This window comes from Zingiber officinale, chromosome 9A, assembly GCF_018446385.1.
Source record: "Zingiber officinale cultivar Zhangliang chromosome 9A, Zo_v1.1, whole genome shotgun sequence".
Taxonomy (NCBI): Eukaryota; Viridiplantae; Streptophyta; class Magnoliopsida; order Zingiberales; family Zingiberaceae; genus Zingiber; species Zingiber officinale.
This window is the reverse complement of record NC_056002.1, coordinates 8,798,320-8,861,605: the sequence shown is the minus strand read 5'-3', so window position 1 is coordinate 8,861,605 and position 63,286 is coordinate 8,798,320. Positions and strand designations below refer to the sequence as shown.

The window sequence follows — 63,286 nt, the reverse complement described above, 5'->3', positions numbered from 1 at the left end:
TTAAAACTAATGTTACTCTCCTCTAAATTTCATGTTATTTTGCAATGTATAAATCTGATATGAAAAAATATTAAGTCAATTTGATATAGAAAATATCATATCCGGATTAGATATGATATGAGATTATATCAGGGCTAATTGTGGACCTGATATAAGAATATATCAGATCACTTTTAATTTTGGAGAGAAATGATGTATTAGAAAATGATGAAAAAAAAAAGAGGATTTAGAAGTTTGGCAGGAGAAATTGAAAGAGAATAATATTATTTTTAATATATTTTTTTTGATAGTTTTAAAATTAGAATGCTCTTTTATTCCAATAAAGAAACGTGACCGTTAGTTTTTTTTTTTTAATGAAAAACCATTTAAAATAAGCCATATCACCTCCGATAAATTCCATAATACTCCACGATACACTTACCAGTTGACACAATGTGCCCATCGCTGGAGCCCATACAAAGATGCCTGAACCGATTTTTATCCAAAATCTATGTAAACCTTTGTTTTTTCCATCTGTCTAAAAGAGTATTGATTTTAAAGTATAAGTTATTTTAGTTGAAAAGGCTGGAAATAGAAACAATTCGTATACTATTATATCTTTTATTATTAGTCTCTTAAAACTATCATAACTATTTAATGAATAGATGAATTAAATTATTATGCTAATGATAAATAATTTTTCGAATGGAATATATTACAAGATCCGACTGTAACATCTCGATAAAATCATTATATATCAAGAATTCGGATGTAGTACTAAATATGTAAGAGTTTGTGTTACAGAGTCCGATTATAACGTATCAGTAATATGAGAGTGTACATAGGGGTTATGGGTTTAGAATGAAAAATGAAGAAGGGAAAACTATATTAGATTTTGTGATGACATATAACCTTATATATATGACCTTATATTAGTTAATATATTTTTTAAGAAAATATAAGAACATCTTGTCGCGTTTAAAAGTGGGAATAATAGATCATAAATTGACTTTCTTATGGTTAAAAAAAATAATAAGAAAATTTACAAATATTGTAAACTCATTCCTAGATAAACATTAACTACTCAACATAAATTAGTAATATTGGATATATGTCTCAAACATAATATCAATAGAAAAAATATATATATGACCACTAGAATTAAATGGTGGAAGTTAAAGAATGAAAAGCAAAATATATTTAAGGAGAAAGTAGAAATACAAGTATTAGGTGAAATATATGACGACTCTAATACAATATGGGATAAGATAGTATCAAAGTTGATAATAATAGCTAAAAATGTACTCGATGAGTTCAAAGGGCATACACCGCTAAATAAAGAATCTTTATAGTGGAATGAAAAAGTAAAGAAAAACGAGCAGCTTATAAGAAATTATATATTTATAAGAATTAAAAAAAAAAATTTTAAAAATATACATTAGTCAAGAAAGAGACTAAAAAAATAGTGAATAAAGCAAATAATGAAAATTATAAATGTTTATATCAAAAACTAGATACAAAAGAAGGGAAAAAAGATATTTATAGAATAACTAAAGTAAGAGAAATGAAGACAAAAGATCTTATCCAAATAAAATATATTAAAAATGAATGTAATAAGGTACTAGTAAACGATAGAGAAATAAAAGAACGGTAGAAAAGATATTTTCATCAACGTTTTAATGAAAGTTTAGGTTATTTAAGTAAGTCAAATGAGTATAGAAATTTAATCTTTTATCTTAAAATTCAAACTTAAAAAGTAAAACAAGTTTTAAATGGGATACACAATAGAAAGTAAGATGATATTCCGATCAAAGTATTGAATTGCTTAGAGAAATAAGATATTGAATGACTTACAAAATTATTTAATTTATATTGAAAATAAAAAAAGTGACCAAAGAAGGGTAAATACTTTAGTTCTCTTATATAAAAATAAGGGAGACGTATAAAATTGTACAAACTATAGGGGTATTAAATTAATGAATCATACCATGAAACTTTAGAAAAAAAAATAATAGAAAAAAGATTAAGGAAGGGGACCACGATAACTGAAAATCAATTTGGATTCATGCTTAGAAGATCGACAATAAAAGCTATACATTTTCTTAGATAACTAATTTAAAACTATCGGTAGCAAAAACAAGATCTACATATTGCATTCATTGAATTATAAAAAACTTATGATAGAGTCCCAAGAGAAGTTGTATGGAAAATCCTAGAAAAAAAAAGTATTAACATTGCTAGGATCAGTGTCGTCGACAAGAGGGGTGAATTGCCTACACAATAATAACGAAAAAAAATCTTGCTCGATTTTTTAAAATAATAAGACACTTATATAAAAAGAAGCAATAAACTAAAAAGAAAGAGACTATCGATTTTTTACTTGGTTACAACCGATAAGGTTGTTAATCTAAGACTCTAAAGCACTACTCAAATTCTCCTTTCGTCGTAGGCGGAGAAGCCTCTTACAAGTGTTGGAGGCACATAAAATAGTAGAACACTTAAAGAAACTCGTATACAAGTGATTCTAGACTATTGGGACCAGGGTTGTATTTATAGCTATGGTCGGAGCGCCTGGTAAGGGATAAATTTTTATCTCCGTTGTTACGGAACGCACCGCATCGCATTCCGAATAATTTTCTACTTTGGGCGCCCGGAGTCCGGGCGCCCGCACCGCCCCAGACTAGCTCGGGGCGCTCCGGACTGAAAAATAAGCTTTTGTTGATTTTTTGATCCAGGTCTTTCGTTCCGTTTCCGCTCACCTTGGTCCAGGTCTTCCGCTCCAGTTGCGCTCGCTTGGATGATCTTGGCCATTTGGAATAGGGCTCATCTGAACCCAACTTTTGGCCTTCGAGCAATCTTCCGCTCTGGCTTCTCGTCCCTGGGAAACTCCTCTCGCCTTATTCTCATTCACCCACGTACTCTTCCGCAGCACCTCGTCCCTCAGACGCACCGAACCCGTCGCCTCTCTTCCGTGTTGTCCTTCTCGCTAATGCGTCTTTTGCTCGACTTCCTGTGCTCCTAAGTTCCTGCACACTTAGACACAGGGGTTAAATACCAACATGACCTAACCTGACTTGGTTAATCACATCAAAACTACCTTGGAGTACTAACAATTTTCTCCCATTTTGATGTAAGCAAATCCAAATTAAATTAGGATAAACTTAAAAAATAACAGTTATAATTTTTTTGAAAAGAAAAAAAATTACAAGTAAAAAAAATTAAAAATACTACTCTTCCCCTAAACTTAATCTTCATTACTCTCCATTTGTTCACATTAAAAATATGGTACTTTTAAAAATTACTTTGGAAAAAATAAATACAGGTCTAAAAAAAGATAAGAGGTTAAGCTTCAAAAACTCTGGTTTTATTAACAAGTAAAAAACTTTAAATGTTAAAAAGATTTAACAAGGGAAAAAAATTTGAATTTTAGGGGAAATTTTTCATACAAAAAAAAACTTGCATTTTGATAACTAAAATAACAATTTTGATAAGCAATTTGAAACATTAGTTAAATGCTTCATAGTAAGTCAATTAAATATTCAATTCAGTAATTGACTTACAGACTATGATGAGGCACTAGGCCTTCTTGGTTATTGAAGTATCAACCACTTGTAGACAAAACCTCTTAAATAATTTAAATATTTAATTTTTTTTCTAAAAACCCTAGGTTTAACTTAAAACAGATCATGCATCACAAAATAATTTTAATTTAAGCATGATTTTGAAATCCAAAATAAATTCCTTCCTACTAATTTATCAAAAACTTTCTAGGAATATACTTCTGTAATATTCTTCTAATTTAACTCTTATGATATTTAAGATATCAATTTAGGTTTCTTTAGTTTTTCAGGTATTTTGATTATCATATGTAAAGTTTCTTAATTTTTTAATTTGGTCTTTCAATTTTTCATTTTCATACATTTCTAGGGGGCATGTTTTAGTTAGGATTATTCTTAATTCCAAAACTTCCTTTTTCAAATTAATATTTTTCATTTTTAGTTTACATAGGGATATTGTCATGGATTTAATACCTGAATATAACTGGTCAGGGGTAGTAAACATACCTTACTTACCAGATCTGTTATAAAGTTTGTTTCTTCCTCCTCGCTACTACTTTCTTCTAAGAAGTCTTCCCCTTCATCTATACTCTCCTCCTAGTGGCTTGCCATCAGTGCAAGTCCAACATACTCCTCCAGATCTGACTCTGATGATGACTCGTCCCACGCCGCTTTCAAGATTTTGTACTTTGTTATAGTTGGTCCCTTATTGTTTTCCTTCAGTTTTGAACAATCATCTTTAATGTGTCATTTTTTATTGCAGTTATAGCATCTTACCTTCCTTACTCTTCTTTTCTTTGCTTGCACTTGATTGAACTTATTAGTTTTAAAACAATTCTTAAATTTCCTTACCATATACGTTGTTTCATCGTCGTCGAAGGAGTTGTCGGCATCTGATTCATCTTCTTGGCTTTTAGAGCAATGTTATTTGATTTCTCTATTTCCTGAGAATCTATACAGCGAGACTTATGAAGTTCAAAAGTTGAAAATAAGCCTTCAAGAGTGCATACCTCAAGATCCTTAGAGATGTAGTAAACATCTACTAAGGCTAACCATTCTTAAGTTCTCGGAAAGGAGTTAAGTGCATACCTTGAGGAGTCACAATTTGTTACCTTTTCTCTGAGGTTATTGAGCTGGGTGATCAGGTCTTTTATTCTTGTGTGGAGTTGGGCTACCTTCTCTCCCTTGTTCATTCAGAGATTCGTTAGTTGGCTTCGGAGGATGTCCCGCTTAGCTAGTTTGGATTCCGAGGTACCTTCATGAAGCTCCAAGAATTTCTCCTAGAGATCTTTGGTGGAGTCGTAAGTTCTGATCTGGCTAACCTCCTGGGGCAGAAGAACATTGAGTAGATGGAACTTGACTTTTCCATTAGCCACGAAGTCAGCTTGCTCCTTCTTCGTCTATGTGTATTCTTCCTTCTCGGCTCTGTGCTGATCCGTAGGTGCTACAAAACTGTATTTTATACTTAAGGGAATTTAGAAGTCAGTTTTGAAGAATACCTCCATATGCTTTTTCCATGTTGCGAAGTCTCTCTCAAATTTCGACGAGTAGATGCTGGATCCAGCCATTTCTTTTGTTTCGGATGACGATTAGTCCTTCTGAAGCGGGTTTAGCTCTGATGTCAATTGTTAGGATCGGTACGACCATCAAGAGGAGGTGAATTGCCTGCACAATAATAACGAAAAAAAATCTTTCTCGATCTTTTGAAATAATAACACACTTGTATAAAAAGAATTGATAAACTAAAAAGAAAGAGACTACCAATTTTTTACTTTGTTATAACCGGGAAAGTTGTTAATCCAAGACTCTGAAGTACTACTCAAATTTTCCTTTCGTCGTAGGCGGAGAAGCTTCTTACAAGTATTGGAAGCACACAAAATAGTAGAACACTTAAAAAAAACTCATTTATAAGTGATTTTAGACTATTGGGACCAGAGCTATATATATAGTCCTGGTCGGGGCGCATGGAAGAGTTTTAGGCGTCTGGGAGGGGATAAACTTGTATCCCCGTTGCAAAAAAATGCGCCACATCATATTCCAAGCGCCTAGAGTCTAGGCACCTCGGACAGGTCCAGGCACCCCGAACCAGCTTGGGGCGCTCTAGATTTAAAAATCAGCTTTTGTTGATTTTTCGGTCCCAGTCTTCTGATCGGTTTCTGCTCGCCTTGGTCCGGATATTTCGCTCCGGTTGCACTCGCTTGGGTGATCTCGGTCATTCAGAATAGGGATCACTCGAACCCAACTTCTGGCCTTCGAACAATCTTCCGCTCCGGCTTCTCGTCCCTTGGAAACGTCGTGCGTCTCTTTCTCGTTTATCCGTGTACTCTTCCGTAGCACCTCGTCCCTCAGACGCACTGAGCCCGTCAGCTCTCTTCCGTATCGTCCTTCTTGCTAGCTACGTCTTTCGCTCGACTTCCTGTGCTCCTAAGTTTCTGGACACTTAGACACAGAGGTTAAATACCAACATGACCTAACCTGACTTGGTTGATCACATCAAAACTACTTTGGGATACTAACAAATGTAACATATATTCAACTAATTAATGATATATACGAGGCTATAACGATAAGAGTAAACACTTCATACAGAGTAACTGAAATATTTCCAATAAAAATAGGGTTATATCAAAGATTAACTCTAAGTTCCTATCTTTTTATACTAATTATAGATGAACTTACTACACATTCAAGACACAGTACAGTGGAACATGTTGTTTACAAATGATATGATTTGGATAGATGAAACACGTGAAAAAATAATGCTAAACTAGAATGTTGACGAAAAATACTGGAAGGGAAAGATTTTAGGTTTAATAGAATAAAGACATAATATATGGAATTTAAATTTAGTAATATTAGACATAATGAGATAATTGTTAAGATAAAAGATGATGAATTGCCTAAAGCCGAGAGCTTTAAATATTTAGAATTATTTTTATAAAAGAATGGAGAGATTGAGATATATGTCTTATATATAATATAAGCAAGATAGTTGAAACAGATGAGAGCGTTAGGTGTTTTATGTGATCGTAAAGTAGCTCTGAAACTTAAAGGAAAGTTCTATAAAACCTTCTATGTTATATAAAGTTGAATGTTGGGCTGTGGCTCGAGCACATGCGCAGAAGATGAGAGTTGCAAATATGATGATATTAAGGTAGATGTGTGGGCATACGAGAATAGATAGACTAGAAAATGAAAGCATTAGAGAGAAAGTTGAAGTTGTATCTATTGAGGAAAAACTCTTAGAGATACGTTTAAAATGATAGGAGTATATACTTAGATGACCAATAAATTATCCAGTTAAAAAATGTGAAATTAAGACAAATAATATATCAAACGAGAAAAAGGAAGATAAAAAAAGACTTGATTAATAATAATAAAATAAGATAAAAGTTATAAGTATAAACGATGATATAATAGAAGATAGAGTATAAAATGATCTATATAATTGATCTCATATAGTAAAATAAGACTTAATTGTTATTATTATTAAATATATGGATTAATAAACATAGTAGTGAGCCTAATACTAGCAAAGATAAGCAGAAGAAAAGTCTAAAAGACATAAACGGAAGTTTTAAACGTAGTAGTATAAGAAAATGTCTATAGAGGCTTGATGATGTGGCTAGGTATAAAGGGCAGAGGAGAGATTAATGAAGAGGGGGAGGGCATTTTCGTCAATGTACTGTACCATCTTTATTTAGGGCAATGTAGCATGCGAAAAGGACGTTCCTCTCCGTGTTTTGGTCTCCGCCGCCAGCACGCCTTCCTCGGCCTTCTCCTCTTTGCCGGCTCGGACGCCGGCCACCGCCAGCCTTCTCCTCCTCTACTCTCCTTCGCCTCCGGCTGCACCTCCTCTTCTTCCGCACGCCAACATCGCCGATGTTCCGTTGCCCCTCTCCCTTTCCTCTCTCCTCCCCCTTCGGCGCCCGACGCACAGTGAGGACATGGAGCCTTCTTCGTCCCTCGTCGACATCATCGAGCGACGGCCGCTGTCGGCAGTCGCCCCCAAGCCGCCAAGGGAGGGTCGGACCTGCTCCTTTTCCCTCTCCTCCTCACGCCACTGTCACTGCACGGACTCACTTGACGACGACGCCGCAGCTTCTTCTTCGCTTTTCTCCCGACGGCCACGCCACCACCTTCACTTCCCCTCACCAGCAGCAGACTCCAACGAGTCACCTCTCGCCAGTGACACACTCCGACGAGCCCAAGCTGGGCCCGTCGGGATAGATGGTCCTCTCGCCGCCTTCGCTGCTCGTCGGATTGCCTTTGCTGCTCCCTAGACCACCCACGCCATGCGCACAGTGCACATCCGCCGCCCGATCCACGGCTTCGCGGACAGCCTAGCTGCTGTCATGCTCCGATCAGCACTGTCGTACAATTTCGACGTCGATCCGGTATCCGACCCATGCCGCTATGCGCTTTCGACGTTGATCGAGCCTTTGAGCCATCGTCGTAGGTCGGCCTTCGTGCGGTTGTTATGTTTCAGTTTGTGTGCTTGTGGTATTCTTGTCTGTGTACTAATGTTGTATACCGACCTGTGTGTTGTCTCGGGTGCTGGTCTGTGTACTCCTCACGTGTCCCGGTCTACGTGCCGATATTAGTTCTCGGTCTACGTACCGGTGTCTTATCCCGGTTTGCGTACCGGTTGCTTATTCAGGCCTGCGTGCCGGTCTCGTCTCCCGACCTGCGTGTCGATCTCGGGTTCAGGCCTGCGTGCCGCTAATACCCCCAGCCTGCATGCCAGTGTTTTTCCCGACCTGCAGCTCGTCTTCCGAGCCCGTGCCGCGTTTAGCTCCTCGTCATCAGATCCAGCTATACATCCTGATCGGAGTCATCCATTCTTCCAGGTCGCGACAACTCGAGCCGCGTCCCATCCGAGGGCGCCCCCCTGGGCCAGGGTACGTTCCTCGTTCATATTTCATGTGCATTTTCATTATTTCATGGCTTAGTTTTGTACTCATATATTCGTTGGATCTGCCTCGAGCATCGAGGTACCGGGGGCCGGGTCAACCCGGTCGCTGGCTGCAGGTAGCGTTGACCAAAGGACTTTTGGAGACTTGGTCAACACGGGAGCCATCTCAGCACACCCCCCTCCGGGACGTCACGACTTCGTCAACATTTCATCCACCTCACCTGGCGGTTCGTCTGACTCAGCTTCCGGACGGGATCACATTTGGCGCCGTCTGTGGGAATCTTTTCACCTGTTCTGGAACGTGAAGATGGACGACGTCAGGAGGTTCTCTGCCATTATCACAATCCCGGAGTATCTCGACGCATATATTATATTCTATCCTCACTCCATGAGTATTCGGGAGTCGAGGAATTGAGCGGAGCTTCAGCTGGCCGACAGGTTAGTTTTTCCATTACGTTTTTTCCCTAACTCCACGGGTATTCGGGAGTTAAGGGACTGAGACAAATCCTTAGCTGGTTGGCAAGGCACCCCGATCAGGCTAGAGCCTTCGATTTCTGGTCGGACACTAGGGGCCTAGCTCCTCGTTCATACACTTGGGACACAGCTCCCTGCTCATACTCTGAGGCACAACTCCCCACTCATACACTAGGGCACAGCTCCCCGATCATCGACTTGCAGTACCACTTCCCGATCAGGATCTAAGGGCCTCACTCTTCGATAAAAGAGCTAGGGACCTTACTCTCCAATTAGGGACCAGGGATTCAGCTCCCCGATCAAGCTCTGCTTCCTTCAACCACGGTGCTCTGCTTACTTATACTTTTATGAAATCTGCTCCCCTATATTACCATGGGTTTCATTCTCTTTGACGGTCGGGGCTCATAGTATTATCTTCTCCCCTCGCTCCACGGGTATTCGGAAGTTGAGGGATCGAGACAGATCCACAGTCGGTTGGCACCACACCGCTGTCAGGTATGACATAAGCTTTATTTCCTCATGCTGCTACATGCTTCGCTTTTACTAGCTTCAAAGCTTATCCTTCCCCGTTCGAGATTGAGTGGTTTTCACTGGTCTCAAACCAGCTTATTGGATTTCATATTTCCCTCGTTCGGGGTTAAGCGATTGTCACTGGTCTCAGACCAGCTTATTGGATTTCTTATCTCCCCCGTTCGGGGTCGAGTTATCGTCACCGGTCTCGGACTGGAGTATCATTACTGGTCTCGGACCAGCGCCATCGCCACCGGTCTCGGACCGGAGTATCATTACCGTCTCAGACCAGCTTATTGGATTTCTTATCTCCCATGTTCGGGGTCGAGTCATCGCCACCGGTCTCGGACCTGAGTATCATTACTGGTCTCGGACCAGCGCCATCGCCACCGGTCTCGGACCGGAGTATCATTACTGGTCTCGGACCAGCGCCATCGCCACTGGTCTGAGTCACTGGTCTCGGACCAGCACCATCGCCACCGGTCTCGCACTGAGTATCACATCGGTCTCGGACCGCCATCGCCACCGGCCCCTGACCGAGTATCCTGCACTCGCCTCGCGAGTTATAAGTGAGCTCGCCTCACGCCCAACGACCTTCACGTCGGCCCCATGCGAGAATTAAAGGTGAGCTCACGCCCAACGACCTTCTCGGTGCCCAGAGCCCTGCACTCGCCTCGCAGTTATAAGTGAGCTCGCCTCATGCCCAACGACCTTCGTGCCGGCCCCATGCGAGAATTAAGTAAGCTCGCTCACGCCCAACGACCTTCTCGTGCCCAGAGTCTCTGCACTCGCCTCGGCGAAGTTATAAGTGAGCTCAGCTCTCACGCCCAACGACCTTTCAGGTCGGCTTCCATGCGATAATTAAAAGTGAGCTCTGCTCTCACGCCCAACAACCTTTCTGGGAGGCTCCCATGCGAGAATTAAAAGTAAGCTCTGTTCTCACGCCCAACGACCTTTCAGGTCGGTAGTCCCAGAATTCTGACGGTCATGGCTCAGATTATTCCCTTCTCCCCTTGCTCCCCGGGTATTTGGGAGTTGAGAGACCGAGGCGAATACGAATCCGCAGTCGATTGACATCACCTTGTGATCAGGTATGATAAAGGTTCTGTCCCCTTATATTGCTACAGGTTTCGCTTCTATGGGCTTCAAGGCTTAGCCTCCCCCGTTCGGGGTTGGGCTATTACCACCGGTCTCAGATCAGAGTATTACCCCCCGCCTCGGATCAGAGTATCACTAACGATCTCTCGGTCAGACGGTCAGACCAATGCCCATTCGGTCTTCCAGAGATCAAGTCCTGGTCAGACCTTCAGATCCATTCCTGGTCAGGCCTCCAAACTGCTTCTTTGTCAGACCTTCAGATTGTTTCTGGGTCAGACCTTCAGATCCATTCCCGGTCAGGCCTCCAAACTGCTTCTTTGTCAGGCCTTCAGATTGTTTCTGGGTCAGACCTTCAGATCAAGGCTGGGTCAGACCTCCAGATTGCTTCTTTGTCAGGCCTGCAGATTGCTTCTGGGTCATAAGTCTTCAGATCAAGGCTGGGTCAGACCTCCAGATTGCTTCTTTGTCAAGCCTGCAGATTGCTTCTAGGTCACAAGTCTTCAGATCGAGTACTGGTTAGGCCTCCAGAGCACCTCCCGGTCAGGGTCCCAGACTCTCGCCCCAGTGCGAGTTATAAGTGAGCTCTGCTCTCACGCCCGATGACCTCTCGGTCGACACTCATCACTCCGCTCACTTGCCGCCCTGCCCGGTACCCATCCCACTTCCTCCACTGGCCGCTTTGCCCGGCACCTATCTCGCTTGCTTTACTCGTCGCCCTGCTCGTCACTCATCGTGCACACTTCGCCGCTCTGCTCAACACTCGCTCGACCGACACTCGTTCGGTCGGCGCTCATCACTCACTCGCAGCTCTGCATGACACTCGGCATTCGTATTTCGCTCATCGCTTAATTGTCGCTCTGCTCGACATACTCGCCCCACTCGTCGCTCTGCCCGACGCTCGTCATTCATATTTCGCTCATCGTTGTTGCTTGGCCGTTTACTTGACGACTCACCGGTACCACTCGTCTACTCGTTTTATGCTGATCGACCTATCGCTTAAAGACTTTCTCAGTTGTGCACTCTACATCGCACGCCCATCGTCTTTCGACCTGCTCGGCAGTCACCTTATCGCCCGATCTATATTTTTTCGCTAGGTCGTGACTTAATGCCGCTCGGTCTGCACTCGCTCAGTCGCGCTCACGACTTTTACGCATTCATCATTCACTTTATTGCCCGGTCGCGATTCACTATCGCTCGGTTGACACTCGCTCGGTCACGCTCTTTATTGCCAGGTACCCATCATCCACAGCTACTCGTTCCACGATTATATGACAGACTCGCGATATAACTTTGCATTCAGTAGCGATTCTATTTATCGTTGGCTGGGTCTAGTCAGTCGGACTTGCGTCTCCTTCGACTAGACTTGAGAGGGAGGCTTGTGATGTGGCTAGGTATAAAGGGCAGAGGAGAGATTAATGAAGAGAGGGAGGGCATTTTCGTCAATGTACTGTAGCATCTTTATTTAGGGCACTGTAGCATGCGAAAAGGAGGTTCCTCTCCGTGTTTTGGTCTCCGCCGCCAGCACGCCATCCTCGCCCTTCTCCTCTTTGCCGGCTCGGACGCCGGCCACCGCCAGCCTTCTCCTCCTCTACTCTCCTTCGCCTCCGGCTGCACCTCCTCTTCTTCCGCACGCCAACATCGCCGATGTTCCGCTGCCACTCTCCCTTTCCTCTCTCCTTCCCTTTCGGCGCCCGACGCACAGTGAGGACATGGAGCCTTCTTCGTCCCTCGTTGAGATCATCGAGCGACGACCGCTGTCGGCAGTCGCCCCCAAGCCGCCAAGGGAGGGTCGGACCTGCTCCTTTTCCCTCTCCTCCTCATGCCACTGTCACTGCACGGACTCACTCGACGATGACGCCGTAGCTTCTTCTTCGCTTTTCTCGCGACGGCCACGCTACCACCTTCACTTCCCCTCACCAGCAGCAGACTCCAACGAGCCACCTCTCGCCAGCGACACACTCCGACGAGCCCAAGCTGCACCCGTCGGGATAGATGGTCCTCTCGCCGCCTTCGCTGCTCGTCGGATTGCCTTTGCTGCTCGTTGGACCACCCACGCCATGCCCACAGTGCACATCCGCCGCCCGATCCACGGCTTCGCAGACAGCCTAGCTGTTGTCATGCTCCGAGCAGCACTGTCGTACAATTTCGACGTCGATCCGGTATCCGACCCATGTCGCTATGTGCTTTCGACGTTGATCGAGCCTTTGAGCCATCGTCGTAGGTCGACCTTCGCGCGGTTGTTATGTTTCAGTTTGTGTGCTTGTGGTATTCTTGTCTGTGTACTGATGTTGTATACCGGCCTGTGTGTTGTCTCGGGTGTTGGTCTGTGTACTCCTCACGTGTCCCGGTCTACGTGCCGATATTAGTTCTCGGTCTACGTACCGGTGTCTTATCCCGGTCTGCGTACCGGTTGCTTATTCAGGCCTGCATGCTGGTCTCGTCTCCCGACCTGCGTGTCGATCTCGGGTTCAGGCCTGCGTGCCGCTAATACCCCGGCCTGCGTGCCGGAGTTTTATCCCGACCTGCAGCTCGTCTTCCGAGCCCGTGCCGCGTTCAACTCCTCCTCGTCAGATCCAGCTATACATCCTGATCGGAGTCATCCACTCTTCCGGGTCGCGACAACTCGAGCCGCGTCCCATCCGAGGGCGCCCCCCTGGGCCAGGGTACGTTCCTCGTTCATATTTCATGTGCATTTTCATTATTTCATGGCTTAGTTTTGTACTCATATATTCGTTGGATCTGCCTCGAGCATCGAGGTACCGGGGGCCGGGTCAACCCGGTCGCTGGCTGCAGGTAGCGTTGACCAAAGGACTTTTGGAGACTTGGTCAACACGGGAGCCATCTCAGCACACCCCCCTCCGGGACGTCACGACTTCGTCAACATTTCATCCACCTCACCTGGCGGTTCGTCTGACTCAGCTTCCGGACGGGATCACATTTGGCGCCGTCTGTGGGAATCTTTTCACCTGTTCTGGAACGTGAAGATGGACGACGTCAGGAGGTTCTCTGCCATTATCACAATCCCGGAGTATCTCGACGCATATATTATATTCTATCCTCACTCCATGAGTATTCGGGAGTCGAGGAATTGAGCGGAGCTTCAGCTGGCCGACAGGTTAGTTTTTCCATTACGTTTTTTCCCTAACTCCACGGGTATTCGGGAGTTAAGGGACTGAGACAAACCCTTAGCTGGTTGGCAAGGCTCCCCGATCAGGCTAGAGCCTTCGATTTCTGGTCGGACACTAGGGGCCCAGCTCCTCGTTCATACACTTGGGACACAGCTCCCCGATCATCGACTTGCAGTACCACTTCCCGATCAGGATCTAAGGGCCTCGCTATTCGATAAAAGAGCTAGGGACCTTACTCTCCAATTAGGGACCAGGGATTCAGCTCCCCGATCAGGCTCTGCTTCCTTCAACCACGGTGCTCTGCTTACTTATACTTTTATGAAATCTGCTCCCCTATATTACCATGGGTTTCATTCTCTTTGACGGTCGGGGCTCATAGTATCATCTTCTCCCCTTGCTTCACGGCTATTCCGGAGTTGAGGTATCGAGACAGATCCGCAGTCGGTTGGCACCACACCGCTGTCAGGTATGACATAAGCTTTATTTCCTCATGCTGCTACATGCTTCGCTTTTACTAGCTTCAAAGCTTATCCTTCCCCGTTCGGGGTTGAGTGGTTTTTCACTGGTCTCAGACCAGCTTATTGGATTTTATATTTCCCCCGTTCGGGGTTGAGCGATTGTCACTGGTCTCAAACCAGCTTATTGGATTTCTTATCTCCCCCGTTCGGGGTCGAGTTATCGCCACCGGTCTCGGACCGGAGTATCATTACTGGTCTCGGACCAGCGCCATCGCCACCGGTCTCGGACCGGAGTATCATTACTGGTCTCAGACCAGCTTATTGGATTTCTTATCTCCCCCGTTCGGGGTCGAGTCATCGCCACCGGTCTCGGACCGGAGTATCATTACTGGTCTCGGACCAGCGCCATCGCCACCGGTCTCGGACCGGAGTATCATTACTGGTCTCGGACCAGCGCCATCGCCACCGGTCTCGGACCGGAGTATCATTACTGGTCTCGGACCAGCGCCATCGCCACCGGTCTCGGACCGGAGTATCCCAGACTCTCGCCTTAGTGCGAGTTATAAGTGAGCTCTACTCTCACGCACAACGACCTTTCAGGTCGGCTCCCATGCGAGAATTAAAATTGAGCTCTGCTCTCACGCCCAACGACCTTTCAGGTCGGTAGCCCCAAACTCTCGCCTCAGTGCGAGTTATAAGTGAGCTCTGCTCTCACGCCCAACGATCTTTCAGGTCGGCTCCCATGCGAGAATTAAAAGTGAGCTCTGCTCTCACGCCCAACTACCTTTCAGGTCGGTAGCCCCAAACTCTCGCCTCAGTGCGAGTTATAAGTGAGCTCTACTCTCACGCCCAACGACCTTTCAGGTTGGCTCCCATGCGAGAATTAAAAGTGAGCTCTGCTCTCACGCCCAACGACCTTTCAGGTCGGTAGCCCCAGACTCTCGCCTCAGTGTGAGTTATAAGTGAGCTCTGCTCTCACGCCCAACGACCTTTCAGGTCGGCTTCCATGCGAGAATTAAAAGTGAGCTATGCTCTCACGCCCAACGACCTTTCTGGGCGGCTCCCATGCGAGAATTAAAAGTAAGCTCTGTTCTCACGCCCAACGACCTTTCAGGTCGGTAGTCCCAGACTTTTGACGGCCATGGCTCAGATTATTCTCTTCTCCCCTTGCTCCCCGGGTATTTGGGAGTTGAGGGGCCGAAGCGAATACGAATCCGTAGTCGATTGACATCACCTTGTGATCAGGTATGATAAAGGTTCTGTCCCCTTATATTGCTACAGGTTTCGCTTCTATGGGCTTCAAGGCTTAGCCTCCCCCGTTCGAGGTTGGGCTATTACCACCGGTCTCGGACCAGAGTATTACCCCCGGCCTCGGATCAGAGTATCACTAACGATCTCTCGGTCAGACGGTCAGACGGTCAGACCAATGCCCATTCGGTCTTCCAGAGACCAAGTCCTGGTCAGACCTTCAGATCCATTCCTGGTCAGGACTCCAAACTGCTTCTTTGTCAGGCCTTCAGATTGTTTCTGGGTCAGACCTTCAGATCCATTCCTGGTCAGGCCTCCAAACTGCTTCTTTGTCAGGCCTTCAGATTGTTTCTGGGTCAGACCTTCAGATCAAGGCTGGGTCAGACTTCCAGATTGCTTCTTTGTCAAGCCTGCAGATTGCTTCTGGGTCACAAGTCTTCAGATCAAGGCTGGGTCAGACCTCCAGATTGCTTCTTTGTCAGGCCTGCAGATTGCTTCTAGGTCACAAGTCTCCAGATCAAGTACTGGTTAGGCCTCCAGAGCACCTCCCGGTCAGGGTCTCAGACTCTCGCCCCAGTGTAAGTTATAAGTGAGCTCTGCTCTCACGTCCGATGACCTCTCGGTCGGCACTTATCACTCCGCTCACTTGCCGCCCTGCCCGGCACCCATCCCACTTCCTCCACTGGCCGGTTTGCACGGCACCTATCCCGCTTGCTTTACTCGTTGCCCTGCTCGACACTCATCGTGCACGCTTCGCCGCTCTGCTCGACACTCGCTCGGCCGACACTCATTCGGTCGGCGCTCATCACTCACTCGCAGCTCTGCATGACACTCGGCATTCATATTTCACTCATCGCTTACTTGTCGCTCTGCTCGACATACTCGCCCCGCTCGTCGCTCTGCCCGACGCTCGTCATTCGTATTTCGCTCATCGCTGTTGCTTGGCCATTTACTTGACCACTCACCGGTACCACTCGTCTACTCGCTTTACGCTGATCGACCTATCGCTTAAAGACTTTCTCAGTTGTGCACTCTACATCGCACGCCCATCGTCTTTCGACCTGCTCGGCAGTCACCTTATCGCCCGATCTATATTTTTTCGCTAGGTCGTGACTTATTGCCGCTCGGTCTGCACTCGCTCAGTCGCGCTCACGACTTTGCGCATTCATCATTCACTTTATTGCCCGGTCGCGATTCACTATCGCTCGGTTGACACTCGCTCGGTCACGCTCTTTATTGCTAGGTACCCATCGTCCACAGCTACTCGTTCCACGATTATATGACAGACTCGCGATATAACTTTGCATTCAGTAGCGATTCTATTTATCGTTGGCTGGGTCTAGTAAGTCAGACTTGCGCCTCCTTCGACTAGACTTGAGGGGGAGGCTTGTGATGTGGCTAGGAATAAAGGGCAGATGAGAGATTAATGAAGAGAGGGAGGGGCATTTTCGTCAATGTACTGTAGCACATTTATTTAGGGCACTGTAGCATGCGAAAAGGAGGTTCCTCTCCGTGTTTTGGTCTCCGCCGCCAGCAAGCCTTCCTCGGCCTTCTCCTCTTTGCCGGCTCGGACGCCGCCCACCGCCAGCCTTCTCCTTCTCTACTCTCCTTCGCCTCCGGCTGCACCTCCTCTTCTTCCGCACGCCAACATCGCCGATGTTCCGCTGCCCCTCTCCCTTTCCTCTCTCCTTCCCCTTCGGTGCCCGACGCACAGTGAGGACATGGAGCCTTCTTCGTCCCTCGTCGACATCATCGAGCGACGGTCGCTGTCGGCAGTCACCCCCAAGCCGCCAAGGGAGGGTCGGACCTGCTCCTTTTCCCTCTCCTCCTCACGCCACTGTCACTGCACGGACTCACTCGACGACGACGCCACAGCTTCTTCTTCGCTTTTCTCCCGACGGCCACGCCACCACCTTCACTTCCCCTCACCAGCAGCAGACTCCAACGAGCCACCTCTCGCCAGCGACACACTCCGACGAGCCCAAGCTGCGCCCGTCGGGATAGATGGTCCTCTCGCCGCCTTCGCTGCTCGTCGGATTGCCTTTGCTGCTTGTTGGACCACCCATGTCATGCACACAGTGCACATCTGCCGCCCGATCCACGGCTTCGCGAACAGCCTAGCTACTGTCATGCTCCGAGCAGCACTGTCGTACAATTTCGATGTCGATCCGGTATCCGACCCATGCCGCTATGCGCTTTCGACGTTGATCGGGCCTTTGAGCCATCGTCGTAGGTCGGCCTTCGTGCGGTTGTTATGTTTCAGTTTGTGTGCTTGTGGTATTCTTGTCTGTGTACTGATGTTGTATACCGGCCTGTGTGTTGTCTCGGGTGCTGGTCTGTGTACTCCTCACGTGTCCCGGTCTACGTGCCGATATTAGTTCCCGGTCTACGTACCGGTGTCTTATCCCGGTCTGCGTACCGGTTGCTTATTCAGGCCTGCGTGCCGGTCTCGTCTCCCGACCTGCGTGTCGATCTCGGGTTCAGGCCTGCGTGCCGCTAATACCCCCGGTCTGCGTGCCGGTGTTTTATCCCGACCTGCAGCTCGTCTTTCGAGCCCGTGCCGCGTTCAGTTCCTCGTCGTCAGATCCAGCTATACATCCTGATCGGAGTCATCCATTCTTCCGGGTCGCGACAACTCGAGCCGCGTTCCATCCGAGGGTGCCCCCTGGGCCAGGGTACGTTCCTCGTTCATATTTCATGTGCATTTTCATTATTTCATGGCTTAGTCTTGTACTCATATATTCGTTGGATCTGCCTCGAGCATCGAGGTACCGGGGGCCGGGTCAACCCGGTCGCTGGCTGCAGGTAGCGTTGACCAAAGGACTTTTGGAGACTTGGTCAACACGGGAGCCATCTCAGCACACCCCCCTCTGGGACGCCGCGACTTCATCAACATTTCATCCACCTTACCCGGCGGTTCGTCTGACTCAGTTTCCGGACGGGATCACTTGAGATATTTAAGAAAGGATTAGAACAAAATCATCTGAAATGGAAGATTACAAGGTGTGCACAGATGACCGTGAATTATTAAAACACGGTATCCCACGGCTTCTTATAAGAGACACCACTAATAGTAACTTAGCGATAGCTGATTAGCTTCAAACACACACAATTATAAAAACCCTACGCACTTCAACTCTGCCTACAGAGGTTTGAAGAGGTTCTCAAAAGACAATTTGGTCAAATCATCCTCCCATTCCAATTCATCCCACCATGCTCTTTCGCTTCTGACACTCTTCAGCTTCCCACAGCACAGATTAAGCCTTGTTAGTTTAGGGCATTCTTCAATCTCAATGCTCTCCAACGAAGAAAATGTCACTGTTCGACTCTCATCACTAAAACTCTCAAATTTTGGCAGCCGCTTGAGCACCATACGTTTGAGAGCAGGGAAGATGGCTATCTCCTCGCCATCGTTTGTCCCGGCGTCCAATTGTATTAGTCGAGCTATCTCCTTACAGTTCTCAATTCTTAGTGTTCGAAGACTTCCAAGGCACCCAACGGCCCTGCAGACAAGGGAAGCCTTTGGAAGATGGGAGAGGTGCAGCTCCATTAGATTTGCAAGGGCAGTACCTTGAATTGCAAACTCTTCCAGTTCATTCATTGCGTGCACTCGCAGCTCCATAATGTTTGGCATACTTTCCTGAGGGAATTCTGTCGACGGAATGTCGAGCCGCGTCAGGCCTCGGCAGTCCTCTACTTGAAGCCAATGCACGGACGTCGTTAGCCTCTGTGACTCGAATAGTCTCCGAAGGGAAGTTACTGTGCTAATGGCGATTCCGAGAACCTTCAACTTCGTCAGGACTTCCAGCTCTTCCAGATAAGCTTCCTCTTCTTCCGATGGTGCCGCCCTCCATTGGTTGTAGCCGTCGCACATCTTGAGCCACCGCAATTCCTGAAGCCTCGACATGAGTTGGTCAGGGATCCTTTTCAAGCGTGTCGTTGATGAACATGCCAAGTACCTCAGGTTCACCAAACCCCCGAGCTCCCTCGGCAGGGATGTGATTTTAGTGCCTGATAGGGTGAGAAATTGCAGGAGTGCCAGATTGCAAATCCCCACAGGAAAATCTTCTATGGGATTGTCTTGCAGGTCTAGGATCTTGAGCTTCGGCATCCGCGAGAAGAAACCATTTGGAATTTTCACGAGAAGATCGTTGTATCCAAGATCAAGGTAAATCAAGTCTGGAGCTTGAGGGGCCTCCGGCAGAGCTTTTATCTTGTTCTGACCAAGCGCGACTCTCTCTGCGACCCTCCATTTCTCAGCTGTTGGTGCTTCTGCTAGTCCATCTCCATAATGCGCCAACCATTTGCTTCCCTTCTTCCCGCACTCCCTTCCCACCCACAGAATCATGGCTCGAGTCATCGGGTGCATTTTGAATCTGTCACTTTCAATTGGTTTTTCTGATGCATAGCTTTTGCCGTCAATTCTTTGTATCAAAGAGGATGAACTCAACATTCCGAGCAAATAGTGTGCCTCGTTCGCAGACTCCCAGACATTGTTGAAGTCATCTATGATCCCTTCTCCGATCCATAGCTTCCTGATGAAATAGTTGTCGACGAGACATCCTTCCGGCACCAGAGAGAAATAGGAGGCGCATAGTCGATCCCTGTCGGTGAGAAGGCGATCGTAGCTCAGCTTAAGAGGATACAGAACGCGTTCTTCCATACCTGGAAGCTGGAAAGGAGCGTCCCTCATGAGGTTGACGGCGTGCATCCACTCTTGGACGGTCTTCTTGTTGGCCATCGTTTGGGCGACGACGACGAGCGCCGCCGGCAGGCCGCCGCACTTCCTGGCCATCACTTTAGCAATTCTGATTATGCGTTCATCAGCTTCGTTGGGTTCAAGCCTTGCATTGAATCTGAAGAGCTCCCAGGCGGCTTCTTCTTCTATGCGCTCCATCCTAATCATCCTTTCCATTCTCATGTGGCTGCAGACGTCCTCTATCCGTGAGGCGACGATGATCTTGCATCTAGATTCCGGCTCCGGAAATGGAATTCCTACGGCTCGATAATCCAAAGGCTCCCATAAATTGTCGACTATCAGCACGAATTTTAACTGGCTCAGGACGCGGAATATGTTGGCGGCTCTGTCCATCTGGCTCACGCCGTTTTGCCATGTCAGGTTCAGTCGGGCGAACAAAAACTTGTGAAGCTCCTCCACCTTATGCTCAGTCGATGACTCGAGGAAGATGATGATATCCAGATACTCCAGCTCGTTCTCAAGGTAATTGTTGAACTCCCTCAAGAGTGCGGACTTGCCGACGCCGCCCATCCCATGGATCCCGAAGCAGGTCACGCCGTCGTCTCTCGCGTGTCGCTGGAGCTCCTCGAACGCCTTCTCCGCCCCCGCCGTTTGTTGATTTTGCATCCTGATGAAGCGGACCAGATTGTGGCGGTGGACCACCTCCGGCAAGTCTCTCTGCTTCAGCTCCCGAGCAGACGCGAGAGCTGCCTCGGCTCTTCTCCGAAGCTTGACGCTGGTACAAATGTTGGCGGGAAAGCGGCAAAAACACTTGACCATTCTCTCGTATTTGGCGCGAATTTGATCCGCTTCACCTGCTACTTCTTCGACGGCGCTAAGCCAGCCGAGCACCTCGTTGCGGGGCCTGAGGCCTTGCCTCATCGTTGCTTCCACCTCTCGCTTGACGTCTTCACTTTTGCTCTTCAACTGGCTCACCTCTCCGGCCAGAGAGCTCAGATTATCCTCGTAGGACACGACATAATTGCATGAATCGGAGGTGCAATCCTTCAAGCAACTGAGGGCCTGTGAAATGCCTGAAAAATTCATCATTTTATGAAGAAATTTTAGAGGATAATCGAGGAAAGGAAGGAGAAGAGTGACGAATTTAAGACACAGCACTGATCATTATTATATTTATTTCGTGCTAAATTATACTCTGCCAGCAAATCTTAATTTACTTAAAGAGGATGAATTATTGATCTAAGAGGTGAGATATTTTTATCATTAGGTGGAATTAAAAAAAGATGGACTCCTAATCCACCTTTAATTAAGTGTGCAATGTATGATGCACGATCCCTGTGGCTCCACAAGGAGACAGAGAGAGACAGCCATTGGTTGGGTGATTTGCTCATCAAGTTACCCCATGATGATTAATTAGTAGACTAAATGAGGACTAATGATTGACGTTTGGTATGTAAGTCTCGGCGAAGCTTTAGAAACGACCTTGGGTGTTAAATTATATGCATTTAATTTGCATTAGTCATTGCTTACTTGTATAGTGAATTTTTTTATTACATAAGGAAATTGGAGGCATTTGAGCAACAAACATATTGTAGTGACATTTTCAAGTGGTTTGGAAGGGTGGTTAGGAATTGGATAGTGCATATGTACATGGAGTCTGAATCATCATAAGTAGGGACTGTTTTTAAGGGCAGTTGCATAGTCTGCTTCAACCCGTTAAATTGATAAGCAAGGACTAGTTTAATAAAAAAAATTTTAAAATTTGAGAAGCTATGAGTTTTTTAAGATCAAAATACATAGAACAATGAGTCTTCTTTGTTCATTTCTTATAAAAATGATCATATATGGTTCAGTGGTTGGGACAACTTCTATCTTAATCTTGTCGTCTCATGCCAAGAGTTTAGTGGCAGAGGTCGTTTCATAACCACTAATTGAGTCTTGGTAGGTTAAATTAACAATAGGGAAAAGATATATAATATAAAAGCAAGACTGCAATAGTAGTCAGTCATTCTTCATCTTATCATTGTCGATGAGTTTTAGAATTTAGGATTTTGACTCTAGGGTTGACTTTTACTTAGAATTTTAGGTCGCTATTTTTCCCTATGCTCAAATGTTTTATTCTGGGTTTGAATTTTTTCAAACAAGAAAATGGTATTATAATGCACATTTTCTATAAAATGTTTATCTTTTTAATTTTATAGAATCGTGATTCCTTATTCTTTATTCAATTCTAAAAAGAAATAGTTTTTTAAAAATAAGCTAGTCAACCATAATGCGACCAATTGATTACGTATAACAATTAATGATGTAGAGAGTATTGAGTAGATATTATATGGATAAGAAAAAGATTAGTGACCTTGTTGAGATGATTCCAGTAAAAGATAAATTAAGTCGACCTTCGACTCCTTAGCACTCTAATTTTTTAAGTGTATCCTAACTTTTTAGGTACCATTGACTTCTCGACGCCCCGACTTTTTGATATCCTGCCTTCTTGGCCTCCCGACTCCTTGGCATATCATCTCCTCAGTTATTTGAATTGAAATTAAAGTATATTTCAGAAAAGGAATAATCATGGTACAAAATCTCAAATTAATTTAGGAAAAAGATAATCATCACGCAAATCTTAGATTATTTCGAGAAAAATATAATGATATGAATAAGTTTTGGATTATTTAAAGAATTAAATAATGATAACAAAGAAATCAGAACGGAAAGAAAAAGTCTGTTTTCTACCTATAAAGGTAGCTCTTCTCGGTGTCTAAGGTACATGCACGCATATATTGAACTCTAATATTGCTCTTCTTTCTCTAACTTAAGCTTCAGAATGACTGCACAGGGGAATCCCTGACCATCATTCTAATACTTTTCTTCTTGTTTGCTTTCATATAGGCTTATAAAACTACATCATTATCCTCGTTGTCATTTAGTGATTGATGATTAAGTTCGCCACGAAGTCAACTCATCGATGATTCACTTGTTAGCGTTCACAAGTATGATCAAATTGACGTTATTTGTGGGAATGCTAAGTTAAAGACCTGAACCAGAATGTTAAAATGGATGATGTTGAAAGACCTAATGTCACTACCATGACAACAAAGGATTTTGACAAGTTAGTAGTGATAACGATGCAAGCAGTATTAAAGGGGCAATCCTTACATCCTTCACCTATGATCAATCCTTCGATAAAACTACCACCCTGGTCAATTGAAGCAATATCAACACACTAGAAGGTGTCTTGGCCTATGGGAACGCCGCAGACTGTTTTTCCCATACCAATCAGTAAGTCTGTTACAAGAGAACATTTTGTAAAATTTTCTGGTAAAACCCCTCATCAAGATTTTCCAAGAGAAAAATGCCCCGAATCTGATGGAACGAAAGCTCCTTGAGATTCTCTGTTCTTTTGGGACATTCTCCAAGATGAGTTACCAAGACATTTTCGGATGTTACAGATTGAAGAATATAATGATACTACAGATCCCAAAGATCACATCTGTAAATTTGAAAATGCTTCTTTGTTGCATCAGTATATGGAATGTGTTAAGTGTCGAGTTTTCTTGATCATGCTTTCGGGCTTGGCGCATAGATGGTTCAATCGAATCTTTGCCCCTTCTATATGAACTTTCGAGGAGTTTAAAATTGTCTTCATACAACTCTTCGCAACCAGTCAAAGATACAAAAAAATAACGCATGATTTGTTCACCCTTAGGTAAAAATTCAAAGAACTCCTAAATGAATATTTACAATGGTTTAATTGGGTAGTTATAGATGCTCTCTTAGTTACCCCAGAGGTACAGATTAGTGCTTTCTCACAAGGCTTAGTTGATGGAGTTTTTTCAAGTCTCTGGTAAAAAAAAACTCCAACCAACTTATAAGGATTACAAGCCTAAGCACTTAAGTATATTCAAGTCAACGAAGTATAGTCCATGAAAAAAAGGAAACTCCAACTCCAACTCCCATCCTCACTAATCCAAATCGTAGAGTGCCTCCTTCACCCTTGCGAAATCGGGAATTCATAAATTAGATGGGTGAAAAGGTGGTACAAGTAGTGGAAGTAGCTCCGACTCCTACTTCTGAATATGATTGAGGGTCCTTTGGGGCCATTCAATATTACGCCTACCATAAATCAAGTACTCACTCCACTCGGAATTTCCAACAATATAGAAAGGAATTGAAACGAATAGCTGATCAGCAGAATGTCAATCAGATTTGGTTTGGCAAAAGAAAATCTCCCAAACCTTATAAACGTCATTATCATCATGATGCTAATATCAACTAACCTATAAGTTGGCGATTTCGTTCTCCCTCAAAGGAACCCCAACGTTCCTTCTGGTCTCGTCAGAAGGCAGAAGAAAGAAAAAAAAATATAAGCAAGAATAAGATCAATGCTTGAGGGACTGTGAATATGATCTCGGGTGAGGTCCCACAGATGGATACTCCACTCTAATCTGAAAGACTTATTGTAGAAAGCTAGAGAGTTATGACATCAACACCAATCGGGGAAAAGAACAAGGTCCTTCCATAAATTTTGAACCGTAAGATTTGGCAAGAATTAAAGCCCCCACGATGATACTTTAATAATCGAGGTTTTTATCACCAATTATCGGATAAACAGAGTATTTATTGATACCAACAATTTCGTCAACATTATTTTCAAAATAACTTTCAATTAGATACAACTAGACAGGGAGGAACTTCATTTTATACATACTCCTGTATAGTTTCACGGGCCACGAAGTACAATCTATCGGCCAAATTAACTTCTCCTTTTCCTTGGGGGAGAAGCCACAAATGTGAATTTAGCAAACATCCTTTATTATCGTAAACGCCGCCTTTGCCTACAATATCATACTAGGGAGACTGACATTGAGTACCTTCAAAGCGATGGTCTCTACTTTTTCATCAGAAAATTAAATTCCTGATGGAGAGCCGAGTCATGGAGGTAAAAGGTGACAAATTAGTGGTAAGGAATTGGTACGTAGATATAATCCGGATCGATTCGCGTAAAGCGGTCAAACTCAAAATAATTCTATCCAACTGTCCAAGAGGCACCGATATACCGACTGAAGGAATATCATGAAAGTGTATGGGTTTATCCCGACCGTCTAGACAGGTTCACTCGAGTAGCTACCAACATCCCTTTAGGCCTCAAACAATAATTAATTATATGTTTCTCACACAATCATGATGTCTTCGCCTGGTCTCAAAAGACATTATTGGTGTTTTCTCGACTGTAATGATTTACTGGTTAAACAAACTACCAGAAATTTTACTCATTCTACAAAAGAAGTGAAATTTCTCTTCTAGAGCAAGACTAGGTGATTTAGGAGGAGATCGTCAAGTTAATGGAAGTTGGGTACATACGGGTGGTTCAATTCCCTATTTAGCTCACTAATATAGTGCTAGTGTCTAAATCGGGAGGCAAATGAAGAGTCTGTATCGACTTTCATAACCTAAATAAAGCTTGCCAAAAAATATTGCTACCCTTGTCTTGCATTAAACAACTAGTAAACTCTACTTTCGATTCTGAACTCATATGTATACTAGATGCTTATCAAGGATATCATTAGATTCTCTGGCTTCTAAAAATTAAGAAAAGGTTAATTTTATCACCACTAATAGAGCCTTTTGTTATATTGTCATATTCTTTGGTTTGAAGAGTGTTCGGGCAATTTATCAACGACTTATAGATTATGTCTTTAAGTATCAAATCAGTAGAAATATTGAGGTATATATTGATAATTTTTAAATCAAGTATGTCTGATCTGAGACCTTAATCTTAGATATTGAGGAGATATGTCACATGCTCAAGCAATACAAGCTTAAACTTAACCCCAATAAGTGTTTATTTGGGGTCAAAAGTGAAATTTTTTTTAGATACATAGTGACCGAGCGAGGAATCAAGTTGAACCTCGAGAAGATCCAGGTGCTCTAGAATATGCCTCCCCCTCACAATCTCAAGGAGGCACAACGATTGGTCAGACGCATTACAACACTTTTCCTATTCATCTCCCGCTCAGATGATCAGAGTTTATCTTTTTTTTTTTTTTTAGATTTTGAGAAAACTTTTAAGTTCGAGTGGGACATACTTTCACTAAATTTAATGAGTAATTGCCCTGACTACCCTTACTCTCCAAACTAGTGGCAGGAGAAAATGTTATGGGTATACCTATCAGCATCTGAAGGAGCAGTCGTCATGATGCTGCTTCGATAGGAAGATGGTGTACAACACCCCATCTATTTTCTAGGCCACTTGTTGAAAGATGCCGAAAGTGTAGGTCCATGTACGCGGTAAGAGAGGGGGGGGGGCGAATAGCCCTGAGAATAGAGTAAATAAAATCTCTTGCTTTTCGAACTAGCAAGGATAAACAGTTAACCAATTATAAATACATTAATCAACAACATAAAAGAAAAGAGGTAGGATTTACTTATTTACAACCTAGGTGATTGTTAATCTAAGGTAAGTGAAAGTTCAATAAGAATATCCTTCGTTGAAGGCGAATGATACGGGTTGTATCAAGCAGGTTTTGGAAATGACGGGAAGATTCTCGTTAAGGTGGTGTGGGGGTTAAAGTTGAGATAGAAGAACAATCTCCATCTGGTTTAGTTGATCACCTAATTGTCGGGTCTTTTCTAGATGACTATAATGTAAAAATACTTGGATGGAGTCAACCTGAACGAATTTTAAAGTTCTCTGTGAACACCCGGTCGGACAAAGATCAGATGGAGATAGAGATACTTAATCTCATGTATAGCTCTCGATATCTGTTCGACCAGGTAAAGGCTGAATGAGCATAAGATTCTCTGTGAACACCCAGTCGGGCAAAGACTAGACGGACCCAAAGATACTTAATTTCATGTATAGCTCTCGATACACGTTCGACCAGGTAAAAGTTAAACGGACATAAGGTTTCTATGAACACCTGGCCGGGCAAAGATCGTACGGACCCAAAGATACTTAATCTCGTATATAGCTCTCGATACACATTTGACTAAGTAAAGGCTGAATGGACATAAGGTTCTTTGTGAACACTCGACCAGGCAAAGATCGAATGGACCCAGAGATACTTAATCCTATATATAACTCTCGATATGTGTTCAGTCGGGTAAAGGCTAAATCGACATAAGGTTCTCTGTGAACACCCGGCAGGGCAAAGTCCAGATAGAGCCAGAGATACTTAATCTCATATATAACTCTCAATACGCATTCGGCAAGGTAAAGGCTGAACGAACTTAAGGTTCTCTGTGAACATCTAGACGGGCAAAGCTTGGATGGACCTAGAGATACTTAATCCCATATGTAGCTCTCGATACTCATTCAGCCGGGTAAAGGCTGAATGGACATAAGGTTTTATGTGAACATCCGGCTGGGCAAAGTCTAGACGGATCCAGAGATACTTAAGCCTATATATAGCTCTCAATACGTGTGCGACCAGGTAAAGGTTAAACTAACATAAGGTTCTTTATGAACACCCATTCGGGCAAGAGCCGTGCGGGCTTAATAATATTTTGTCTCATAAAACTCTTTATATATACACTATCGTTCAAACAAGGATAGATTGAACAAATGACTCTTTGTACATGTCTGACCTTTCAAAGGTCAGATGAGTTTAAATTACCTGAAGGTATAGTACCCCTAAAATATAGTTCTAACACATGTGCTTTATTATATGACTCCTCAAGTGAACTTATGACATAATACGGGTATTATATTAGTTTCTGAGCAGGTTTTTGCAGTATTTAATGTATGGTCGAGAAAATTAATACAATAACAAGTAGTGCAGCTGGTCTGGTGGAGCGGCTGATATGTATTCAGTAGGCAAACAACAGATAAAACATTTTAACAGCCTATCGTAATTGTCCGGGAATATTCCCTTGAAATCTCCTTTAGAAACTAATTGGTTTCCATTAATGAGTCAGTTATAATAGCATTCTCCTTCAACAACTTCAGTAATGATGTGGAGCATAAACGACAAAAAGAGATACATCCGTGGATAAAAAAAATTCCTCGAAACTATCATAAAACACCCAAGTTGTACTTTCTTCTATCACCTAACAAACTCTAACAAACCGGGGATCACCTCACAATCGCGGAGGTTATGTGAGGTGGTATAAAAAGAAAAATTCTCTCTGCTGGCAAGGTACGCAAATACTTGCATCTGAGCCTGACTCTTTTTGCATTTTTCTTTACTGTTCTTCAGAAGAGGACATTGACTTGAGCGTCGGAGGACCTAGCCAAGAATTCTCACTTTGATCTTAGGCCACTAACACTTTATTGGCTTGTCTGATTGTGCGCATGATTGTTGGGGAGTTCCTTCAGATCTTGAGAAGCTTATTACTCTTCGACCAACCATCCATCATAGCCAGTGCACCATCTCATAACCTTTAGACAGGATCAGTGGAGAAGCTTCTTACAATCTTTGACAGCTCAGTAAAGAATATAGAAATTGATTACAAGTTGTTGTATTTAACTCTTAGCTCCTTGAAGCTATTTATAGCATTCTGGGCAGCTATTACCGTTGGTTTCTGTGGGTAATTGGAGGCGCCTCCAATGATATCGAGGGCGCCTTTAGTGGATAAAGTTTTATTCATGCTCGCAATGGATAACTAACGGTAATCGTTAGCTCAAGGCACCTCCAACATGGTTGGAGGCGCCTTCCACCAAAATGCACGAGGGCTCCTCCAACACTGTTAGAGGCACCTTCCATCAGGCTGCTTGACCAATTAGCCTTCAAAACTAGTTAACTCTTCGTCGCTCTTCTTTGGGTGATGTTCTAACCATTTGAAGTTGAGCTCGCTCGAACCCAACGCCGACCTTTTCTTCGAGTAGACTTCCTTCCTGGCTTCTCATCCCTAGAAGGTCATGTACGTCTTTCTAGTCCACTAGTGTACTCTTCTGCACTTCATCCTCGGACGTACCAAACCCATCAACTCGCTTCCCATGCTATCATTCTCGCTAGCTATATTTTCCGCTCAACTTCTTATGTTCCTAAGCTCTTATACACTTAGACACAAGAAATCAAAATTATAGGATCTAACTTAACCCGATTGACCACATCAAAACTAACCTGGGGTATTTACATTCTTCTCCTTTTTGATATGTATCAACCTAAGTTAAGTTAAGATAAACAAATAATAAAACTATTTAAGAAATAAATTTGTAATTTGTTATAAATAACAAATTTGCAATAAGTACAAGAAATTTTATATTTAGCACTATCAAACATTTACAAAAATTATGTATATGCAATTACCTCCCCTTAACTTATTCCCTATTCCCCTTTAATCACATTTAAAAACTAGGGGTAATTAGTGAAAAAATCGAATTTTTTTTTTCTAAGGTTAAATGAACTAGTGATTTCCAAATATTTAAATTTAGTGATTTAAAAACCAGATTTGACAAAAAAAAAATTAAAATTATTTCTAAGTTTAAAAAAATACTAAAAATTTTTCTTATGGTTTAATAGAAAAAGTGGGATCAGCAATTTTTTTTATGAAAAAAATATTTTTCTTTTGACAGAATAACTATTTTAATTAAAACTAAGAATTTTTAGATTTAAATGCCTAAAAATAAAATTTTAATTTAAAATATATTGTTGATTTTTCTTGAAGTTGAGAATATAACATTCCTTAGCCAACAAAAATTAGGTTCTTCAAAATTTATCTCTAAAATAATTTTAATTTTAAAATTTCCTTTTTGTTATCAAGAATTCATAACAAATTATATAATCGTCAAAAAATTTCAAAAGTATTTATTCTATAACATAAAATATACTTCATTATCACAAAAAAATTTCAATAGAAAATATTAATAGTAGGTATATGAACTAATTAATTTTCTAACCGATATTTAAAATTAATGAAAATTAAAATTAAAGCTTGTATAAAAATTAATTTTAATCAAGTTAGGCATGATTTCGGAACTCAAAATAAGTTCATACCTATTGGATATATCAGAAGTTTTCGTGGTATATAATTTATAGAAAAATTTTCTGATTTAATTCTTGTGAAATCTAAAATACTAATTTTGCTTTTCATAATTTCTCAAATTTGAAACTGGTAAATAATTGGAATATGAACTTGCAGGATTCTTTTCTAATAATTATAGTTTATCTTTTTGATTTACATTTTCACCTTTTAATTGTTCAAAAACTTCTAACAGGTATCCATTGCCTTTCTTTATTTTTATGTATTTGGTTCTATTTTTACATAAAGATCTACTTAACATTTGCACAACTTTATATAATTGCTCAGGGGAGAGGTTGTGTGTCCCCGGGGCTATGTATAAGTACCAAATGGTAATTTTGATGTGATCAATCAAGTTAAGTTAGACTCTGTTATGTTTTGATGGTCTATGTCTAAGTGTGTTGGAACTTGGAAGCGCAGGAAGTCGAGTGAAAAACGCAGCTAGAGAGAAGGATGACACAAGAGAGAGAGTCGATAGGCTCGGTGCGTCCGAGGGATGAGATGTTATGAAAGAGTACGCTGGAGGAGGAGAAGGAAACGCGCGGCGATTCCGAGGAATGAGAAACTGGAGCAGAAGACTACTCGAGAAGGCCAAAAAAGGAGTTCGATTGAGCCATATTCTGGATGGCCGAAATCACCTGGAGCGGAGCTGGAGCTGACCCGGATAGGAAGTCAACTCTGAGTTGACCCTGGTTCGGGCACTTGGAGCTATTTTGGGCGCCCAAACTCCAGGCAACCAAGGTGCCCCGGGTGTCAGCCTACGGTCAAGCGCAGGTTCAGGCCGATTCAGGTGCCAGACAAAAAAATTTATCAAAATACGCACTGCCACGATCAGATATGATGCAAATAAAATTCTATCCATGTCTAGGAGCTTGGAACCCTTCCAGGCGCTTCGATCAGGGATATAATTACAACCTTGATCTTAGAAGATAAATACAACACTTGAAAATAATTTTATTTGAATTTAGCTTTGTAATTGTGTGCTTTGACTGCTGTAAGAGGTTTCTCTGCCTAAAAGAGACTTTAGTGGGCTTTCAACATCTTGGATTAGCAATCTTCTAATTGCAAACTAAGTAAAATCTCTGTGTCTCTTTTATCTTTTTAATTAGTTTCTTTTCTGTATAAGTGTCTGTTCCAAGAAAGTTGTAAAGTACGAGAAATGTATTTATTTTTTATTTTAGGCTATTCACCCCCTCTACCCTGCCGCAAGGGATCAATACTATGGTGCCACGGTAGGACATCCAAGTTGTCACTAAGGTACCTGCGGTTCGATCCCTAATTATGACGTATTTGTAGGAGTTTTTCCTTTAAATGAGGGTTGCAATCAAAGGATGCTGAGCTTCTGGGTTGGCCGATGCGTACGCTTCCCGATTTACCTTGGTGTTCAGTGGAAAATTTCCATGGGGTTGGGCCGGTCATCTCCAAGGATAGTCAATGAGGCTAATTGGGATTATTATTTTTTCAGGGGAGAGGTTACGTACCTCACTTACCATGTCAGAATCATTGTTCGAAGCTCCCCTTCATCATTGCTCTTAATGCTCATCTCAAATGTGCTTTTGACGTCTTCAGGTAGGTATTCGGCTATCAATGATGTTCAAGCAATCTCCTCTATCTCGGACTCATCTAAAGACGAAAGATATCCATCGAGGAGTCAAATTCTGTCTCTTTTGGTTCTTCGTGGAGTTCTAAGAAATTTTCCCAAAGTTTTTTAGTAGATTCATAATCGTCGATTCTTTTGAGTTCTTGAGCAAGTAGCACACTTAGAAGATGGAATTCTGTCTTACTATTTGCCATAAATTCTTTGTGCTACTTGTTAGTCCAATAATGCACCTCTAAGTTCTTTTCCATCTTTGCTTTTGGGTACTTTAAAACCCAATTTAATTATTAATAAACTATAGAAGTTAGTTTTTAAAAAAATACCTCCACGCGTTTCTTCCAAAATGCAAACTTCTCCTCGAACACTAGTAGGTAGATGCTAGCCCTGGCCATGTCTCGTTGCTTTAGTCGGCGGTTAGTCCTTCTAAGGCGTTCAAGCTCTGATACCAATTGTAAATTTGCATAGGCGACAAGAGGGGGGAGGGGGTGAATATCCCTAAGAATAGAGTTAAGAAATCTTTTTCTTTTCAAACTAGCAAGGATAAACAGTTAAACAATTATAAACAGATTAATCAACAACATAAAAGAAAAGAGATGAGATTTACTTTGTTACAATCTAAGTGGTTGTTAATGTAAGGCAAGTGAAAGCTCAATAAGAATCTTCTTCGTTAAAGGCGGAGAAGTCTCTTACAATCATTGACAGCTCAGTCAAGAGTATAGAAATTTATTACAAGTTGTTGTATTTAACTCCTAGCTTCAAGATACTATTTATAGCATTCTGGGCAGCTATTATCATTAGTTTCAATGGGTTGGAGGCGCCTCCAATGACATTCAGGGTGCCTTCAGTGGATAAAGATTTATCTATGTTTACAACGGTCAGTTAATGATAATCATCAGCTCAAGGTGCTTCCATTGGAGGTGCCTTCCACTAAAAGGCGCGAGGGCACCTCCAACACTGTTGGAGGTGCCTTTCACCAGGCTACTTGACTAGTTAAACTTCAAAACTGATTAATTCTTCGTCGCTCTTCTTTGGATGATGCTCCTATTGGTGCAATCATGTCTTAGAAGTTTTAATGTGTTGACAATTATTTAAGTTTAAATTAGTACATTGGATCTAACTTAAGTTATGAGTGTGTAAGATAGAAGAAGTCCAAGAAGGTCGAGAACTAGATTTTTGACAAGAGAAGTCCAAGAAGAAGCCCTTGTAGGTTGGGAGACGGGATGCAAGACAAAAGAAGTCCAAGAAAATCGAGAACCGGATTCTTGGCATGAAGTTCTGGAGATGAGGAAACTTTAGGCATAAAGCATAGGGAACATGAGGTTTATCTGACATGAGGTCTTGAAGATTTGTCTTGTAGCATAGTCTCTATAGTTTTTCAAATGTATGATGTTTTCTGTTGTCCTTTAAACAATGATATTCTTGTGATGATTGCTCAATAGATTCTAGTGAGCATTATAGTCTTTAGAATTAAATGTTAATCTAGTGGTTTTTCTTGAGCTACAGGCACAAGTGAACAAAACAATTCCTAAACTCATGGTTTTCTCTTGCAGTCTTGAGCAATTTCATAGTTCATGTGATTGGGTGTGTATACTAATTGTGTATTGTGGATCACAGCATGATATCAATTTTCTGGGTCAATACAATAGTCACTGCATTAACCAAGATCATTCAATTGTCTAATTATTTCCTTTCGCCGGTATCCTTAGAGATTTCGTGGTTTCCCCATGTGAGCTAGCTATTGGGTATGTGGTTTAATGTATCCCATGGTTCATCAGCGTTAGTGTATAACTTGTACGTGTTTAAACTGATATTCGTTTTGACTTAAGGTTTTTCTTTTGACTGTTATGTGCATGCCATCCTATAATGAATATTTAATGTGCACTATCTCTATGTATATTGTTGTTTTGACATAAGTTTAACTCTTTTAGAAATGAGATATGCACTTTTGAGCATACTAATTTCATGCTCTTTTTAAGGCATTGGTTTAATTTGTTTTCCCTAGAGGTATACTAAAGATATGGAACGTGATGTTGTTCACAGTGCTATATTGACTCTCGAAGAAATGAATACTCTTGTAGAAATCCAAGAGCGACATAATTATGACCGTAAAAGATTTAGAGAGAGAAAGTTACTTGAGTTGCAACAAGTCAATCATAACTGGCCTTAATTTACATTAGGGAATGTTCAAATTTTGTTGTAGATTAAATTTCTAATGTCATATTATCTTTGAATGTAAAAAATTTATTATTAGTATTTTATTTATAAAATTAATTTAAATATTTATTAGATGAATAAAAATTATGTTTTCATATTTTAATTGTATTTAAAAAATTTTTATTTCTATTTAAGTGATGAATAAATTATGATGATATCTAAATTTTAAATTTAAATGATATATTTTAGATAAATATTAGTCATAATTGTATAATATTGATAATGTGATTAACATTACATCCTAACGTGATGTGCGCTGCGAATGCATTTAATCGCAGCATTGTGTGTTGCAACGGCGGATGCAAGGGGGCGCGAGGGGGTGCGGAAGCACTCCCTTGCTTCTGGAAACAAACAATAATAATATAATTATGATTAACAAATAAAGGGTATAGTTTTAATTTTTTAAACTTAATGGACTTTTTCTCAAAAGTGTCATTAAAAACACTTTTCCTTTTTCTTTCTCATTCACAACTTTTTCCAGCCGGCAACCATTTTCTTTCTTTCTCATTCCCGAACTTTTGGCAGCGGCTTTTGTTTTCTTTCTTTCTCGTTCCTGATCCTTTTTCCAACAACTTTTTCAGCAGCCGAACCTTCTTTTTATAAGTCAACTCTTTCTTCTTCAAACTAAAAATCCTAATCACACTAAGAGGAGATGGGATCCTCTGTCCCATTTTCCTTGTGTCTCCGTGTCCCATTCACTATCGGACGGACCACATCAGATCATGCATCCTTGAGATCTGACATGATCTGATATGATCCATTCGATCAGTGAATGGGACACGAGGACATGAAGAAAGTGGGACAGAGGATCCCATCTCCATTAAGAGATCTCATTATTTCCCCCTCTTCGGTCTCCTCAAACCGTTGCCCTCATCTTTGTCGCCTCTTCACTTCGTCGACACCTCACGCAAGTGACGCCACTACTATTCGTGGTTCGCCTATTCCGTCGACGCCACTGCCACTGTCGACGCCGGTGATCCTCCACAACAAGCAAAATCTCTTCAATTTTAGGTGAATCTTGTTCCTTATTTCATCTAATTTCTAATTTCATGATTTATTCTTGGTAATACTTTAATTGTTATGTTGATTGCATAAATTAATAATTTTGAGAAATTGACATATGTTATGGAGAAATTTTTAAAACGAAGTATTGAGTCTTCTAAGAATTCTATGGAAGAAAATAGTAAGAAAAAATATTCTCGCGTTGAATTCAACCCGGATGATGTTGTTAGTGACCCAGGGCTATGCAAACCAATTAATGAATTTGATATTTCTATTAGAGATCAGATTCGAAGAGAATATTTGATTAGAGGACCTTGTCAACTATTTGATCATAGTTATCCCCAAGATAATTTAGTAAAGAGCATAGAAGTTTTCAAGTTGCTTGATTTAAAAAAATTTCATGGTTAGAGTACAGTATATCAAAAGATGCAACTTTTTATTTTTGGTGTTATCTCTTTAAAAATTCTCATAGAAGATGTCTTCTTTGAGCACCCCTCTAAAATTTTGTCTGGATCCGCCACTGGTGTGTTGTGAATTTTCTTAACTGCAGTGCGCGACGCGCACTGTTGATTGCTTATGACTTTTTTCAATTTACAGTTGTACATGTAATGTGTGCTGTGGATAACATAATTGTCTGTCGCAGATGACACATGCGGCATGTTTAAAAAGAGTGATTGCATTTAAATACATAATGACTGAGACATGCTTACATTTAATATGTAATCTCTTCAGAAATATACAAGGGATCCACAATGTGGCTTGAGCAGTAAGGACAACTGAAGTTATTCTTATCACATGACAGTTCAGTTAATTAAACTCCCACCTCTTTCGATTAGACTTGAAAAGAGGACTTGTGATTCGGAAGATAATTAGTGGGTGCCACATGGATAAGAAAAGATTAGTGATCTTGATAGTTTTAGCAAAGGGGAAACCGAGTCGAACCCCGATTTCTTAGCACCTCGATTTCTTGAATGCACCCTAGCTTCTTAAGCACCCTTAACTCACCCTTAATTCGTTGGCCTCCCGACTCCTTGTCATCCAATCTCCTTAGCCTCCTGACTCCTCGACATCCCGTCTACTTGACGAATCAAATTAGAATTTAGGTTTATTCCCGAAAAGGGATAATCATGACGCATATCTCAGATTAATTCAAAAAAAAAGAATAATCATCACCTAAATCTTTAATTATTTTTTAAAAAATAACTGAATAAGTCTTAGATTATTTAAAAAATTAAATAATAATAACAAAGAAATAAGAAAAGAAAGAAAAAGTCTATTATTTTCTTATAAAAAGTAATCCTTTTCGATATCTAATATACATGCACACATACATCAAATCCTATTATTATTTTTCTTCTTTATTCTCTAACTTAAGTGTTTGAGTGACTATGCCAAGAAATTCTTGGTCGTATTCTAACTTTTTTATTTTTATTTGCCTTCTTCTAAGCTAGTAGAATCATATCATTATTCTTATTATCATTTAGTGATTGATGATTAAATTGATAACGAAACCAGCTCACTGATGATTGCTCTGTTGAGGTTCATCGAGAGAATCACTTAAAAATTTCGATTTCAACGTTCTTCATGGTTCTTTTGGATTTACCGCATTTTTATTCTTGAATACCGCCATTAGGACACAGTGCGTAGTTAGGCATGCATTGACAATTGGATCCAAATCAACGATTGTCATCTTTCCACAGTGCTTTTTCTTCTCGTGCCGTGTATTGCATTTAGGTAGGACAATCTTCATTGCCATTTGCCAACCACAGAACCTAAAACTTATTGTTGGTTAGCCACTAGAAAATAGTTTGACATTTATATATTTAAAGTTTGATAATTATCAAATTATGTATTGTAATTTTGAATTTATGAGGGGATGCATTTCATTCCCAAAATTAAATACTCCAATAGTTGTTTGAACATATATCCAAGACTTTTTTAAATGGATGGACGTTAATCATGTTTAGTTAAGAGAGTGGGAGCATGAGAACTTTATAATCTCTAGAAGTTGAGTGATACAAAAAAAAGAATCCAATGTCTCCCTCATTCGATCTGTTAATTTATACGCTAATGCCAACCAATAATTCTCCCTCTTAGAACGTTTATTTGTAATCTCTATATTCATATTATTAATCAAATATCTTAATTTTTAAATATTCAAAATTTCACAATAAAATATACTATAAACTAAATATTTATAAATCTCACCCATTAAATATATACTTTCAAATATCTTAAAATTCTCACGATGAAATATTATATCTCATCTCTTTTTATTTTTATTTTTTAAAAAATAGACATCACTAGGTAAAACTTGCCTGGTGATTTCTAATATCTCCCTTTCCATCCCTTCCAATGACGGTCATCAAATAAAAAAATTGTAAAATTTAATACTATCCATTGCAAAAAAAAAAAAAAAAAAAAAAAGAGTTGATGGAATTCTATATGAACAAATATTTTTTCCAAATATTTGTGGTTCCTATGTTCACATCCTTCTTAAATATACAAAATTTCATAATAAAATATATCATAAATCAAATAGTTATGGATCTCACACATCAAATATCTCACTCCTAAATATCCTAAATTTCTCATAATGGAAATGTTCCATCTCTTCTTTTTTTTTTAATAACAAAAATCACTAGGTAAAACTTTTTGCCTAATGATTTCTAATATCCGTCACTCCACCCCTTCCAATGGAGATTTGGGGTTTGGAGATATTAGGAGAAATATTCTCTTCAAATATCTCCATTTTGGATGCAATGAGAATAAATATTTCTCCCAAATATTTGTAGTACTTATGTCCACATTATCAATCAAATATCTAACTTCTCAAATATTCAAAATTTCATAATAAAAAAATATCATAAATCAAATATTTATGGGTTTCACTCATCAAATATCTCAAATTTCTCACAATGAAATATTTTATCTCTTATTTTTTGATTTTTTATTTTTTTTGAAAAAGAAATCATCAGGCAAAACTTTTTTCCTAGTGATTTCTTATATCTCTCTCCCCACCACTTTCTCAGTCCTAAATGTCGTAAATAAAATTGTAAAATTTAACACTCCCTTGCATAAAAAGAAAGAGTTGTTAGAACTATATGAGATCAAATATTTCTCCCAAATATTTAAGATCCCCACGTCCACATTTTTCTCAATGTCTCAAATTTCACATGAAATATATTACAAGTCACATATTTATGGGTCTCATTTATCAAATATCTTACTCCTAAATATCTCAAATTTCTCACAATCTTTTTTTTTTAAAAATAGAAATAACTGAGTAAAACATTTTACTCGGTGATTTATAATATCCCTCTCTCCACCCCTTCCAATGGTGGAGATTTGGGGTTTGGGGATATTTGAAGAAATATCCCTTTTAAATATCTCTCATTTTGATTGAAATGAGAGTAAATATTTCTTCCAAATATTTGTGGTTCTCATATCCACATCATCAATCAAATATCTCACTTTTCAAATATACCACAAATCAAATATTTATGGGCCCACCCATTAAATAACGCAAATTTCTCACAATGAAATATTTTGTGCCTTCTCTTTTTTAGTTATGTATTTTTTTTAAAAAAATAGAAATCACCGAACAAAACTTTTTACCTTGTGATTTCTAATATTCATTTCTCCACCCCTTCCAATGGCAACCATCAGTCCTAAACGTCGTTGCTTGTAAATGAAGTTGTAAAATTTAATACTCTCTTACAGAAAAAGAAAGAGTTGTTGGAATTATTGAGGATCTTGAACCGACTAAAAGGGGGTTGAATAAACGATCACCCTAGACGTTCACTTTCCTACATATTTGTTAGTGTACAGCAAAAATACAAAGCTAATACGAATATGAAAACTAAAGACAAGAAAAAAAACAAGCAAACCACAATGACACGTTCGTTTACGTAGTTCGGAGATTAGGACTCCTACTCCATGGCTGCCCGTAAGGTGGACAATCTCCATCTAACGGTGGATTAATCCCTGGAACCTCTGACTAGCTCAAGCCTCCTTGTCGGTGAAGAAACCTTACCACAACTCGATCAAGACGCTTGGATAACACAGGAACTTGGAGACTCTAATTAAGCTTTAACCAAGTTTAATTTCATCACGCAAATCAACCACCCCAAGCTCTATTATATAGAGCTTGGGGAAAACCCATAGGTTGATTTTTTTCATTACCTTATTGTGGCCGAAACTTCTTCATTGGTGGAGTTCTCTTGGTGGCCGGATCAAGCAAGGAGAAGAAGGAGAGAAAGGAAGCCTAGTCTCTAGCATCCCTTGGAGCATTGGTGGTGGCCGAACCTATCCATCAAGAATGACTCTTGGTGGCCGAAACTTAGAAGGAAGAAGAAGGTGCTTGGTGGTTCTCATCTCGGAAGATCGTTGCCCACACAACGCCCGAGGTTAGAAGAGGAATACGGTAGAAGATCAAGAGGTCGTTGCATACAAAGGAAGGTATAATTAGTAATTAATTTACGCATCATACTAGGTATTTTTCTTTGTATGAATTTCAAACACAAAAGGCATTAGATCTAGTTTTTCAAATTTATTTTTCGAGTTTGTGTTTTCTTTGTTTTTCGAATTTGTGATTCGATTGTTCTTTTTGGTTAACCTAGAGTTATTTAAGGAAATTAAATATTAGTTTTCCTTAAAAGGCTTTGTCTAGGCGGTGGTGGTTACTCCCATATCCAAGAAGGCAATGTGCCTCGTCATGTAGTCCTGGAAGCCAATTTTGGAAATTAATATTTAATGGAATTAATAACATAGGAGGATTTGGATCAATAGTGTTAAGTTCCGCTTATGATCCAAATCTAAACGATTAAGAACAGATAAGTTAAATTTGGAATCAACGATGCTAAGTTCCGTCTGCGATTCCTAATTTAACTTCTAAAGAACACAATAGGTTATTTAAGGAAAGGTTCGACACTTGTACAAAAATTTTTGTACAGTGAAATCGGTATGTTTTCCTAGGACTAACCAACAATTTGTATCAGAGCTAGGGTTTGCCTCTGTGTGTTTGGTTTTCAAATAGATTATGCATATGTCATACATAATTTAGGCATGATAATAGTAGGATGTGCTAACTCTTTGGTTGCAGGCTTCAACTATTATGACATATAGATATTGTGTGTTATTGGACCCTTGGACATGTCAAGGGCATTATTTTGTGTGCATGATTGTATGTATCAAATACAACAGGAGCTGTGTTATTTTTAGAATTTTATTTTTGTTCGATTTAGAATACATGTACATTCCTTTATGGAATATATGATCGATGTATGTAAAATTCTATATTTGTCGCAGATCGTATATTTGCAAGGCATGGTGCTATCGGAGGACCAGAGGCGCAGCGGAATAAGAAGAAAGATAGATGCGACAACTCGACCCGATGACGGTGGCTAAAGATGGCAGCAGCTAGGGTTAGAGCACACGGAGGACAGTGATGAAAATGCCATAATAGTTGAAAAATTAATTTTCAAATTTATTGCTTTTATTTACTGTGTGTGTGCATGTGTTATATGCTAGCATAGGTTAAAATTCCTCATTTAAATAACTAAGTGAGAGAGGGAATAACATATGAATCCCACGATCTCCATTACTGGTTTGTAAGTGATGCAACAAGCTTGCGTGTTGGCTCTGAGTGCCTCCCTCCACAACAGATGAGTTTGTTTGCGGATCACTAGATCAAACTTCCTTAATGGATGGTTATAGGAAATTATTTAGGATGTGTATGATCTTCTCCAACTGAAGGGGCACAATTCTATTTAATGGACTTAGTATCAAAGTCATGGTATACACTTAGATGCATGTAATAGTATCCTCCACAACGGAGTCACTGCTATTACTTGTGTGACCAAAAGGAAACCAACTATTAATTTGTTATAAAACTAGGTTGACAAGATAATAAAATTAATGGATAAAATCTCCTTTTAGAATTTGTATACGTCCACAATATCATGACATACAAAATTCACGGGGATTTTGAGATGTTGGTCTTGACCAAATATTTTTGTGATTCTTAAGTTTTTCAAATGTTAGTCAATCCCCTAGTTGTTATACTATAGAAAAGACTTAGTAGTCTCAATTATAATGATTGGAAATAGGACTTGGACATTAAGATAGACTGTCTTCTTAGAACTAAGAATAATTTAGGTGTATTTTATTTATTAGTTGTAACATGTTTAGTGGAGTTATCTACCGGTACCTGGCGTGTATATACGAGAACCACTGATCATGTATACAATTTATTGTAGGGTTCCAGGAAATCCGACAACTATATGAAAAGGAAAACACCGTCTACATGGGCACTACTGCAAAAATAGCAGCTGCTATAGTGGGATATGTTTATCCTCTGATAGGAATAAAATATGGATTTTCAGAAATTATCTTTACGTACTAAGTTTAGAAATTGTTGGACCTCGTGGGTGTTTTGATGTGATCAACCAAGTTGGTTAGGTCCTGCTTTGTGTTTGATCTCTGTGTCTGAGTGTGCAGGAGCTTAGGAGCGCAGGAAGTCGAGCGGAAGACGCAGCTACGAGAAGGACGACACAGGAAGGGAACCGACGGGCTCGGTGCGTCCGAAGGACGAGAGAGCTGCGGAAGAGTACACCGGTGGGCAAGAAGAACGTGCGCGGTGTTCGAGGGACGTTAAGCCGGGGAGGAAGGCTGCTCGAGGAAGGCTGAAAATTGGGTTCGGGTGAGCCCTATTTCGATTGGTCGAATCACCCAAATTATCGGAGCATCGGAAGCCAACGCAATGGAGTTGGAAAAGAAGCACAAGCTGGAAAACCAGCTTGAAGGCGCCTTCATGAAGCATGAAGGCGCCCTCAACATGAAGGCACCTTCAAGCTTGATGAAGGCGCCTTCAACAGGTCAGATTTGACCGTTTGCGCTGCGGATAAAATTTTTATCCGCTGACCGAGCTGGAGGCGCCTTGAACCTTGTTGGAGGCGCCTTGGACCCTCGAGATAGAACTTCCAGGAGCTATATAAAGGCCCTTGGAACTAGAAAATATTCAATCAACTCAGTATTAGATTTCCTAGCAACTGTTGAGCTTTCTAAGTGTGTAAAAGGCTTCTCCGCCTTCAGAGAAGGAGTTTTTCTTACTGCGCTTTTCATCGCCTTGGATTAACAACCGTCTTGGTTGTAACCAAGTTAATTCCGGGTCTTCTCTATTTCTTTCTGCTTAATTGTTTTATTTTATTGTTGCTATTTTTGAGTTGAAAGTTTGAGGAGGGTATAATCTTTATTTGCAGGCAATTCACCCCCCTCTTGCCGGGCTCCGCTGCACCTACAGAAAGAATCTGATTTCGATTTCTAAACTATTAAAGAATAGATATTCTGTCTATTTTGATAACAAACTTGTTATCAATAAAAATAGAGAAGTTATCTGTTCTGGTACGTTGGTTGACAATTTATAATCCAATAACTCCCACGATGCAATAAATGAAAATTAATAACACATTTTCTAAATAAGAGAAAGCAACCTTCGAAAATGAACCAATCAAATTTTTGGCATCTAAGGCTAGGTTATATTAACTTGAGTAGGATTTAAAGGATAATAACCAATAAACTCTTGGGTTCATTGGTAGTGGAAATCTTTTCCAACCTGCGAGTCTTACTTGGAAGGAAAAATAACCAAGAAGATTTTAAAGTCTAAGGGGTATGGAGCCAAAGATATGTTGGAATTGGTTCATTCTGATTTGTGTAGACCTTTGACTATCCAGGTAAGAGGTTGTTTTGAATATTTCGTCTCTTTTATAGACGACTATTCGAGATAAGGATACATTTACTTAATGCGCCACAAGTCTAAGTGTTTTGATTAGTTCAAAGAGTACTAGGCTGATGTGGAGTAACGTCAAAGTAAAAGTATCAAGACACTACGGTGAAATCGTAGTAACGAGTACCTCTTAGGAGAGTTTAGGAGTCACTTATCAGAAGACGAGATTTAATCCCAACTAACTGCACCTGGTACACCCCAACAGAATGGTGTAGTAGAAAGAAGGTGTTGGTTAGTCCTAGGAAAACGTACCGATTCCATTGTACAAAAATTTTTGTACAAGTGTCAAACCTTTCCTTAAATAACCTATTGTGTTCTTTAGAAGTTAAATTAGGAATCGCAGACGGAACTTAACATCATTAATTTCAAATTTAACTTATCTGTTCTTAATGGTTTAGATTTGAATCGCAAGTGAAACTTAACACTATTGATTCAAATTTACCTATGTTATTAATTCCATTAAATATTAATTTCCAAAATTGACTTCCAGGACTGTATGGCGAGGCACATGACCTTCTTGGATATGGGAGCAACCACCACCGCCTAGACAAAGACTTTTAAGGAAAGCTAATATTTAATTTCCTTAAATAACTCTAGGTTAACCAAAAAGAACAATCGAATCACAAATTCAAAAAAGAAGAAAACACAAACTCGAAAAATAAATTCGATAAACTAGATCTAATTGCCTCTTGTATTTAGAATTCTTACAAAGAAAATAACTAGTATGATGTGGAAGAAAGCGACTAGTTATACCTTCTCCTTATAAGCTAATGACCTCAAGATCTTCTGCCGTATTCCTCGCCTCGCCTTGGACGTCGTGTGGGCGACGATCCTCCAAGATGAACACCACCTAAAAGCTTCTTCCTCTTTTTCTAAAATCCGACCACCACCACCACCAAGGAGAAGAGAGCAAAAGGGAAAGAGAAGGGAGAGGGAGGGCCGGCCACTTGAGGTTCTCCAAGCAAGAGAATAAGAATTGTTGTCTCATGAGGCCTCCTCACCTATTCTTTTATATTACTTGCCCAAGGCAAATAAGGAAAAAATTTTAACAAAAAATAAAATCATCCTCTAGTTTTTCCTTTTTCCTTTTTATTTTTTTTTCTTTCCTCTTGATTGAATCAATCACCGACATTAATTTTGTGATGATTTTTTATTTTAATTATGGCCGACCCCTTGCTTGGGCACCAAGCAAGGTGGTCGGCTACCTCATCAAGAGAAAAAAGGAAAAATAAATTTTTAATAAAATTTTATAAGCCATTATAAAATTTTACAAGCTCTCTCCTAATTTCCTAAAGTGGGAGTTAAAAAAGGAAAGTTTCTAAAAATTAAAACCATGTTTTAAAATTTAAAACTTCTCTTATAAAATTTTCTTTTTTATCACGATGATAGAAAATTTAAATTTTAAAACTTCTCTTCCTTTTTTTCACAACCATAAAGATGGTTAAAAAAGGAAAGTTTTAAAACTTTTAAATTCTCTCTTAAAACATGTGACCTAATTCAAATAAGGAAATTTTTTAAATTTAAAATCACTTTTTTAAAACTTGTAGTTTTCTTCAAAGAGAAGATTTTTAAAAATTCAAAACACCCCTCCTATTTGAATTAATCTTGGCCTGCCTCTACATGCTTGGTCACCAAGCAATATGGCCGACCCCTATAAAAGAGGATGTGGCCAGCCCTTGCTTGGTCACCAAACATTGGGCCGACCCCCTTCTTGGATACTAAGATGGGTCTTTTTTTGGATGGACTTGAGGCTTTAATGAGGCTACGACAGGGACCCAGAAGAGAAATTGGTTTTGGCCTTCCGATGAGCTTGAGTATCTCGTGTTTGCCCCGAACACACAACTCAAGTTCATCGATAATAACTCATTCCACTAGAGAGTTATTATCGCACTACTGCACCAATCCCAAATTACATTATGGGCTCCTTCTTATCATGAGTGTGCTAGTCTCCCTGTGTTTAAGATAACAAATGTCCACTAATTAAGTAAGTTACTGACAACTCACTTAATTAATATCTAGCTCTAAGAGTAGTACCACTCAACTTCATTGTCATGTCGGATTAAGTCCACCTGCAGGGTTTAACATGACAATCCTTGTGAGCTCCTTTTGGGGACATTTTCAACCTAGATAATTAGGACACAGATTCCTTCTATAATCAACAAAACATACTATAAATAATATCATTTCTCAACTTATCGGGCATATTGATTTATCGAGCTAAACCTCACCATTTGATAAGTCAAAGAAATAAATATTAAATATATGTGCTTGTTATTATATTAAGATTAAGAGCACACACTTCCATAATAACTAAGGTTTAGTTCTTTTATTAAGTCAGTAAAAAAAGAACTTACCTAAATGGTCCTACTCAATACACTTAGAGTGTACTAGTGTAATTTATTAATTAAGATAAACTAATACTTAATTATACTACGACTATTCCGATGGTTTGTTCCTTTCCATCTTAGTCGTGAGCAACTGTTTATAATTTATAAAGAACCATCAACATGATCTTCTGTGTGTGACACCACACACCATGTTGTCTACTATATAAATTAATTGAACAATTACATTTAACAAATAAATGTAGATATTGACCAATGTAATTCTTTTATTTCAAAAATAAATGTTTACAAAAGCTAGGCTTTTAGTATACATTCCAACAGAAGGTATAAGGCTCTTATGGAATAATTAGATCGAAGATGAGTTATTCAGAAAATTACCAAAATCGTTTTAAGGATATATACTGGAAACGGAAGTGAACGTAGTACCTTCTAAGTCAGAACTTTCTACTCCCATAGAATTACAGAATGGGCGTAAGCCTAGTCTGAAGCATATTCGAATTTGGGTGGTCTAGCATGTGAGAGACACTGATAAGTTGGACATGAGTTTACTTGTTTGTGAGTTATCCTAGAAAAATGAAAAGAGATTTATAGTCATTAAAATCGGAAGGTCACTGATGGCACCAATGCCCGATTTTAGAAAAGGACTATACTATGAACCACAAGCCCATGAGTAAAAATTGTTCTTAAAGAAATTAAAGGACACGTCTAACCTAGTACCAACTGTATAAGATGAAATATTACAAGAAACTACAACACGTATCACAAATGTTACACAATTGCAGAAAGTACCTCGTCGTAGTGGGAGGGTTGTTAGGCAACCTGAAAGATTCATGTTTTGGGAGAGTCTTTGGACTCGATCCCTGGTGGACATAAACTTGATCTCCGGACATATGACGAAGTACTCCAAGATAAAGATGCAACATCTTTGCAAAGAATACAGAATTAGAATATATGTATTCTAATAGAGTCTGGGAGCTTATAAAATCACCAAATGGTGTAAAAGCCATTGGGTGAAAATAAGTCTACAATAGGAAAAGAGGGATAGACAAGAAGGTAGAAACTTTCAAAGCAAGGCTTGTTGAAAAAGGAAACTTTTTTTCCGGTAGTCATGCTTAAGTCTATCCGGATTCTTTTATCTATGAGATTTAGCAAGTGGATGTCAAGACAACTTTCCTTAATGGAAGTCTTAGAGAAAACATCCATATAAAGCAACCAGAAGGGTTCATTGCAAAGAGCAAAGAGCATCTTGTGTGTAAGCTCAATCAGTCTATGGACTGAAGTAAAGCTTCAAGGTCTTGGTACATCCAGTTTAATAAAGTAATCCAGACCTATGGATTTATTTTATAACCGAATGAGTTTTGTGTATACAAGAAGTGTGATGGAAACGTGGTGGTATTTCTTATACTATACGTAGATAACATTTTTGGTAGTTGGAAACAATATCAAAGTGTTGTCAGAAGTAAGGGTATGGTTGTCCAAACAATTCGATATGAAGGACTTGGGAGAATGCATATATTCTTGGGATCAAAGAGATCGTAAGAAAAAAATATATTTTACTTATCCCAAGCTTCATATATTGAAATAATCCTTGCTCGTTTTAAGCATGTAAAACTCCAAGAAAGGTTTCTTACCTTTTCAGCATGGAGTAGCTTTATCTAAAGAGATGTCTCCGAAGACATCAAAGGAGATAGAGGAAATGAAGGCAGTTCCTTATGCTTCGGCTGTCGGAAGCCTAATGTATGCTATGCACGAGATCTAAATTTGTTTTGCCGAGGGCATAGTTAGCAGATATCTAAGTAACCCTGGACAAGGACATTGGACTACTGTGAAGCATATATTAAAGTACCTGAGAAGGACTAGAGATTATATGCTAGTCTACCAAGCAGACGATTTGCTCCCTGTGAGTTGCACGGATTTTGACTTTCAATCAGATAGGGACAATAGTAAGTCGACCTCGGGGTTTTTGTGTTTACTTTAGGAAGTGAAGTTATAACTATGGAAGAGTGATAAGCAAATGTGCTTTTTCGGACTCCACCATAAGAAGCTGAGTAAGTGCCAGCCTCTGAGGCAGTCATAGAAGTTGTATGGCTCAGATACTTCATGATGGACTTAGACATATTTTCTGGGTTGCCCAAAAATTATTACAATTTATTGTAATAATAGTGGTGCATTAGCAAACTCGAAGAAACCATAAGTTCATAAGGTAAGTAAACACAATAGAGCGCAAGTACCACCCAATACGAGAAATCGTATAAACGAAGAGAAGTTGTTGCCGCCTAGATTACATCAGGTGATGACCTATAGATCCTTTCACTAAGGTCCTTAAGGCAAGAGCTTTTGATGGGCATGTTGAAGGGTTGGGAATCAAATGTATGGCAACATAGTCTTTTAGTATAAGTGGGAGATTGTTAGAGTGTATACTAAAAGCCTAGCTTTTGTATAAACATTTATTTAGAAATAAAGAATCACAATGGTCAAATATCTACATTTATTTGTTAAGTGTAATTTTTCAATTAATTTATATTGTAGATAACATGGTGTGTGGTGTCACACACAGAAGATCATGTTATCAGTTCTTTATAAATTATAAACAGTTGCTCATGACTATAATGGAAAGGAACAAACCATTGGAATAGTCGTAGTGTAATTAGGTATTAGTTTATCTTGACTAATAAATTATACTAGTACACTGTAAGTATATTGAGTAGGACCATTTTAGGTAAATCTTTTTATACTGACTTGATAAAAGAACTAGACCTTAGTTATTATGGAAGTGTGTGCTCTTAATCCTAATATAATAACAAACACATATATTTAGTATTTATTTCTTTGACTTATCAATGGGTGAGATTTAGCTCGATAAATCAATAACCCCGATAAGTTAGGAAATGATATTACTTATAGTGTGTGTTGTTGATTATAGAAGAAAACTGTGTCCTAGTAATCTAGGTTGAGAATGACCCTAAGAGGAGCTCATAAGGATTGTCATGTTAAACCCTGCAGGTGGACTTAGTCCGACATGACGATAAAGTTGAGTGATACTACTCTTGGAACTAGATATTAATTAAGTGAGTTGTCAGTAACTCATTTGAATTAATGGACATTCGATATCTTAAACACAGGGAGACTAACACACTCATAATAAGGAACCCAAAATGTAATTTGGGATTGGTGCGGTAGTTCAATAATAGTTCTTTAGTGGAATTAATTATTATTGATGAAATTAAGTTATGTGTTCGGGGCGAACACGGGATGCTTAATTTCATCGGGAGACCAAAACCAATTCCTCCTCTTGGTCCCTATCGTAGCCTCTTAATTATAGAGTACTATACCCACCTATACCCACCTTCTTACCCATCCTATAGGGGCCAGCCAAGCTAGCTTGGAGGCCAAGCTAGCTTGGAGTCCAAGCTAGGGCCGGCCAAAGGCATAGTTCATGGGTTCATGAGGTGGCCAGCCCTAGCTTGAACCCAACCTTAGGTGGCCGGCCCTATTAAAATAAAAGGTAATTTTATTTTTTAAAATTTTTCTTATGTGGATTCCATGGTTTTAAAAGAGAGTTAAAAATTTAAATCTTTCCTTTTATAGCTTTCTACAAAATATTAAGAAAAGATTTCACTTATTTGTAGATTGAAAGGTAGATTTTAATTTTGAGAAAACTTTCCTTTTTTAACCATGTTCATGATTTAAAAGAGAGTTTAAAAATTAAATATTCTCTTTTATTAGTTTCTACAAAAGATTAAGAAAAGATTTGATATCTTTCCTTATTTGTAGATTGAAAGGAGATTTTAATTTTTAGAGATAACTTTCCTTTTTGGAAATCATCCACATGTTTAAAAGAAAGATTTTAATTTATAAAATTTCCTTTTTACAAACCACCATGAAGGAAAAAATTATTAGAGAAATTTTTTATAAATTTCTGGAAGCAAATTAGGAAGTTTTAATTCTTGTGTGAATTAAACTTTCCTTGATTGGGGATTAAAAGTGCCCGACCATTATAATTAAGAAAAGAAAATTATTTTTAATTAAATAAATTTTCATTTTCATGGCAAAGGAATTAAGGAAGTTTTTATTAAAATTTCCTTATTTGCCAAGACCAAAGAATATAAAAGAGGGGGTAGAGGTTCCTTCATGGTGAATAACTTTATTCTTTTTCTTCCTCCCTCTCTTCCTTGGTGGTGTGGTCGGCCCCTCTTTTTCTCTCCTCTCCTTATTGTGGCCGAAACTTCTTCATTGGTGGAGTTCTCTTGGTGGCCGGATCAAGCAAGGAGAAGAAGAAGAGAAAGGAAGCCTAGTCTCTAGCATCCCTTGGAGCATTGGTGGTGGCCGAACCTATCCATCAAGAAGGACTCTTGGTGGCCGAAACCTAGAAGGAAGAAGAAGATGCTTGGTGGTTCTCATCTCGGAAGATCGTTGCCCACACAACGTCCGAGGTTAGAAGAGGAATACGATAGAAGATCAAGAGGTCGTTGCATACAAAGGAAGGTATAATTAGTAATTAATTTCCGCATCATACTAGTTATTTTTTTGTATGAATTTCAAATACAAGAGGCATTAGATCTAGTTTTTCGAATTTATTTTTCGAGTTTGTGTTTTCTTTGTTTTTCGAATTTGTGATTCGATTGTTCTTTTTGGTTAACCTAGAGTTATTTAAGGAAATTAAATATTAGCTTTCCTTAAAAGGCTTTATCTAGGCGGTGGTGGTTGCTCCCATATCCAAGAAGGCCATGTGCCTCGCCATGTAGTCCTGGAAGCCAATTTTGGAAATTAATATTTAATGGAATTAATAACATAGGAGGATTTGGATCAATAGTGTTAAGTTCCGCTTGCGATTCAAATCTAAATAATTAAGAATAGATAAGTTAAATTTGGAATCAATGATGTTAAGTTCCGTCTGTGATTCCTAATTTAACTTCTAAAGAACACAATAGGTTATTTAAGGAAATGTTCGACACTTGTACAAAAATTTTTGTACAGTGGAACCGGTACATTTTCCTAGGACTAACCAACAGGTTGTTCGATGGTCGCCTCTCGAGCGTCGACGCAGGCTCGGCCGACGTTTCCTTCTTCCTCGCTGTCTGGGCTTCTTCCATGTTTATGTATTCATTGGCCTTCCTGAGTAGGTGGTCGAAGTCCCTGGGCAGCTTCCTGATGAGTAACCGGAAGAACTCTCCTTCAATCAACTCCTGCGTGAAGGTGTTCATCATCGTCTCAGATGAGACTGAGGGTATATCTATGGCCACATGATTGAAATGCCTGATAGAGGTTCGGAGCACTTCTTTTGATCCTTGCTTCAGGGCAAAGAGGCTGAGGCTCGTCTTCTAATAACGTCGGCTGCTGGCAAATGGTGCTGAAATGCAGCTTGAAAGTCCTTAAAGATATGTATGGATCCGTCCGGTAATCTTCGGAACCAGTGCTGCGCCGAGCCAGAGAGGGTAGTGAGAAAGACTTGGCACTTCACCCCATTTGTGTACTGGTGCAGCGTGGTCGCGTTATCAAACTTATCTAAATGATCATTTGGACCGGTCGTTCTATTGTATTCCCCGATCGCCATTGGGGTATAGTGCCTGGGTAGAGGGAGATCGCCCGAGAGAACTGTAGATTGATCCGCTCGGGCGAAGCGTAACTTCTAGGTGCCTTTCCTTTTCGCATATCCCGAATGGGAGCATCGTCCAAAGATAAACCCTTTTCTGGTTCGCCTGAGCTATTTCTGAGGGGGTTTGGTACAAGGCGTGATGAAATGGGATGGGCGCAAGTGGCGCTTCCTGCGTGCCGGTCGGACCTCTATTATTCTCCCATATGAAACTGGTTCCGGTTGGTCTCCTAATCCCGCTTGCCCTCCTGCTGTCGATGTCGTCGGCTGTTGTACTAGCCGATCGGCTAGTGCCTGCTGTTGCTGCTGCTCGAACATCTTCGCCGCCCGGGTTTGCACGAGCATGTCGAGCTCCTCTTTGGTGAGCGTCACGATGGTGAGTCATCCAACATCCTCCATCTTCTCAACTCAGATGCAGGTTAAGTTTCCATAGACGGCGCCAAATATGATCCTGTCTGAAAGTCAATGAGATGGAAAGATGGGGATGTCGCGCTCCCGTTGACCGCCTGTAGACTCCGCTCCGACTTGAAACACAAATTACGTCAGTGCCGAGTCAGGAAAGGGGTCCCCGACATTGGCCCTCCGACGCTCAACTCAGTCACCGGTGATGAAGTAGAATGCGGAGCAACAACAAAAATAAACAGTAGCACGAATAGTGTCTATTGTGTACCTCCGCCGATGCTTGGATCCCCCTTTATATAGAGTTCCTGTAGAGCACGTGCATGCTCCCCAAGGTCAGCATGCTTCCCAAAGTTTTCCCTGAAAAGACTTATCAGTAAAGTGTCCCTGACACAGTACCCTAATAGGCCGAGCATATCTCTGAAGTGATAGTGGAAGCTTTCACCGTATGATCTTCTGGTTGTCCATGCCTGGTGTCAGCGGCACTAACTCCCAAAATGATGTTGATGGATAATAGAGGGAGTATGTTGCTGCCTGAGCGGGTTGGCTACTTGGCCCAAACTTCGCTTCTCCTGTGTCCCGCCCGTTCAGCTGGAACTTCGCTACTCCTGTCTCGTCCGATCGGCCGAAGCTCCACTGTGCCAATACCAAGTCCTATCGTAAGGCCGAGTGGGGTAGTTGCTCGGCCCAGCTTCTGCACATCATCTCCTCTTCTGTCCGGCGTCCACTACTCCCTTGAGTGTCGGTCATTTGACACATCCCTGTGTCAAAGGTGGGATTAGATCGGAACCTTCTCCCCTCGGGATCAGACAGGAGATCGGAACCTTCTCCCTCGGGATCGGACTAGAATCTTCTCCCCCCGATCAGGACATGATCGCCCGACCGGTAGATGATATATGAGCATTGACCTTATCGCCCAACTGATCGATGATATCTGAACGTTGACCACCTTGACTTTTACTTCCACCGTGGCAGCTATCCTCCACGGGGTGGGCCCCCTCATCACTACATCAATACCATTTCAAGTCAATATAACACCGATGCAATATAAAATCGACTAGATACAAATGACAATGCGTGTATGTATGTATGAACAAATGATTATACTAACTAACAAGCTAAGAACAACACTCGAGCATTTAATACAGAAAGAAAATTGTAAATACAGGCATCGAAAAATAACCCAAATAACTCGAACAAAAATCTGAACTCGAGTGGGATTGACAGCCAAGACCTCTGAGCGACACAACACCTTCTCTATCTGTAACCTGAAAGTTAAAGGAAAAGCATTGAGTAGTGAGTACAACCACTCAGTGGGTAGAAGAAGATAGTGCATGAATAATATACTAACAGAAGATCAAAGAATGTAGTCTTAGATAAAATACTTACTAATCGACGTAGGTGTCCCAATAAAATCACCAACTAACTAAAAGTATAATCAATAATATATCACTTCACTAACCTGCTCAACCGAGAATAACCAACAAATCGGGAGTACCTATAGTGCATCCAAACCTACACGAACAAATACATGATCAACATATAGCAAATATATAACAAACACTGACTGCTGGAGAACACTTTACCATAGATAGTCCCGTGGATAGTCAGGATAAATGACTAGTCATTGTCTGCGAGAGAACACTCTACCATGGATGGTCCTTGTTGGTTGCTACTCGGAAAACCTAGAGGTTCCACTGTACAAAAATTTTGTACAAAGGACTGAACCTTTTCCTAGCTACCATGTGTTCTTTTAAATTAAATTTTGGATCGCCTGCGGAACTTAACACGTTTGATCCAAAACTTAATCTATTTGTTCTTTTAGGTTTTGACTTGGGTCTCCTGCGGAACTTAACACGTTTGACCCAAATCACCTTAAGTTATTAATTTCATTAAATATTAATTTCCATAATTGGTTCCCAGTACTGACGTGGCGAGGCACACGACCTTCTTGGATATGGGAGCAACCACCACCGACTAGACAAAACCTTTTATGGAAATCTAATATTTAATTTCCTAAAATAACTTTAGGTTAACCGAAAAGAACAATCAAATCACAAGGGGAAAAAAAAATAAAAGAACACAACTTCGAAAAACATATTCGAAATACTAGAACGTAAGCCTCTTGTATTTGGTATTATTTCCATAAATAACTAGTATGATGCGGAAAAGGAAAAACTACTAGTTATACCTTCTAGAAAGACCTCTTGATCTTCTATCGTATTCCTCTTCTAACCTCGGACGTTGTGTGGGCAACGATCTTCCAAGATGAGAAACCACCAACCACCTTCTTCTCCTCCTAGCTAGGTTCGGCCACAAAGAAGCTTTACCAAGGATGAAGAACGAAACACCAACCAAGCTCCAAGAGATGCAAGCTTTCTCTCATTCTTCTTCTTCTTCTTCTCCAAGTAGTATCCGGCCGCCACAAGAGCTCCAAGCCTTTGAGAGTTTCGGCCACCACAAAGAGGGAGAGAGGAAGAGGATGGCCGGCCACTCCAAGGAATAAAAGAGGGAGAGAAATAATAGAGGTTGTCTCTCATGAAGGCACCCTCACCCATTCTTTTATATTCCTTGGCCTAGGAAAATTAGGAAATTTAATTACAATAAAATTTCCTTAATTTCCTTGACATGATTTAATTGAGAAAAATAAAATAAAATTTCCCCAATTAATCTCTAATGGCCGGCCACATCAAAAGAGATAAATTAGACAAGTTTTAATCAATAATTAAAACTTCCTAATTTGTTTCCGGAAATTTTTAAAATTAAAATTTCTCTTTAAAAATCTCTTCATGGTTGATAAAAAGAAATTTCTATAATTTTAATTTTATCAACATGTGGATAATTTTAAAGAGAAAATAAAATATCTCACAAATTTACAAATAAGGAAAGAGATCTAATCTCTTTCTTTAATCTTTTGTAAATCTTTTACAAGAGAGATATTTTAATTTTAATTCTCTTTAATAAATTATTTCTTCCACATAATAAAAATTAAAATTAAAATTAAAATTCTTTTTTAATTTAATTTGGCCGGCCCCCACTAGCTTGGGTTCAAGCTAGGGCCGGCCACCCTAATATATACCTAGGCCGGCCCTAGCTTGATTCCAAGCTAGCTTGGCCGGCCCCCTTTAGGTGGGTATAGAAGGTGGGTATAGGTGGGTATAGTACTCTATAAATAAGATGCTACGATAGGGACCGAGAGGAGGAATTGGTTTTGGTCTCTCGATAAAATTAAGTATCCCGTGTTCACCCCGAACACACAACTTAATTTTATCAATAATAATTCATTCCACTAGAGAACTATTATTGAACTACCGCACCAATCCCAAATTACATTTTGGGCTCCTTCTTATTATGAGTGTGTTAGTCTCCCTGTGTTTAAGATATCGAATGTCCACTAATTAAGTGAGTTACTGACAACTCATTTAATTAATATCTTAGTCTAAGAGTAGTACCACTCAACCTTATCGTCATGTCGGACTAAATCCACCTGCAGGGTTTAACATGACAATCCTTATGAGCTCCTCTTGGGGACATTATCAACCTAGTATCTCTAGGACACAGTTTCCTTTTATAATCAACAACACACACTATAAGTGATATCATTTCCCAACTTATCGGGTTTATTGATTCATCGAACTAAATCTCACCCATTGATAAATTAAAGAAATAAATATCAAATATATGTGCTTGTTATTATATTAGGATTAAGAGCACACACTTCCATAATAACTGAGGTCTTTGTTCCTTTATAAAGTCAGTATAAAAGAAACGACCTCAAATGGTCCTACTCAATACACTCTAAGTGTACTAGTGTAATTATACAGTCAAGATAAACTGATACCTAATTACACTACGACCTTCTAATGGTTTGTTCCTTTCCATTTTGGTCGTGAGCTACTGTTTATAATTTATAAGGTACTGATAACATCATCTTCTGCATGTGACACCACATACTATGTTATCTACAATATAAATTAAATGAACAACTATAAACAAATGTAGACAATTTGACCAAATGTGATTCTTTTATTCATAATGAATGTTTACAAAGCTTAGGCTTTCAGTATACACTCCAACAATCTCCCACTTATACTAATGACTAAGCTGCCATATCTTCTACCATACATCTGATTCCCATTCCCTCCACATGCCGATCGAAAGCTTTCGCCGGAAGGGCCTTAGTGAAAGGATCTGCCAGGTTATCCGCTGATGCAATCTTGGCGATGACAACTTCTCCTCGCTTCACGATATCTCGTATCAGGTGGTACTTGCGCTCTATATGTTTACTTGCCTTATGAGCTCGTGGTTCCTTCGAGTTTGCAACTGCACCACTATTATCACAATAAATTGTGATGATTTTGGGCAAATCAGGAATCACATCTAAGTCCATTAGAAAGTTCCTGAGCCATACTGCTTCTTTAGCTGCCTCAGAGGCTGCTACATACTCAGCTTCCATGGTTGAGTCCGATACGCATTTCTGCTTAACACTCCTCCATGAAATGACTCCACCTCCTAAGGTAAACACATAGCCTGATGTAGACTTATTATTGTCCCTATCTGATTGGAAATCTGAATCCGTGTAACCCACAGGGAGCAAATCGTCTGCTTGGCAAACTAGCATATAATCTCTAGTCCTTCTCAGGTACTTTAATATATGCTTTACCGCAATCCAATGCCCTTGTCCAGGGTTACTCTGATATCTGCTGACCATGCCCACGACAAAACAAATATCAGGTATCGTACATAGCATTGCATACATAAGGCTTCCTACAACCGAAGCATAAGGAACTGCTTTCATGTCTTCTATCTCCTTTGATGTCTTTGGAGACATCTCTTTAGATAGAGCTATTCTATGCCTAAAAGGTAAGAAACCTTTCTTGGAATCCTGCATACTAAAACGAGCAAGGATTGTATCTATATATGAAGCTTGGGACACACACAACATTCTTTTCTTGCGATCCCTTATCACTTTGATCCCAAGAATGTGTGCACACTCTCCTAAGTCCTTCATATCAAATTGTTTGGACAACCATACCCTTACGTCTGATAATACCTTGACATTGTTGCCAATTAACAAAATATCATCTACGTATAGTATAAGAAATATCACCACGTTTCCGTTACACTTCTTGTATACACAAGACTCATCCGGACACTGAATAAATCTATATGAATGGATTACTTCATTAAACCGGATGTTCCAAGACCTTGAAGCTTGCTTCAGTCCATAAATGGACCGATTGAGCTTGCACAATAGATGTTCTTTGCCTTTTTCAATGAACCCTTCTGGTTGCTTCATATGGATGTTCTCTTCAAGACTTCCATTAAGGAAAGCTGTCTTGACATCTATTTGCCAAATCTCATAATCCATATGAGCAGCAATGAATAAGAGTATCCGGATAGACTTAAGCATGACTACCGTGGATTTCGATGGTGGCATGGTCGGCCAGCTTCGGGTGGGCGGCTGTGGTTGCAACGACAATGGAAAGCAATGCCGTGAACGATGACATCGTCGGCAGAGAAGGGATTGACGTCCACTGGTTGCTTGTTACTGGAGGCACTAGCGATTATCTTCGCTAACTTCCCGCGATGAGAGAGGCGGCGACTGCGGTGAAGGCCATGGGCAGTTGACTCGGCAACAGCAAGGCGTTCTTATTCATGTGGGCAGAGAGAGATGTGCTAGCTTTTGTCGCGTGGGTGCCAAGGCAGCTCCGTGCTGGGTCGAGCGTGTGTCTCACGTGGAAAGGAGGCAGTGGCTATATATTCCAATGACAACACAAGGGATTGAGTATGATTGTGTCCTTGGCCACGACGATGGTTGGCAATGAGGTACACTAGCATGGAAGAGCGACGACGGTGGTGGCTAGCAGGCAGACGACGGTGGCTCGTAGGCAGACAACGCTATGGCAGCATCGCGCGTGCGCGAAGAGGTGGGCAACACAGCTACTATACGCGTGCTAGATCAGGAGGGTAGCGGCGAAATGGGAGGAGTATAAGAGGTGCACCGGCCAAGGATAGGGGCAGCGACGACAGCCTATCGTCGGTTGTTATTGCGCGTGGCGAACAGTGATGTGCGCAAGCGCGAGAGGAGAAACAGCGAAAATCAAAACTTAAGTTTTGATTAATGTAACTTAGGTTTATATACTTATTAACTTCTACTTTAATTAGATATTGTAAACAAACTTTAAATATTACCCATTTATACCTCTTAAAATCTAAAATAACTTATTTAAATTCTGAAAAAAAAATTCATAAAATTCATAAAATCTTATTTTGTGGTATATTATCCAACCAATATATTTATTTCTCATAAAATAATTTAATTATGTCACATTTGAATTATATTTAAATCTTTATTATATATTTGGTACATTACATATGTCTTACATAGAATACAAGCAGGATGATTGAAATGGAGGAGAGCGTCGGGTGCTTCATGTGACCATAAAGTACCTTTAAAACTTAAAGGAAAGTTCTACAAAATTGTAGTTAGACTTGCCATATTATATGAAACTAATTATTGGGCTACTTGAGCATATGAATAGAAGATGAGAGTTGCATATATAAGAATGTTAAGGTGGATGTGTGGACATACTAGGATAGACATAATAAGAAATGAGAGCATTAGAAAGAAAGTCGGAGTTGCATCTATTGAGGAAAAATTCTGAGAGACACTTTTAAGATGGTATGAATATGAACTTAGACGACCAATAAATGCTTTAGTTGGACAATGTAAAACTATGACAAATACACATATCAAACAAAGAAAAGGAAGACAAAAAAAGACTCAGTTAGCAACAATAAAATAAGATAAAATTTATTTAAGTATACATGATAATATAGTAGGAGATAGAGCTCAATAGCGTAAAATTATTCATATAACCGACCCCATCTAGTGGGATAAGGCTTAGTTGTTGTCGTCGTCGTCGTTGTGGTCTCCATATCCACATCATCAATCAAATATCTCACTTCTCAACTACCCTAAATTTCATAATGAAATATATCATAAATCGAATATTTATGGGCCCACCCCATCAAATATCTCAAATTGCTTACAATGATATATTTTATCTTTTTTTTTTAAATAAAAATAAAAATAAAAATCACTGGGTAAAACTTTTTTGCTCGATTATTTCTAATATCTCCCTCTCCACCTCTTTCAATGACAATCATCAGTTCTAAATGTTGGTGTCTGTAAATGGAGTTGTAAAATTTAATACTCTCTTGCAGAAGAAGAAAGAGTTATTGGAACTCTATGAGAATAAATATTTTTTCCAAATATTTGTCGTCCCCACATCTACATTTTTCTCAAATATTCCAAATTTTATAATGAAATATACCATATGATCCGGTGATAAGGATGGGGGATCCTCGTCGGCGAGGGGTCAACGACACATGGAGGTCAAAGGTCAAGATAGTCAGCTCTGAGACCGGCCGACCGGACGGAGCAAGCCTACCGACAGGGCCCCGCAGGCCGACCGGCCGTGAATTCTCCGAACCGAATGGAAGACAACCCGATTAGTGGTCGGGTTTCCGATGCTTAAGGTAAAAAGGTTTCAATGGTCGAGCGGGATGTCCGTTCGATCGGTGCGCAAGGCAACACAGGCAGGAGCAGTCTCAGCCGAGCATATGACCGATGCAGGAGTAATATGCCTGCCGAGCGGCCGATCTGCTCGGCCCTGGAACAGACATGGAACGCAAGAGGACAAAGGAGACAGGGAATAACATCATCCTCGAGACACTTGCTGCCGACAAGCAGCAGAGTTGGCGGTCGAGCCGTACACAGAATCGTACGGTGGAAGCTTCCACCGTCACATCCGGGATATGCTCGGACAATTGTGGAATGACATCAGAGGTACTTTTCTGACACAGGCTTGTTAAGGTATGTTTGGGGAAGCGTGCACGTATTGGGAAATGTGCCCGCGCTTCCCCGGGATCCTATATAAAGACCCCAAACGTCGACGAAGGGATACACACATTTCTACTGTAGCCTCGTTACTCTGCCTCTCTCGTTGCCTGACTTGAGCATCGGAGGGCCGTCGCCGGGAAACCCCTCCCGGCTCGGCTTTCTTGCAGGTTCGTCGGAAGGCTACACCACCAGTCGGAGACAGTGGAGCGTGCCACGTCCCCAGCGTCCGTCGACTCAGCGCTCGGACGGGATCACCAGAAATTAAATATTTATAGATCTCACCCATCAAATATCTCACTCTCAAATATCTTAAATTTATCACAATCTTCTCTTTTTTATTTTTTATTTTTAAAAATATAAATGATCAGGCAAAAAATTGTACTCGATAATTTCTAATATCCCTCTCTTTGTCCCTTCTAATGGTGGAGATTTGCCACATCATCAATCAAATATCTCATTTCTCAAATATCTCAAAATTTACAATGAAATATGCTACAAATCAAATATTTATCACCCCACAAATCAAATAACTCACTTTCAAATATCTCAATTTTTTCATAATGAAATATTTTATCTCTTCTCTTTTTTATTTTTATTTTAAATAGAAATCATCGGGCAAAACTTTTTTCCTCGATGATTTCTAATATCCTCCTTCCTTCCCTTCCAATGGCAATCATAAGTCCTAGACGTCGTTGCTTGTAAATGGAGTTATAAAATTTAGTACTCTCTGTTGCATAAGAAGAAAGAGTTGTTCGAACTCTATGAAAGTAAATAATTCTCCCAAATATTTTGTGAGTTGCACTTCCATATTTTTCTCAAATATTCTAAATTCCACAATGAAATACACCGTAAACTAAATATTCATGAGTCTCATAATCTATCAAATATCTCACTCCAAAATTCTCACAATCATATCTTTTTTATTTTTTATTTAAAAAAAAATAGAAATCAAACTTTTTTGCCGGATGATGTCTAATATCCCTTTCTCCACCCTTCACTACGATGGAGATTGGGGATTTAGAAATATTTGAAGAAATATCTTTTCCAAATATGGATGCAATGAGAAAAAATATTTCTTCTAAATATTTATAGTTCACACATCTATATCATCAATCAAATATCTTATTTCTCAAATATTCTAAATTTCACAATGAAATATACTATAAACCAAATATTTATAGGCTTACCCATCCAATATTTCACATCCAAAATCTTAATTTTTTCACAATAAAATATTTTATCTCTTCTCTTTTTATTTGTTTTTATTTTTTTAAATAGAAATCTCCAAGTAAAATTTTGTATCCGGTGATTTCTAATATCCTTTTTTCACCCCTTCAAATGACACTCATCAATCATAGATGTCGTTGCTTGTAAATGGAGTGTAAAATTTAATAATCTCCCGTGTAGAAGAAGAAAGAGTTGTTGAAACTATATGAGAGCAAATATTTCTTTCAAATATTTGAGATCTCGATGTTCAAATACCCCAAATTTTAAAATTAAATATATTACAAACTAAATATTTATGTGTTCTATCCTTAAATATCCTACTCTTAAATATCTTAAATTTTTATAATGAAATATTTCATTTCTTATTTTTTTTTAAGTTTTATTTTTAAAAATAAAACTCCGCCCATGATAACCAGTCATGACCGGTCCCAAGCCCAGATAAAGGAGGATGGTTACGTTAGGTTGCCAGCCAGCGTCAAATTATGACAAATATTCAATGAATGAATCCATTAAACTATTGTGCTAATGCTAGGTTGTTCCCTAGAAGGAACGCGTTGCAGGGTCCGACTGTAACGTCTCGACAATGACCGCTACATCTCCAGAACTCGGGTGTAGTGATAAATATGTAAGAGTTCGCGTTATAGGGTCCGACTGTAACGTCTCAGCAAGAACTGCTACATCTCCATGAGAACTTGGGTGTAGTGTTAAATAGGCAAAAGTTCTCATACCATAGGTTAGATAAGAACAAATATGATAGGAAAACTAATAATCTAAGATTTGGAACATAGAATATAGGAACTCTCACTGGTAAATCAATGGAAGTAGTAGATATGATGATTAGGAGACAAATTAGTATTTTGTGTGTACAAGAGACAAAATGGATAGGCGAGAAGGTAAAGATGGTAAAGAACTCGGGTTTTAAGTTATGGTACACTGGAAAGAGTAAAACAAGAAATGGGGTGGGTATCATTGTAGATAGTTTGTTAAAGGATGAAGTTGTAGGAGTAGTTAGAAAAGGGGATAAAATTATAGCCCTTAAAATAATAGTGGCGAAAGAAACTATGAACATAATTAGCGTATATGCACCACAAGTATGATTAGATGAAGCTACCAAATTAAGGTTTTGGGAGGACTTAGATGAAATATTACAAAATATTCCACCAATGAAAGGATTTTAATGGGAGGTGATCTAAATGGGCATGTCGGAGTGAAAAATGAGGAATATGAGAGAGTATATGGAAGTTATGGGTTTGGAACGAGGAATGAGGAAGGGAAAACTATATTAGATTTTGCGATAGCATATGATCTTATATTAGCTAATACGTTTTTTAAGAAAAGAGAAGAACACTTAGTCACATTCAAAAGTGGGAATAATAAATCGCAAATTGACTTTCTTATGGTTAGGAAGAAGGATAGAAAGATTTGTAAAGATTACAAAGTCATCCCTGGAGAAAGCTTAACTACCCAACATAGGGTAGTAGTATTGGATATACGCCTCAAACATAGTATCAATAGAAAGAAAATATATACAATTCTAGAATTAAGCGGTGGAAGTTAAATGATGGGAAACAAAATATATTTAAGGAGAAGGTAGAAGTACAAGCATTAGGTGAAATATACGATGACTCTAATACAACATGGGATAAGATGGTATCAAAGTTGAAAATAGTAGCTAAGAGTGTACTCGGTGAGTCAAAGGGACATGCACCACTAAGTAAAGAATCTTGGTGGTGGAATAAGAAAGTACAAGAGAAAGTGAAGGAAAAACGAATAGCTTATAAGGAATTATATATTTGTAAGAACGAGGAAAATTTTAAAAAATATACAATAGCCAAGAAAGAAGCTAAGAAAGTAGTGAGTGAAGCAAAAAATGAAACTTTTGAACGCTTATATCAAAAATTGGATACAAAAGAAGGGGAAAGAGACATTTATAGAATAACTAAAGTGAGAGAAAAGAAAACAAGAGATCTTAGCCAAATAAAATGTATTAAAGATGAATGTAATAGGGTATTAGTAAATGATGGAGAAATAAAAGAGCGGTGGAAGAGGTATTTTTATCAACTTTTTAATGAAGGTTTAGGTGACCAACTTAACTTAGGTAATTTAATTAGGTCAAATGAGAATAGAAATTTTAATTTTTATCGTAGAATTCAAACTTCAGAAGTAAAATAAACTTTAAATGAGATGCACAATGGAAAAGCCGTTGGACCAGATGATATTCCGATAGAGGTATGGAAGTGCTTAGGGAAACAAGGTATTGAATGACTTACAAAATTATTTAACATGATATTGAAAACGAAAAGAATGCCTGATCAATGGAGGATAAGTACTCTAGTTCCCTTATATAAGAACAAGGGAGACATACAAAATTGTGTAAACTATAGGGGTATTAAACTAATGAGTCATATTAAGGAAGGAGACCACGGTGATGAAAATCAATTTGGGTTCATGCCTGGAAGGTCGACAATAGAAGCTATACATCTCCTTAGACAATTAATTGAAAAATATCGGGAGCAAAAACAAGATCTACACATGGTATTCATTGACTTAGAAAAAGCTTATGATAGAGTCCCAAGAGAAATTATATGGAGAATTTTAGAAAAGAGAGGTGTTAGCGTAACATATATTGAACTAATTAAGGATATGTATGAGGATGTAACGACCAGAGTAAAGACTTCAGGCGGAGTAACTGAAGCATTTCCAATAAAGATAGGGTTACATCAAGGATCAGCCCTAAGTCCCTATCTTTTTACACTAATTATGGACGAACTCACTGCGCACATTCAAGACACAGTACCGTGGTGCATGTTGTTTGCAGATGATATTATTTTGGTAGATGAGACACGTGAAGGAATAAATGCTAAGCTTGAATCTTGGAGGGAAACACTAGAAGGGAAATGCTTTAAGCTTAGTAGATTAAAGACAGAATATATGGAATTTAAGTTTAGCAATATTAGAAGTAATAAAACAATTGTTAAGATAGGAGAGGATGAGTTGCCCGGAATCGAGAGATTTAAATATTTAGGATCATTTTTACAAAATGATGGAGGGATTGAGAGAGATGTCTTACATAGAATACAAGCAGGATGAGTGAAATGGAGGAGAGCGTCGGGTGTTTTATGTGACCGTAAAGTACCTCTTAAACTTAAAGGTAAGTTCTATAAAACCGCAGTTAGACCTGCTAT

The 63,286-nt window shown here is 40.0% G+C and overlaps 1 protein-coding gene across 1 annotated transcript; it reads right to left on the bottom strand.

The window, feature by feature from the left end:
* Positions 1 to 18,509: 18,509 nt before the first annotated feature.
* LOC122019009 (disease resistance protein RPS2-like) lies at positions 18,510 to 52,554 on the bottom strand. Its single transcript, XM_042576521.1, has 8 exons — positions 52,528 to 52,554; positions 52,428 to 52,480; positions 52,132 to 52,233; positions 51,874 to 51,970; positions 51,411 to 51,601; positions 51,237 to 51,325; positions 49,980 to 50,194; positions 18,510 to 21,128 (listed from the first exon to the last, which is right to left on the bottom strand). The coding sequence occupies exons 1-8, from the start codon at positions 52,552 to 52,554 to the stop codon at positions 18,510 to 18,512; spliced, it is 3,393 nt and encodes a 1,130-aa protein (XP_042432455.1).
* Positions 52,555 to 63,286: the final 10,732 nt, after the last annotated feature.

What these genes read in the sequence shown, in the direction of transcription:
- LOC122019009 (XM_042576521.1), bottom strand. Translation starts at nt 52,554, where the DNA reads ATGGTAAAGTGTTCTCCAGCAGTCAGT. An exon ending in GGTTATTCTCGGTTGAGCAG is followed by an intron (nt 52,234 to 52,427) that starts GTTAGTGAAGTG and finishes TTTAACTTTCAG; the next exon opens with GTTACAGATAGAGAAGGTGT. An exon ending in TCGATCAGTTGGGCGATAAG is followed by an intron (nt 51,602 to 51,873) that starts GTCAATGCTCAT and finishes GTATTGGCACAG; the next exon opens with TGGAGCTTCGGCCGATCGGA.